Source organism: Pinus tabuliformis, chromosome 5_2, assembly GCF_031772625.1.
Source record: "Pinus tabuliformis cultivar Carrire ecotype Pingquan chromosome 5_2, CPIR1, whole genome shotgun sequence".
In the NCBI taxonomy this organism is placed as follows: Eukaryota; Viridiplantae; Streptophyta; class Pinopsida; order Pinales; family Pinaceae; genus Pinus; species Pinus tabuliformis.
The window spans coordinates 579,059,618-579,131,706 of NC_142306.1; the positions used below are offsets into that span (position 1 = coordinate 579,059,618).

Consider the following 72,089-nt stretch of genomic DNA (forward strand, 5'->3'; position numbering starts at 1 on the left):
AGTTGTATGGCAGTGTGTTCCATCTCCTCAGGCAAGCATGTATGCTATCATATCCTAGCAACCTAAACATGTCCTAAAAATGTGAAATTTCTTACTCTTGGGTAGCAAGATATCTAGGTGCCAGCCGAGGATAATTTGTAATCAAATTATGGGTACTGATGAGGGCGATGGGATATGATTGTTCATCTCTGATCACAAGAGGTTCAGTTTTCTCTCTTGCCAATATCCTTTTCATCTTTGCAACCCTTGACTCCTCATGGTTCATCCATGATGCCAAAGCCATTAATTGTAAATCTCCTAGCTTGGCATTAGGGTCCCATACATTCATGTATGTTAGGGCCATGTTGTGCAAATAAAACTCAACCATTTTGGCCCTATCTTCTAGTGTACTTTGATCACAAAGATCAATGAACTGCCTGTAGTCCTGAAATGGCATGGTGCCTCTCTATGCTAGGGTCTTAATCTGAAATTGCAGCCATTGTTCTTTGAGGTATAGAGCATAGGATTTAGCTGGCATCCTACACTGGATTGCTTCCAAAGAGAGACTGGCCATACATGCCAATTGATTCTCTCTTTCCTGTAGTTGTCCCCTCAACCATGCATTTTTTGTCTCTAGTTGATTTCTCATTATGGCTTCTCTGCCCCTCAAGCCACTTAACTCTTTGCCCATCTCCTTGAGTTTCTCTTCCATGTGCCCAATGTCTTCCACCCCCTTTGATTTGGTGATCTACATCCATCGGTGAGTTTTGGCCCTCTCCTTCTCAAGCTCAAAGAACAGTGGGATGGCAAATTTTTGAGGTATGACCCTACCTCCTTCAATAAACCAGTAATAGGAGTCCAGGTTAGGTTGGGGGTTGGGTTATTTTGTCTCTGGGTCCTCTTCTTTATTTTCTTGCTGCTCCCCTACCTTCATTTCCAATTTTTGTGCCTCCTGTAGGTTTAGAGTAACCTATAGGACTATTTTTGCTTCCTATAGATTCTACTGTGTATCTTGTAGGATTGTCTTTCCCTTGGAGGAAGTTGATCTAGTAGTAGGCCTTCTCACATAGGTGATAGGGGACTTAGGGGAAGGAATTTTCTCCTTTTGTGTAGAGGATTCTTCAACCACAATAGTAATTTTGGTTGATGCTTGGGGTTTCCCCTGTTTTATTCTTGTGCTTTTTCTTGTCCTGAATTATAATGGGGTCTGCCTCTGTATTTTTCCTTTTCGCTTGATTGGGGTGTTGAGAGAAGTGAGGGCAGATGCTACCTCTCTCTTAGTAGCTTCTGGAGACACCCTTGGTGACTGCTTCTTTTTTTGTCCCCTCTTTTCCATTGCCTTCTTCCTCTATGTCCTTCCTGTCTTCTTCTTCTTGTAGATCATCATAATCTCTAACAATTTCCTCCTTAACATCCTCCTCAGTTTCTTCATCATCCTCCTTCTCTTCTCCCTCTTCTTCTTCATCTTCAACATTTTATTTTGTGTCATCTCCTTATTCAACCATCTAATCCTCATCTCCTTATGTATCTTCCTCGTCCTGCTTTGCTTCCTCTTCACTGACAGTAGGACTAACATCATATGTGAGAGTTTGATGTCACCCTCTGCTGGCATGTCTCTGAAAACTGACCATGTTATAGGAGTTCTGAGGTTTAGGAGGGAATCTTCTATAAGGATCCTAATTAACCCATGGTTGGCTAACTGTTGGGAATTTCCCTACTTTACTTTGATGCTTGAGTCTATTAGTGATTGAAGCAGGAAGTATGGTATGCTGAGCCTTTGGTGAGGGGGTGTTTCTGCTCCAAATATCAATTCTTCAAGGATCCTAAAATGATATCCATAGACCACACTATACCTACCCTTACATGAAATGTATTTGATCAGTTGGTAGCTTACCTCATTCCATGGATATGGCAGACTTTCCCTCCTTACGTTTTTTTCCTCAGTGGGTTCCTCACCTTCTAAAGAGAATTTCCTTTTGGCAACCTGGCTATCTCCTTTGTCTTCTTTCCTCCATGATATTCCTAAGGGAAGTGTGGTGACTCTGCTGATGAGCTCAGGGGTGAGTTCTATAGAGAGGCCCCTTATCACAACAGTGGCATGGATTCTAGTGAGTGGAATGAGGGAGAGAGAAAATTCTTGAGCCACCTCATCATCATACCCTCTGAATTTTTCGAAAAACCCCAACCAATTACGTCTTGTGAAGATTTCAAGCACTTGGGGGTGTTGTTGGATTCTCATATTGTTGGTGGTCTCCCTCCTATTAAACCCTCCTATCATATTTTTTGGTGAAGTTTGAGGAGATGAGAGGGTTGAGACAATTTCAAATGCAGAACCAAAACAGAAATCACTGTGTATGTAATTCTCTTACACAGTTGCTAAATTCACTCAAACTTAGAGGATTTCTTGTTCAATTACTTGTAAAGAGGGATGTAATTACAGAGCCTACCTCTTTAGATTGTTTGCAGTGGCCAACTCCCACATTATCCCTTCTAAACTCGTCTCTGCCAATCCTGTAGACAGTCTCTGTGTATCTTGTAGGAATTCCTATGCATGATCATGTAGGAATTCCTGTGTAATCCTGTAGGAATTCCTATGCAGTAAAACAATGGAGTTTTTATTCCAGTGGGTTTCCTGGGTATGAGAGCGACTTGAGAGAGTGAGTTTCGAGGAAGTGAAATGCATGAATGCATGGGAATGATGTTTATTTCCTCTTATGGTGATTCGGGGTGAGGTGGTGTGCTGGTAGCAAAGGTACGTTTCCATTTTTGGATTGTTGGTCCCCACTACCACCTCATCATTCCCCACTCCTCATAATCAACTCCCACCTTATGCATCCATAGTTTTAACTGCTTTTGTCTGACTCCTTCTTTGTCTTTGAGTTGACTGCATCCACGTGTGAGAGGACACCCTGTTGTGTATGTGTTGATTGAATGAAGGTGGCCAAGTTAACTGGCCACCTTTTCACTTATAAACCAACTATCTCGTAACCCTTAGATTTTTTTTACTACATGATGCATATGAGAGAGCGAATGGGATACTTACCTGTGGTTCCAATGCTATGCTGCAGTTGTCGAAGACCAGAGGTGCTGTTGTGTGTATTTGTTGCATGCTATTCTTCTTCCTCCTCTTGTTGTTTGCTAATGACTTCTTTGGTTGTGCAAGTACTTGTAGTTGAAGATGGTGATGTTGTTGTTTTGGAGCTCCTGGATCATCATGTTGGAGGCTTGTAGCTGGTATGGTTGGTATTCTATGGGATAGGCTGCTACAGGATCTCCTACAAGATGTCCTGGAGCTGCTTCTCCCTCAGAACTCTTGATCATTATTTTTCCTGGGTTTGTGAGGATGGTGACATGGATGAAAAGAAAGAATGGGAGTGTGGAGAGCAAGGAATATTCAAGTGATGCTCTTTATTCCCCCCTATTTCCGTTTTTCATAGACTGGAAAAAAAATACTCTTGAAACTGTTTTTTTTTAATGGTGAGTGTTGGGGTGATGGTGGTGGACAAGGTGTGGTGATTGAATGATGAAGAGGGTGAATTTTGTTGGCCTAGCAAGTCATTCATTTTCCTTAGGATTGCTTCTTGTAGGATTTCTAGGTCACTGTAATTCCTATAGGATCATCCTGTAGGTTTTTAGGGGATCCTGTAGGAATACAGGGGATCTTGTAGAAAACACAGTCCCTTTGTAAACTGAAGCAATGGAGTGGAAAAAATGATAGAAATGATGGAGGAATGAATGGTAATGAGTGGAAAAATAAATATGTGAGTGACAGGGGTCTCTTTGTGATCCTCCTTTTCTCCTTGACCATCCTTCTTGTTGACCTGCAAATGGAAATTTCATGATTTTTTTTTTTTTAAACAACTAGGCTGCCTCTGAGAGGTTTTCATCCTTGATGTTTTCCCTAGGCACCTCAAGAGAGGTTTTCACCCAAGGATCTTTCTTATTCTCTTTTTTCTCTCTTTTTTTTTTTGTTTTGACACCACTGAGCCGTCTCAAGAGGTTTCCAACTGAATGATGGGACTCAGGTGCCTCATGGAGGTTTTCACCCGAATCCTTATTCTTTTTTTCTTTTTTCTTAGTGGTTTGATGAAGGAGGAGTTGGAATTTTCTCCACTATCATCACTATTTTATTGATATCATCAATGAATTCTTGTTTTGATAAAGGTCTCTTGTAAATTTTCAATCGGTGTCCATTAACAAGCAAAGGAGTGGCCTCTTCATCTATGGTTCTAATTTGCACTGAACCATTATCATGGCATCTTTCCACAACATAAGGTCCTAGCCATCTTGTGCTTAACTTGTCCTTGAAGTATTTATACCTCGAATCATATAGCAACTCCCAATCGCCTTCCTGGAATTGCTTCTCCTTGATGTTTTTATCATGCTAGATCTTCCTCTGAAGTTGAACTACCTCTGTATGTAGGAAGGCCTACATTTTGAATTCATCCAAACCATTCAACTGGAACAATCTCTCTTTCTATGCATTGCTGAGATTCAAATCTAGTTGGGTTACCATCCTTAATGTGTTATACTCAAATTCAATGGACAACAAGGCCTTTTCCCCATAGACCAGCTCATAGGGTGTGAATCCAATGGTGGTCTTCCATGTGGTATTATAGGCCCAGGTGGCCTCAACTAGTCTATCTTCCCAATCCTTTCTATCGCTACTTACCATTTTGGTCAAGATGCCCTCCAGTGCTTTGTTGGTCACCTCCACTTTCCCATTAGCTTGTGGATGATAGGGAGTGGAGTTCCTATTCTTGATCTTGTGATGGCTGAGCAGGCCTTCAATCATGTTGGAGGTAAACTAGTTGCCTTGGTCTGTGAACAACTCTCTAGGGTACCCAAATTTGTAGAATACATTCTCCCTTAGGAACTCAGCCACCTTCTCCTCTATTGCTTTCTTAATTGCCTTGGTTTTAGCCCACTTAGTCAAATTATCAGTGCACACAATAATATATTTTTTTTTGCTTGGAAGGAAGGTCAATAGGCCTAATGAAGTCCATGCCCCACTTTTCAAATGGCTCGAAAGTCACTTGAGGTTGTAGAGGCATTTCATCTCTTAGAGTAGGCCTTCCCATCCATTGGCACCAATCACACTGACTAGTATATTTTCTCACATCCTGATGAAGAGTGGGCCAATAATAGCCTGCTTGTAACACTTTGAATGTTGTCCTCTTTACTGCAAAGTGACCTCCACAAGGCCCATCATGACAGGTCAGAATGTCAAAGACTTCCTCTGTTGTAGATCTAACCCGGAAATATGTGATAATGGAAATAAACCCAGAAATAATATAAAATGATTCTTTATTGATCAAACCCTTAAGGTAGGGCAACACCATACATTCACTCCTTAAGGAAGGAGAACACTCCACAAGCCATATGCCTGTTCATACAATAATCCTTCACTTTCTCCACATGGAGTCTCTAGCCTCTATATAGGCCTCATACATACAATACCATGGGTCATTACCATGGTTCCCTCATACCATCAATTAATACCATGGGCCCATTACATTATTAACTACTTGTGGTCCCTTACATGACATGGGTTAACCACCTTATTTATTACTATGGCCCATCCCATTATTACATTATTACCTTGGGTACCTCCCTTGGTACCCCATATTATCCCCCCTAGGTATATAACATTCCACCCCCCTAAGCATGTTTCATCCCCGAAACATGGGAAGAACATAAATAATAAGAGCTACTCAAAAGAGTAGTCCACTGGTACCATGCACGTGCATCTAGCCATCCAAGAGAAAGGTGAACCCTCGATCTCGCTGGTGCCTCGCTCGCTTGAGATGGAAGTTGACCATGGCAGCTCTTCTGTGTTGATGTGTAGTAGGTGGATCTTCGCTTCTCGCTATCCGTCATACAGGGGTTGTTGTACTTGTGACTAATTGGTTGCCATCTTGTTGGTAGTTTTCTTGCGGGGTGATGTGGATGATGATATGTTGAAGTTTTAACCCACGGTGTCTTTTTCTTGAATTCACCCTGCTGTGGTGCCTGTTGTGGTGTCTTCTTTTCCAGTATGACTTCAACCAATGAGCCCTCATCTGATGTACCTGTAACCTTTTCTGATTCAGCCTCTGTTTGTGTTTGATTGTCTATCATCACTGGCTCATCATCTAATATGTCAGACCCTGGAACATCTTCTGCTTCAACGTTCGTGGACTCTACCTGTTTATTGATGGAAATATCCTGTAATGTAATTTTCTTCTTTTTATACCAGAGCTTCAAGAATTTCTTCTACACATTAATATTGATAGTACCCACCTCTTCCATCCAAGGGTATCCCAAAACAAATTCCACATTAGCCATATCTGAAGCATAAAAATTAGAATGCAATACATACTTGTCCATAGAAATCTTCAAATCTTTATAAACTTGAACATCCTCATCATCAACCTGTGTATTTTCAATTTGTTTTGCTGGAACTTGCAACTTGTTTGCCAAATTAACATTGATGAAATTATGCTTGCAACTAGGATTTATAGAAACAATGATTTTCTCCGTCTGAATCAATCCATGAACCTGCAATAAGGATATACCAGTAGGAAATAACCCCACATGTTTCTCCTTATCTTGTTTTCTAGTCTGAGACCATTTGCCCATAAGGAGTTTTTCCATTTCTTCATTCGAGAATTTGGACAAGGCTATAATGCCCAGTGAGTTCCACCATATGGCAGCTTCTTCTTTCAAAAAAAGTGGTACCATAAACTTCCATCTCTCCTCAAATATTTTCTTTATGTTTTGTATGAATTCTTCAATAGTAGGGCTATCATCTTTTCCAGCAAAATATTCCATGAAGAGGGTTTGAAAAAATTTCACTTACTTGGCGAAAATTTGAAATTGTCACAGTTTCGTCAATATTGCTAAGAATCTCTATTGCTTAGAAATGGAAAAATCATTCTGCATCTGCCCATGTGGTAGAAATCTTGATCCAGGCACTTGAAATTTCAGATCTGTGCTGCTACTCTCCCGCCGTCACCAAAATTTCTGCAAAAAGAGTTGATTTTAAATCAGCGATATCTCCCTCATCCGAACTCCGATTCGACTGATTTTTTTTTTGAAATTGGGTATTTTTTCCCAAAGAATCGAAATCCGCAATTATATTTTTCAGATCTTGTACCAGGACGTCTAGATCTGCACCGCAAAATCGCTACCCTGAAAATTGTCTGCAACCCCACTGATTTTTAGATCAGTGATATCTCCTTCATCCGGACTCCGATTCAACTGATTTTTTTTTTGAATTCGACTATTTTTGCACAAAGAATCCAGATATGTAATTATATTTTATAGATCTTGCACCAAAATGTACAGATCTGACCTGCAAAGTCGCCGCCCCCGAAACCCTGCAAAAAATAAAAAAAAATCTCCACTTTTGTGCCCAAGAAAGTGCTCTGATACCAATTGTTGTAGATCTAACCCAAAGATATTATGATAATAGAAATAACCCAAGAATAACAAGATAGAAATAGATAGAAATGATTCTTTATTGATCAAACCCTTAAGGTAGGGCAACACCATACATTCACTCCTTAAGGAAGGAGAACACTCCACAAGCCATATGCCTGTTCATACAATAATCCTTGACTTTCTCCACATGGAGTCTCTAGCCTCTATATAGGCTTCATACATACAATACCATGGGTCATTACCATGGTTCCCTCATACCATCAACTAATACCATGGGCCCATTACATTATTAACTACTTGTGGTCCTTTACATGACATGGGTTAACCACCTTATTTATTACTATGGCCCATCCCATTATTACATTATTACCTTGGGTACCTCCCTTGGTACCCCATATTATCCCCCCTAGGTATATAACATCCTCCTCCCTGACACACCTTCTCAAGATTTTATCTGGGCCAAGTTTGAAGAGTTTTCCCCCAATCCAAGTGAAGGGGGCGCTTTTCCTAACTATCTTGCTCTTTTCTTTGGAAGACAAGCTTGTGGGAACTGTGTTGATACCAAATAGTTTGCTATATCAGAAAGCCATGGAGAGAGAACTGAAATAGAAATTAAGTGCTTGTCCGGTAACTGGTCATCAACCATTCCTTCCTCACCTGCAAGAAAATTTACTCTAAACAAAAATTCTGCAACAACATTTTCCTTCCCAGGCTTATTAACAATGGTTAGATCAAACTGCTGTAATAAGAGTAACCATCTTATAATTCGAGCATTCACATCTGGTTTGTTCATTAAATATTTGATTGCAGCATGGTCAGTATGCACAAATGTTTGATAGCCTGTAATATAATGCCTGAATTTTTTCAATGAATGCACAATGGCCAGGAGTTCCTTTTCAGTCACTGTATAATTTAGTTCAGCCTTTGATAAATTTTTACTGATAAAATAGATAGCATAAGGTAGTTTTTCATCTATTTGACCTAAGGCTACTCCTATGGCTTTGTGTGAGGAATCAACATGAATATGAAAGGGGAGGGCCCAATTTGAGCCTCAGAGAATCGATGCAGTGGTTGACTTATCCTTTAGGATGTCTAAGGCCTCTTGACAAGTTTTTGACCATATAAACTCAGAGTCTTTGGGCAACAAACCAAATAAAGGATAGGCCAACTTGTTGAAATCCTTTATGAACCTTCGGTAGTATCCAACTAACCTTAGGAAACTTCTAACATCTCTCTACTTTTTAGGAGGTGGGACCCTTTGGATGATAGTTATTTTGTTTGGGTCCACATGCAGCCCTTGCTGAGATATTGAATGACCTAGCATGGTCCTTGCAGTCATCAAGAATTCACATTTTTTAGGACTGAGAGACAAGTTCATTTCAATGCATTTTTGCAGTACTTTGCCTAGGCTAGACATAGCTTCTTGAAAATCACAGCCATAAGTTGTAAAATCATCCATATAAATTTCCACTGCATCATGGACTAATTCGGCGAAAATACTCAGGAATACTCTCTAGAAAGTGGCAGGAGCATTGCATAGGCCAAAAGGAAGGACCCTATAGGAAAAATTACCCCAAGGACAAGTGAATGTGGTTTTATCCTGGTCTTCCAGGCAGATCTAGATTTCATTGTACCCACTAAATCCATCTAGGAAAGAGAAAAACATTTTCCCTGCCATGCCATCTAGCACTTGGTCAATGAAGGGTAGAGGAAAATGATCCTTCTTTGTGGCTTTGTTCAACTCCCTGCAATCGACACAAATTCTCCACTTACCATTTTTCTTGGGAACTAACACCAAAGGAGAGACCCAATCATTGTCAGAGATAGGGTAAATTAATCCTGCATCTAGCAGTTTTTGCAGTTCCTCTTTGACTATATCTTTAAGAGCTGGATTCATCCTCCTTTGTGGTTGTCAGACTAGCTTGCAATCTTATTTGATGTATATGTGGTGAGTACACATTGAGGGGTGTACTCCCTTCATTTCTTTGTAACTTAAAGCGAATGATTCTAGATTTTCCTTTAGCATGTTACATAACTTCTATTCTTGAAGAGTAGAAAGAGATGGATTGATTTTCAAGGTTCTCTCTGGGCTGAATTCTATGGTTTTGACACGGAGTGGGTTGGAATCGGCCAAGAATAAGTTAATTGGATGATTGTTCTGGGTTTCCTTTACTGCTTCTTTTAAGGAAAATGAATTAGGAGTTGGACTTTGGAGTAGGTGTTCAATAAATTCATCCTCATCCTGTTGTCCTCCTCCCATGGTTGCTTCTAAAGTATAAAGTTAGGTGGAATAAACCTCATCTTCTTCCTCCTCCTCCAACCATAAAGGTAAGTCATGCTCTAGAGAAGGTTGAGCAAGAGGGTATAGGACTAACTGCTTGGACATATGCCCATTCTTGATGATCATATTCCCATCTCTGCAACTAATGTAAGCATCAACAATGGTCAACCATGGCCTCCCAAGGATGAGAGGGTAACCAGTAAGCTTAGCCTTAGGATGAAGAACTAGGAAATATGGAGGGTACTCCAAAGAGTGAATGGAGACCATCACATCCTCCACAATTCCTTCAGGGGTTACTGTGGAATGGTATGCAAGTTGTAGAACTGTTGTGGTCTTCCTCAATGAACCTTGGAGATTGAGCTTGAGAATTGTGTCCTTGGTCATCACATTAATGGCAGCCCCAAGATCGATTAGAGTGTTTGGGACAATGGTTCCATTTATGTTCACATCTACTACAGGGCTTCTAGGATCCAAATATTTTGGATAGATTACCTGCCCTGGCATTATGTCGGACAGTTGCCCAATGACATTAATGGTAGGGGCATCCCTTTTTGGCCTCCCTGGATGCTTGAAGAACTTCTCCTTAATCAACTTAACGTAAATAGGAACATCTTTTACTGCTTGGAGAAGTGGAATATTTACACAAATTTTTCAATTCTCCCAGAAGTTCAGTCTCTTCTCGGGTAGGCTAGAGTGGTTGGGTTAATCTCTTAGGAAAGGGTGGATTTAATTTTTGATTGTTTTCCTCTCTTTCTTCCTCAACCTCCCTAGGTGGAGGTCGAGGTTGGTTATCTGGGAGAACTCTCCCAGATCTCAGGTTAATATCCTATATTTCCATAGCATAACCTGGATATGATGTCTCTCCATTGTATACTTGTTGAGCCTACCTGTTGTTCAGGTTCAGATTTGGCCGAGCAGGCATCTAGGGTTGCTTGGGTGGAGAAGAGTGTAGGAGCTGTGGTTGGGTAGGTGGTGGAGGCAATAGAGCTAGAGAATTGTTGTATTGGGGCCTCCACCCCTGGGGCGGTGCATTCCACTGAGGTTGTGGCAGAGCATAAGGTTGAAAGGACTAGCTGGCTGGCTGGGAGTGATACTAAGGTGCAAAGGACCAAGGAGGGGGTGTAGACCAGGAAGGATGAGCAGGTGGTCCCCAAGAAGGTATGATTGTGGTTTGGTTGGGGTTGTAATATGCATGAGATGACCCTTGCATGTCCTGTTGGTATAGTATAGGCCCATGAGGTCTCCTTTGGTTAATGTAGCAGAGCTGCTCAGTGACCCCTTCAGCTCCCTGATATACAACTTCGAGTCTAGGCAAAGAAGGGCACTTGTTTGTGGAGTGGTTTTCTTCACAGACTGAGCAAATTTCAATAGAGTTCAATGGACATTCATTCCTAGGATGCCTCCTGGTGCATCTAGGACAAAAATGGCCAAGGCTCTCTCTGCTTCCTCCTGCTTCCTCTTAATGTGCATGGTGTCCATTTCCAATTTCACCCTTGATGGATGAGTTGGAAGATGATGTACTGACCATAGGTTGACTACCCCTACCCTTTTTCCTAGTTTCCCTAGAATGGTTTCTAAAGACAGCCTTGATATCCTCATAGGGTAATTGGTAGATATCTCCTCCTGCTAACAAATGTAAGGTATCCAAAAGATCTTCCCTTACTCCCCTAAGCAGGACCAACATTAGTGACTCAGGGTCAAGTGTGCACCTGGCCCTTTTGTAACTAAGCTAGAATCTTTCTTCGTAATCCTCTAGGGATTCATCATTGCCTATGGTCATCCTGAAATTTTTTTCTTTAGTATCTTTTGACTGATAGTAGTCCCGATATTTGTTGTTAAATGCCTGCTGCATCTGAGCCCAAGTTGTGATGCTAAATCTAGGCAAACCCATGAACCAGTGCAATGTTTCATCCTTGAGGGTAGATGGAAATAGTTTTAACTTTTTCTCATCATCTGTATAGTCATAGGTTCAGCATATAACAACAAACTCAAATAGGAAAGTGTCATGGACCTCTGTGGTTAGGCCATGAAAATGAGGTAGGGAAGAGGGGCTTATATTTTTCATCTTAGTGTCCCCATTGGTTTCCCTGATGGGGAAGGCACCATCAACTCAATCTCTATTCCCTCTATTCTTTCTGTTTTCAGCCATTGGTTCAGTAGGAATTGGTTCTTCTTCTTCTTCTTCCCCTATAGGTTCTTCAAATATGTCAAGTTGCTCACCTAAGGGTTTCTCCAATTCACGGCCACTGAAGGAGAGGGAAGGTTGGGTGTTTGATGCAGTGGGTTATTTGGCAAAAATTTCCCTAAGTTGTCCCTACTTCTACGAGGCATGAAAGGAAATATTTTTGGTTTGGTTTTGTATTTTTTCAAACTTGGAAAATATTTGTAGAATTGAAATTGCTGATTGAATGAAAATTACTGATAGAATGAAAAAGCTACTTGTTGAATTGAAATTTTTCTTGCGAAATGGAAAGGAAAGAAGAAAATGCAAAATGGAAGAAAGGAAACAACTAGATTACTTTTGTAGGAATAAACTAATGGCAAAATATTGAAGACAAGAAATAGAAGAAAATAAAGCAGTAATCACATTCTACGTAGACACCTCCTCGACAACGACGCCAAAAAGTGATGAGCGCCAGTATTGCAGAAAGGATGCTGCAACTCCTAGGCTACAAACTTTACTTATCAACCCAGGGCTCGTACAAACTTGGAGGTGACAGTGTTGTATACACAAGTAAAAGTGATGGTTCTGCCTGTTTTCATTGTTCAACTAGCAAGAGACCACTGGGGTTCCATGATCCGGATTTAAACAAGAACGCAATAAAATAGAGAGATAACCATAAATACAGATATGCAGCGGAAATAATACTTCATTTCATTACTGTAAAATATTGAAATATTCTTACAAACAGAAATGGAAAGAAACCAACTAGGGCGATGGTAGCTTATCTCTGAGAAGAGATGTGGTGGCTGCATGCCTCTGAACTGTTCTAAAACTGTATTACAATGAGGCTCGAAGGCCTATTTATTGTTGAGAAACAATGGAAAACCCTTCACATCCCGAAACCTAACCCTAGAAGATGAAACGCCAAATTGTGGGCCCCGTTTGGGTAAATTGGTACATCAATTTCCCGGGGTCGTAACTTTGGCATACGATCTCCGTTTGACGCGTTCGATAGCTCGTTAGAAAGATCTATCCGAGTACTACCACTTTGGGAGGCAACATGGGTCCATGGACCCATGTTGCCCTAGATTCCCAAAAAAACATCGTTTAGGGCCTCAAAACGGCTTCAGAAGTTCAGGACCCGAAAAATTGCTAAAAATAGTAAACTGTGCTATAATTTAGGAAACTGAAAAAGCTAAAAGAGACAGTTGTGGGGGTCCAAATGGGATAGGTGGGTGGCCACCAACATCCACCTGGATCATTCCTCCCCCTTTAGGAAGCAATGGTCCCCATTGTGTTGAGTTCCTCTCTGAGATGAGGAAGCTTCTGCTGAGCTGGGTCTCTGGTGAGCTGTTCTGCAATCTCTGATGTGTTCAGAAATGGTGGGAAGCATGGTTGACGACGGTCCACATTGATAACTTGGTGCAAGCGAAGGAATGGAGGAATGTTGTGCTTCCAAGCATTGTTTCCCGTAACCTTGGTACTAGTGTAAGAACCATGTCGAAGTGGTCTGAGTTTCTGTTGGGTTCTGGTACGACGTTCTCTCTGCATATGCAACCATACTTTGTCGCCCACTTGAAGCTTGTGTGGTACCCCTGTGCATGAGAAGTTGTTTCTGTGTTCTATCATGACCGTATTCCTTTGCTGCTGCTGCTGCGTAGAGGAACCCTTTGCAGGGGTCATGGATGTAGCAACAATCTTCCCCTTACTTTGGGAGTGGACCAGACAGATGAATTTCCTGGTCTGTGATATGAGCTTGATGCCTTTCTTGGTAGTGATCAAAGATGTGGTAGTAAGTGGGGCTACCTCTCGTATCCTGTATAATGAATTATTCAAAGAAATAATGACATCACGAGGCCTTGACTCATACACAGCATGTCGCCTCCACAAGTATGGTTGGCCTAGTAATACATCACAAACATCTAGAGGTGTAACATCACACAATACCTCGTCTGTGAAGGGCTTGATGCTGTAGGGAAGGCGGCACTGCTGGCGAACTTTGAGATCTCGTCCTTCATGAAGCCACCCGATACTTTACGGCTGTGGGTGTGGTGTAGTCGGTAGGCCCAACCGCTTCATGACCTATGCGGAAACGAGGTTCTTTTGGCTGCCACTGTCGACAATGAATTGTAGCGGCGAACCCTTCACCCACATCTGTGAGTGGAAAAGACGCTCCCCTTCCTCTGGATTTTCGGGCTCATCTTTCTGGATCTTGGCGGTGGCAACAGTGGCGCTGGGATCCGCATCAATGATTTGCTTCCCTTTGCCATTACCCTTGTCGAGTTCTGGCTCAAGGTCAGAACATGCATCTAATTCGGAAGCCTTCAATTAAGCCACCAGCGACTGCTTGGTCTGACACTCACTTGTTTTATGAGTGGGACTCTTGTGGAACTCACACCACTTCCCTGTGTCCTTCTTCGGCTTCATGGTGTTGTTCTTTTCTTGTGGCTTCGACGGGTTGTCTTGGGTCACCCCGCCTTGGCTTTGTCCTTTGGGCTTCGGATTTGCAGATCCAAAGTCTCGCTTCTTCTGTTTGAACTTTTGCTCAATTTTGACAGCGTATCGGTATGCTGTGCTGAGTGAGGAGATGTTCAAGAACACCATCTCTTCCTGGATGTATTTGTGCAAGCAGCCGCGGTATTTGAGTACCAGATGCAGTTCAGAATCTTTGATACCCAACTGTGTGCGAAGGGTATGAAAAATGTTTATGAACTCCGGCACATCTTGGTCTCGTCCTTGCTGTAGTGTGGTCCATTTGATGTATTTGTCCTCATAGGTTCCGACAGGGTATTACTGCTCCTTGATGGCATCCCGGAGTCATTCCAAGTGGGTGTGGCTGAAAATAGTGAGCCTGTACTTTCATCCTTCTGCTCGCAGTAGGTTTCCCACCAGTCCTTGACGTGGGGGGCTGCTTTGAGAAGAGCGAAAACAATCTTTTCCTGACTTGAAAATTCATGAACAGAAAAATACCCATCTAGCATATTTAACCATTTATCTACGGCATCTGCGTCTATTTGACCCTCGAAAATGGGGATTTCAAAATTAACTTGTACCTTAAAGGGCGTGGGGTTTCCAGAGTAGCTGCTGGAAGCCGATGCGTCGCTTCTAGGTAGCCGCTGAAGGATCTGGGCAAAGCTATCCATCATCGCGTTCCTTTGCCGCTCGAGCGCTTCTTCGAGCAAGATTTTTATAGGATCTCCTGCCCCCTCGTCTTTCTTCTCATCCGCCATGGGAGGCCGTCAGGATTTGCAAGGCTGGTCTTGCAAAGGTTCGACTAGTTCAAGCCCTAACTCCTTATATCCCGACCTCGTTGGGGACATGCAAAGAAAAACAGAGAAAAAACAGACCGCTCTGATACCACTGATCCGGATTTAAACAGGAACGCAATAAAATAGAGAGATAACCATAAATACAGATATGCAGCGGAAATAATACTTCATTTCATTACTGTAAAATACTGAAATATTCTTACAAACAGAAATGGAAAGAAACCAACTAGGGCGATGGTAGCTTATCTTTGAGAAGAGATGTGGTGGCTACATGCCTCTGAACTGTTCTAAAACTGTATTACAATGAGGCTCGAAGGCCTATTTATTGTTGAGAAACAATGGAAAACCCTTCACATCCCGAAACCTAACCCTAGAAGATGAAACGCCAAATTGTGGGCCCCGTTTGGGTAAATTGGTACATCAATTTCCCGGGGTCGTAACTTTGGCATACGATCTCTGTTTGACGCGTTCGATAGCTCGTTAGAAAGATCTATCCGAGTACTACCACTTTGGGAGGCAACATGGGTCCATGGACCCATGTTGCCCCAGATTCCCAAAAAAACATCGTTTAGGGCCTCAAAACGGATCCGGAAGTTCAGGACCCGAAAAACTGCTAAGAATAGTAAACTGTGCTACAATTTAGGAAACTGAAAAAGCTAAAAGAGACAGTTGTGGGGGTCCAAATGGGATAGGTGGGTGGCCACCAACATCCACCTGGATCATTCCAAGCTAGACTTCTATGGAGTGAGAAGAAGCTTGATTCTTTGATGGAAGAAAGGTAAATCTACTCTAAGAGAGAGTTACTCTATTGCAATAATGGAGAAGGTCGACATGTAATGCTAAATCACACCATTCCCTAATTAACCATTTAAGAAGCTATGCTAGGAAAAAATGCTAAATCAACATGAAACAAATGCTACTATCTAAGTTGTAGAAGTAAGAAGCATCAAACAACACTAATGTGCAAGTAAAGAGACTAAACTAAATCTGTTTTTTCTTTTTTGTCTTTTTATGCAAAATCAAGTATGCAAACTAATTGTTCTTGTGGATGTGGTAGGTGAATTAAGGATGTTTGAGGATGGATGGAAGGGTTATGAGATGGTTGGATGGTGTGGAGGACCCCTGGGAGGCTTTTGGTGACTTCCTAGAGGTTTTCCATCAATTCGGCCTCAAAACAGGCCGTTTCAGGAAAACCTACAGGATGTACTAGAAACCTACAGGATGATCCTATAGGAATTACAAGAAACCTACAGGATACAACCGAGAGCGAAATGTGAGGTGTTGGAGGTGATGGGAGGCTTAGGAAATGTGTGTGATGGGCAGAATGGAGTGGGAGAAGGTCTAGGATCACTCAAGAGTCAATATCCAAGATAATAGATGGTTGGATTTGCTCAATGTGCTTGGAAGAATGTCTATGAAAAATGATGAAAAACTAGTGAAGGTGATGGTGAAAACAAGGGATGGATAAGGTGGATGGAGTGAAAGGTGGTTGTTGGCTATGAAGTCTTAGTCTCCTCCTGAATCACCTGCTCTACACAAAACATGTGTGTCTTCCAAAAAGCTATGCAACAAGATACGTTTTCATAAACTAGAAAAGAAGAATTAATGAATCAACTGCCTATACTATGCATGAAGAAAGTTGTTGAAAGGAATGAAAACATGGATGAGATCTATTACAGAAATGGAGATGAAAAAGATGGCAATGGAAATATACCTTGCAAAACTAACCAAATACTAATTTAAAGACAAAAAACTCCAAATCTCATAAAAGAACTAGAAATTTGTGTTTTTTGCGTTGCTTAAGGGTCCCTTCCTAAAGTCATGATCCCAGAGGGAGGAAGTGAAGCCGAGACTCATGTTTCTTGTGGTGATCCTTTTTATTCTTGCTAATCTGCTACTTGAAATAAGGCACAAATGGAAGCAAACTATTAAACAACCAATCTAATCTACACTACTTGTAATGGAAATGCATCTGAAAAGCAAACTAACAATGAAGCTATGAATCTACACTAAACATACATGTACAATAAAGAGGAGCCTTGGTTTCTAGGGTTGGGCCATAATCCAAGAGTTAACTCAGTGCTGGCTCAAAACAAAACTCATTCTTATTACCAAAACAACAAATTACATCAATAGAACTTTCACAAGTATTACAGCTCAAAAATAACAGATTTTTACAATAAAAGTCTGAATCCTACTGAGGTCTTAGGCCTCTCTACTTATACTTCTGAAGTCCCCAACGAATTCCTTAAAATTAGGGAGGCTCAACTCCCAAACTCGAGATAAACTGGTGCTTCGTCTCTCACTTGCTCAACTGCCTTCTAGTCCTCATGATTTGGTTGTTTTCACTCTGATCTGATGTGATGAATGGAGGAATATTTGAATGGAGGAGTAGTAAATGAGGGGGATTTACCTCCCACAATCCCTCTCCCTTGTCCCATTTGATTTTTGACCTTATTCTTTGCCAAAATTCCTTGATTTTCTCCTTTAATGTTGCATTCAATGCATATCAGTCCACAAAGCATAATATCCAACTCTAACTCACCTCATAAACAAAATATAATCAAAAACATGTAATAAGTTATGAGAAAAGTTGGTTTGACTAAGCTAGGAGGTGAATTAAGGCCCATATAATTACCCAATGATGAGGCTCATCAGTGACCTTTTTCATTTGGCCAGTGACCTGGGCTTTGAGCCTAAAAATGTGGCTCAAATCCTAGAGTCGTTGGAATAGCATTAACAAATTTAGTCTCTGGTTGTTGGTAGGAAAGCATGTGAGAGCGACTTTGGGTTTATGGATGCTTTCTTACCTCTAGCATGGGAGCGACTGAGGCCTAAGATGTTGAGAAAATCAGTGGGACCCAGGGACAGGATGTCTGAGTGGCTGACATGTCTCCTGAGGGTTCTCTTGTTGATGTGGATAGGTTGGTTGATGTGTTCTATCGATTCCACTTCCTTAAGGTCACATAGGAAGTCGAATCCAATCATAGTAGCCTCTCGTCGCATGTATACCCTAGTTCGCTAGTCACTTGGGTAGATGTGGGAGGAGGATGTTACAAAAAGCAAAGAAAACAAGTAGCCTAACTCTTCTAAATTCCCAATACTAATTAGGAGATAAATAACCTAGAGGGAGGGATCGTGAGAGAATTTAGGGTCAAAGCTTAACCAAGGGTTTTCCATTTCAAATCCTTTTCAAAGAACCCTTCGTTCTCATATTGAAGAAATTATTCAGATCCTAAACAAAATCCCTTTGAGAAATCTTAGAAGATATTAATGAGTGCTTAGAAGAGGAGGACTTGGAGTAAGAAGTCCTCTCAACTCAACATTCCATGAAGAAAGGGAAGTGCTTGGTTCCAAATGGTTTAATAGTGAAATTTCATATTTATTTTTATAATCTCATAAAATATGATTTGACAAAGGTAAACTGGGAATCTCAAAGACAAGTAAGATGCTTACATCACTAAATTCTAATGTTATTGCTCTCATTGGGAAGAAACAAGACACGTTCTCTTTCGATGATGCTCATCTCATTTCTTACTATAATATTATTTACAATTCATTGGCTAAGGTGAAATCCCAAAGAATCAAGCTTATCTTGAGTGACCTAACCTCATAGGAGAAATTTATCTTTCTTCAACATCCCCAAATTCATGATGTGGTGGCTTTAGCCTAAGAAACTATTCACTCATGCAATCCAAGAAACCAACAATGATTCTCATATTAGGTTTATTGCAGGTGTATGATAGAGTCATATGGACTTATCTACACCTAATTCTCTTAAAGATGGGAATGAATTGAAACTCATTTAATTAGATGATGGGATGTATTTAGTTGGCATCCTATGTTTTGGTTATAAAGAAATCTCCATCAAAATTTCTTCTATGCCTATCACAATTTAAGGAATGGGTGTCCCTTATCTATTTTCATTTTATTTCTGGTAGCTAAAGGTATGAGTAAAATAATGTTAGATGTTAGAGTAAGGAGGAAAGTAAGGGAGTGAGGTTCTCCCAATTTTAGTTTATTAGTTACCTTTTTTAATGATATTTTAATTTTTGGAGCAAGTTAAGTTTAAGGTATTCAGACTCCTAATCTCATTTTGGACTTATTCTATGAAGTGGCTAATAAGAAAATAAATATATTTAATTCATGTTTATCTCCTAATTTTCTCTTAAATTATCTTCTACAGCAAGCGGAATAACTCCTTTTTTCCCAAAAGGATTTAGACTCAAAAATATCATATAAGTATAGCAATTGTATTTAGCTCAATAAAAAGGTGAGGGATTATATCTCCTTATGGGTTAATAGACTACTTTCATGAGAGATCATTTGACCCTTCTCAAATTAAGGTTGGAAAGCATCCCAATTTATTAGTTGTCAACTTTGAGTGTTCCCAAAAGCACTCTTAACAAAATAAAAATAAAAATTGCTTCTATCTTCTATGGCCCAATGAAAGGCATCCCTCTAGTAAAATGGTTGAAAGTTGCATTATTGAAAAATTTGGGAGGTTGGGGCTTAAAGAACATCTTTCTATTTAGTCACCCCTTAACAACTCTAAGCCTTTGGAGACTCACCCATCACTTGTCTATGTGGGGAAGAGTGATGAAGTTGAAGTACCTAGAAGGATTGTCGATCTTTTAATTATAGAGAATTTCTAGGAAATCTAAAAAAGGCTATATAGTTTGGAAGGAATTCATAGCATCCTTTTATTAATAGTGAATAGGTCTATCTAGAGGGTAGGCAATGGAAGAAAAGTGAGGATGGGTGGGGGAGATCCTTGGATGGCATCGATGATGAGTTTAGGATTTTAGGAAACTATATAAAGAAGCTCCATTAGTCAGGAATACTTTATATTATTGATGCTAAAGCACAATCTCCATAAGGATGGGGAAGAAGTGGCTAGAAAATATAATCTAATTTAGACCTACGAGGGGAGGAAGCAACTAAATGGCATAATTATATAGGTAAATTGTGCTCTAATTTCATCAAGCTATATATATAGGTAAAAGATTCCTTGTGCTGGTAAAAAACACAATAATGGTTAATTCATAAACAAGCTAAATGACAACATCCAAATCAAATCCTAGTTTTTAGGAGAAATGAAATGGTGGTGGAGGGTTATTTAGAAACTTCATGCATTGTTAGAAAGCAAGATATTTTTATGGTTTGATTTAAATAACAAATTTTTTACCAAGATAATGGGATTGAGAGATGTTCCACAAGCCCTAATAGATATTCCCTTTGTAAACAACATGGGAAATTTATCTCACACTTATTTGTGTTTTGTCCTACTTAGCTCAGGTAAAGGGTTGATTGGCTCTCTCCTTTAATCCAAAAGCTAAACGGAAACTGTTAAGTCTATAAAAATGCATGCAATAGTGGTTTTAGGATGCATCAGTAAAAGAGTTTGTCAATTTCCCTATGCTATGGTGTACGATATTTAGTTGGATCAAAATTATAGTATCTTTGGGGACATTGATATTCCTTTTGAGGTGATAACAGATTTGGTTGTTAAGCTAAGGAATACAAAGTGGAGTCTTAATAAAAATAACCCAGAGTGTCTATCATGCCTCAGCTAAATTTTGGCATTCAGTGAATATATTTTGATGGAGCACATCAAGGGGAGCAAATTGTTTATGGATTTGGGGTAAGGGACACCACGAGGAGCAACGTGTTTATGGATTTGGGGTAGTTTTATACATAAATCAGACACAATATTTCATATTTGTTACACTCTTAGATGAAATAGTATTTTTCATGTGATCTGATTATACAATTTCAAATAAAGATGTGATTTTTTTGTTTTTAAAATACATAAATAAATTCAGTACCTTGAAAAACTCTTAAAACACTTAAATTTTACAGATTAACAACTTAAACTGATGTTTTAATTAAAATTTATTTTATAATATTCATTTTCAAATTAATTAGCCTATACTCTTGGCCTCACTTGGTATGGTTTTGCATTTTGATTTCCATGGAATTGTAAAGGTTTCGCTTCGAGAATCGGGATCGGATAAGAAGCACAACTGCCAAATAAGGGCACCCCAGTTGGACCTCTAGGAATGAGTCTATCTTTTGTCTGGATCTTAATTACTTATTTCACAAAATTTGTCTTAGATAGTAGAAATTAAAAGAAAATATGCTTATTAATATATTATATTATTTAATATAAGATTTTCTATTTATTTTTAAAATAAAATTATTTATTAGTTAAAAATAAAATTAATATATTAAAATGCAATCAACATATTTATGAGATAATATATTATTATAAATATATATAATATTATAAATATTTTGAAAACGAAATTTAAACTTAAATGTTTAAATATATTATATTATTTAATATAAGATTTTCTATTTATTTTAAAATAAAATTATTTATTAATTAAAATTAAAATTAATATATTAAAATAAAATTATTTATTAATTAAAATTAAAATTAATATATTAAAATAGAATCAACATATTTATGAGATAATATATTATTATAAATATATGTAATATTATAAATATTTTGAAAACGAAATTTAAACTTAAATTTTTAAATATATTATATTATTTAATATAACATTTTCTATTTATTTTTAAAATAAAATTATTTATTAATTAAAATTCATATTAATTTATTAAAATTTAATTAACATATTAGGATTATTAATTCACATTGATTTTTATGAGATTATATACTATTATAAATATAAGTAATACTATAAATATTTTGAAAATGAAATTTAAATTTAATGTTTATCTGGACATCAAAAGCTATATAAATAAATATTTATATATAAATAAATATTTATATTTAAAAGAATATAAATATTTATCAATTTAAAAATATATATTGTAAAAATAATTTTTATATTTATAATATTATCGTTCCATTTGGTTAGAATTGTATTTTTTTAATAATGTAGTTAAATTGTTTAGGTTTAGCATTTTTATTTCATTTGAAATTGGTGACAATTTTTGGAATAGTAAGTTTGAATTTGGTAATATGTACAATTTGACTATCTCAAATATTTTTCAAGAATATTGAATTTATTTACACATTACAAAAAAAATTCCCATTTCAAAAGAATATAAGCCAAAAATAAAACAAAAACATCAAATAATTTAAATAAACCTTTTAAAATTCTAATTTCCTAAAAATATTTTACTTATATCAATCTTTTAATATAAATTTCATAGAAATTTATTTCATTTATAATATTTAGATTCTCCTTAAAATTCTTAAAAAAATAAAAATAAATTAAACTTAATTGATAACCTATTCTTTTAATTTAATATCAATCATCTATTTTTAGTTAAGCATCTTTTTCTTATCCTCAATTTATCTGTATTTTTTTTTCTTTTAATTATAATATTTAATTAAAAATAAATTATATTAATATAATAAATATTATAGTAATTTAAATTAATTTGATTTTTTTTATAATAACTATTATATTAATTAAATTATATTAATATAATAAACATTATAATAATTTAAATTGATTTGATTTTTTTATAACTAATTTGAAATTATTTTATTGTTTACTTGAAACCATCAATTTCATGGAAATAAAAAGAACTAAAATATATATATATAAAATAAGTAATACTTATCAAGATAAGCTCTATTAATTATATATAGATATGTATTTAGAAAATTTTATATAGATATGTGTTTAGAAATACTTTAAATTGGAAAGGGCCAAAATTATTTGTATAAATAAAGATGTCATTCCAATATTTAAACTCAATTAAAGAGAGAAAGAAGGAAAATTAGTAATAATAAAAAATATAAAAAGCATAGAAAACAAGTAGCCAAACTCTTCTATGTTTTGACCTTTACCAGGTTTTGTCTGACCAATTTTTCGTGAAAACTTGTCAAAAATTGCGGGATTTGCATGTTTGCATAATCTCAGTGTCCAAAAGGTTTTTTAGGGTGTTCATCTATGCATTCAAAAATATAATTTAACCAATGAGAAATTACAATCTTGTAAAGAATTGGATCATATTTTAACTAAAAAGGTGAAAATGTAGAATATTTAGACTCTTCTAGGAAAATGAATAATAATCAAAATTTGGAAAAAAATTATTAGAGATGAAAATAAAAATAAAAATATAATAGAAATTAGGAAAAATGGATATTTTCGCTTCTAATTGTCTTGCCTTTCCATGAAGTAAGGATCCCAAATTAAATTGGATCCATATTCAATTTAATATTATATTACTTATTGAAATTTTGGAACATGAAAACCTTAAGGTCTCTAAGATAGCTATATTTTCCAAGTTGTCTATGTGAAATAATAGATCCCCTTGCAAAAACATTAAAGGAATCAAATAGTTACATGAGGAAGAATCATTCTCTTTATATTAAGTTTCACAAGAAATATCATTTTAACTCATACAAATGGATAGATATTTTAAACATTAATGCTATATATATATATATATATATATATATATATATATATATATATAACAATATGTTATTTTGTGCTTATAAATTCAATTTTTTATAAGAAAAAAATTTATTGGCTTAGACTATGATATTTATAATTTAAGAAACAAAGTCAAATGATCTTAGCTCTAGTTATTTGATGAATATTTTGTTTCCTAAGTGTATGAATTTAAGTTTCTGGGGACATGTTGTAATTGGCCAGCTTGTGGTATTTATGAAATAGTTGTATATGGTGTAATAGTGCTAGCTTATCTTTGGAGGTTATTGATTCTCTAGAAATTTCAATTATGGTTTAAATAATAATAATTTAAGAAATGAAGGTAGTATCCTCTTGCTAAGGGACTTTAATTCTAGGAACAATAAGTAGCTATGCTATAGCTGTAAGAACCATATCCACCACTAAAACTCTATAGTAACATGAAGTACTTGTTTTACCTTGCAAATACTAAATAATCTCTAAATATTTAGAGGAATTTAATGCTAAGAATAATAAGTAGTCAAGTTATAATTGTGACAACCATATCCACCCCTAAAACTTTGTAGTAGCATGGTGGCATTGTTTTAGCTTGCAAATACTAAATAACCTCTAATATTTAGATGCAAATTTGTTTGATACTACATTAATCAAGCTTTGCAGTTATCAAGACCTTATAAGTTGCAATGGTCCAATGAAATTTCAAAATTTAACCTATTAAATTGTATTTATGGGCTTGGTGATATGTGGTAGATTATGTTATATATAAAATCCCCATATACAACCAAAAAATTAATTTTGAAATTTTAAATAACCATGAATCAAACTTAGATCACAAATCCTTAAACCTAAATCTAAACTTTGTCATGAAAAATACTTATATGCAAAAATAAAACTCATCTTTTTCTCAATAATTACGAAAGGAATTATATATATATATATATATATATTGATTGATTTTAGATTATATAAACAAGTACAAGTACCCTCTAAGAAACTTCATGTAAAAAGGAAAATGGAATGGGCAACCTTTGGTATGATAAAAAAAAGTACAATTGCCAGAATGCCCATCGTGGAAGCCTCTAAAAAGAACTAAAAAGGTGACAAGAAAAATATTCTAAAGACCTATTTACAAGAAAAAATAGATATTATATAAATAAAAAGCAAAATAAGTTTTTATGTTATTCTAAATTTAATCCTTAAAAACTATGGAGGCAAATTCTAACTTGAAAAAAACATAAAAATTATATGATTCCCTCTGGGGATTAGAATTCACACCTTAAGAAGCTTTATGAATCCGCTAATGTTGTGGACAACTTTCAAACCCTTTGTTAGAAAACAAGAGGCTTTTACTTTGGGGGAAATAGAGTTTAGGGTCAAACAACTCGCTAAAGAAAATTCTAATTACGTCAAAGGATGCTAAATGGAAATCCTGAAATTTGAAGACATATATCCCTCACATTTATAAGCTCTTTAGTATGGAATTGAAATAATGTTTTGCTAAACAATGGACTCAAAGGGATAATATTCATATTTTTAAAAGTAGAGATAAAATAATCCCTCAAATTACAAGACCATTATGATTCTCCCTCTTCTAGCTAAGTCATATGAAATTAATTAAGAAAAAAATAAAATTAGCATATGACTATGAAGTCATGAAAAATGGTGAAAGGCCAAGCTAATTTTAGAATCTATCATTCAATTATGAATTTCTTATTTACTCTTAAGAACATCATAGAGAAATGTCAAATAATCTCATGTGTTTCTTTGTTGACTTTTTTATCACTTTTCTTGCAAGCGAAAAGTATCAAAACTGAGGGTATTCTTCATAGAGGATGAAGAATCCCTATGTTAGAGGGGTTATTCAACTCATTCAACTAGCCTAGTCGAATTGACACATTAAAGAATGTATTTTAAGTTGGCTAACATTTTAGTCGAATCGACCGATCAAGTCGATCTGGTTAAGTCAGTTGAGATAGTTAAACTATCATAACTGTCTATTCAAGATATAAATATGCATGTACTCGACTACTAATTATATTAATACAAAGTGTTGATTTATTGGATCTCCACTACTTTTTTGTCTCTTTACTCTTCCATGTATTGCATATGATTATGTAGTCTACGTTATGTGCCTTCCTACTAGTAACCAATGCATACTTTTCACTAGATTACAATGATGGTTCTGTTGCTTGTAGTGTTAGACCCAAGTGTAAAAAATATGCATGTATAAATGTTAACACTAGAAGAGATACAAGAGTGGTAGAAAAAAAAGAGCAATAGCCACCTAAAGAACTACATAAGGAAAAACATATTATGGATTGGAGAAGATAAAGCACACTTATTCGAGGAAGTGCATGAAAAAATTATTGAAGCAATTCCTACTGAAATAAAGAAACACCTTGACCACATCCCTAATGTGACAAACAAAACCTGGTAGCCAACTAAATCTAAAGTTAACAATTGGAGGAAGACAAAAATTTCACGACTAGGTTGATAAGATATTAGAATAATTCTACGAGGACCAAGTGATAGAATAACACACTTCTATTGAAATAATTAAAGCACAGGTTTTATTAGGATTTCCACGACCATTTCTTTTCCACTATACCTGCTTTATTACATAAATTTCTCCTCAACGGACGATTTAGGAACATAGTCGAATACTGACCACTCTTGAGGTATGCACCATATCTTACTAATGAGAAGGATAAAGTTCAATGTTTTGTCAGTGGTTTTCCATTAGCATTTAGAGATCAGATTGAGTATGATGAGCCTTGGTCACTTGAGGAAGTCATTGGGAAATTGAAGCATTGCTATGAATAGTTAAAGTGTAATAATGAATCTCGGCATGGATGGAAGGGAAAAGATAAAGGTAAAGGTAAATGGCATCCTAAGATAACAAGGCCCTAAAATGCAGATGAGAAAGAAAATATGGCACCACAAAATTTATTTAATTCATTTAGATAGGTACATGGGTAACATCAACAACAACATAGAGTTGAGGGCACTAGTCAGTTGGAGTGTTGGACATGTGGTGAGGAACACCTTAGGGGATATTGTTCGCAACATCAGGGTGGTATGCCTAAGATATACAGTGCATAGGAGGCATAGACTGTTGGGGATGTTGGCCACAATATTCCTCATGTTTATGTGGCAACAAATAACAGGCATGCATAACACCAAGCATCTATCATTGAGATGGACGATAGGCTTTGTGATCAATTTATTTCTATTTTGATTTACCTCGGATCTAATTATAGCTATGTTAGTCCTGACTTGGTGGATAAGTGTGGTTTGAATAAGGAATTGCATGCAGAGTCTTGGTTAGCGCAGTTGACTACAAGTACAAAGAAGCGAGTTCATCATTGGGTAAGAGCTTGCACATTTGACTTGAATGGTATGCCTACCACAACACATTTAAATGTATTATTGTTGGGATCATACAGTATGTTATTGGGCATGCGTTGGTTGTATCTTCATAGAACCAAGGTAGACTGCTATGGAAAATCCATTGAGTGTGTTGATGACAATCGGGAACTAAGAGTCTTGCAAGGTAAGAAGAAAGACACATCAATTAGGATGGTGACGTCTATGCAAGAAAAGCGTAACCACATGAAAGGGTGTATGTTATTTGTAGTACACATTTCTAGTGATAAGGGTAAGGAGGTTGAGGATGCAGATGTGTTGAACAAGTACCCAATTTTTCAATAGTTTTAGGATATATTTCTTGAGCACATTACAAAGTTTCCACCTCACATGGAGGTAGACTTTTATATTGAGTTAGTGACAGGGGAAGCTCCAACATCAAAAGCACCTTACAGGATGAGCAGACCTGTGTTGGTTAAGTTAAAGTTGTAGTTGAAGGAAATGTTAGACAAGGGATACATTAGGCTAATCATATCACCTTGGGGCTCAATGGTATTGTTTGTGAGGAAGAAAGATGGTACTCTCAATCTATGCATTGATTACATGTAGTTGAACAAAGTAACTATCAAGAATAGGTACCCTTTATTGAGGATTGATGACTTGTTCGATCAGCTAAAGGGAGCAGCAATGTTCTTGAAGATTGACTTGAGATTCAGATACCATTAGGTACACATAAAAGAGGATGACATTTACAAGAATGCGTTCAGAACCAAGTATGGGCATTATGAGTTTGTTGTTGTTCCATTTGGCTTAACTTATGCTATAGCTACATTCATGTCCTTGATGAATATTGTGTTGCATCCATATTTGGATAATTTTTTTATTGTGTTCATTGATATATACTGGTACACTCTAAAAATTAGGAAGATCATGTCGAGCACTTAGTAGCAATGTTGAGGTTGTTGAGAGAGCATCAATTGTATTCTAAGCTCTGCAAATGTAGTTTATTTCAAAGTGAGGTACACTACTTGGGAAATGTTGTCTCCAAGGAGGGAATTGCAGTATATCCAGAGAAGATAAGGGCCATCATTGAGTGGGTAGCTCCTAAGAGTGTGGATGAGGTGAGATATTTCATGGGTATCACAGGGTATTATAGGAGGTTGTTTTAGAGAATTTGGTATCTACAGATAAATACTAATTCCCTAGATAAGTAGTTGTATCTAGAACAACAGTTTAAAGTGTTTTATACTTTTCCTATAAGCAATAGATAAGATGAGAAGATAAGAAGACCTACTTGTAGTTCCACTTTCCTCTCGTTTCCCTTGTATCGATCATGTCGCTCCTTCCCATACTTAATACGCTTGAGAAGTACCCTGTAAACACAACAGAAAACAAAGAACCGATCAAAGCACGTGATCTATTGAATATATGTGAAAGTAATCAGATACAATTCACACATATAAGCATTATGAAACAATACAAACATATGGGAAAAGGTTCAAACACTTTATTAGATAAAATAAGGAATTACAACAATTGGTGTCTGATTCAAATCCATTCCTCCAGCTTGGATCCCATCCACATCACATCAAAAGCATGACAAACTTGTAGCATTACAATACTTGCTTCAAATCCAAATCTCATAGCAACATTATCTCTGTACAATTCAACATAATCCAACCCCTGATCACTAAGATGAGTGGTCAATTTATAGGAAGATGAAGGAGGTTTTGTCATAAATGGTGGCATTGAATGGCCTTCCATACTTAGAATTAGTTCCATGGAGGAAGGGATGAGAGGATAGGATGCTCCTTAACTCATTCCTCATCCATTTTCGAGCTCATAGGAGTTGATAAGTTAAGGAACCTTCTAGATGACTCCAAAAGATAAGAATATTCCCCAAACCCTATGTGAATTTCTCTCATTCTCGCCCAGCGCAGGTGAAAGGAAGCCTAAGTGCTCTGCAGAGCACCCTAGCAGTGGACTCAACTACTCTGCAATGCACCTTTACAAGGGCTTACCTGCGCTGGTCCCTCTAGAGGTTGTTTCTAGATGTCTTCAAGTCATGAAACTGTCTAGGAAGGAGGCATTCAAAGGGGTGACTTGTTTAGGGCATGAAGCAACTGAAATTAGGGTTTGATGAGCCCTAAAACACTGATCTAGATGTTGGGATTGATGTGCCCAAATGGATTTGTAACAACTACCCCCTAAAGCATGAAGTTGGAAAAATGCCAATGTCGAATGAAATGCTTTACGATGTGATGAGGAGGTATCGAAGTGGAAGGTGACCTGCATCAATTACAATACATATATCATGATATTTGATTTTACATGAATTTCTGAGGGAAGGCATACCCATGCTCATATTATAAACTTTCATTACATGTACATGAACAACCATCTATAGATATAGACCCATGATCGGAATGACCATCAATGTAAAGCCATTGTGCATATGATTTAGTACTCCTGAAATTGCAGCCTGGATGGATGAAACTAGATCTGGGGTCTTCTATCTCATTCAATCGCTCGCTCAAGTACGAGTCTGACCATGTGAATATGTGATTTGAAGTCAAACATGGGAAGACACCATCTGATTACCAGCCAATGATGTAAGTTGTTAACAAATGCGAGAGAAATCACCAATAATGATAATGATTCTCAAGGTACTACAGTACATTTTCCATGGTGTGAATGGATTATTTGATGTTGAACACCATACAAAGTCTTTCGGTCGAAGGCCATTGATGTATTCCTATCGCCGGAAGCGAGAAACCTGTCATTGATGCATGCAAGCCTTAAGGTACTGGAAGGGTGTTTCTATGTCAACTTCTTAGATAATGTGCTAATGTCGACAAGAAGCAACTCGTCGCAAGAGGGCCTTGATGTATCCCACATCGATGACACGAAATGAGTGTAGTGATTTTGGAGATGGAATTTGACTGACAACACAAGGTTTAGGAATGGCGGTCATGAAAATGAAGGTTCATGGTATTGCAAAGGATGAATTTTGACTGAATGACTTCTCTTGAACATATCGGCAACACTGAATGAATTGGCAGCATTGACCCAAAACTAAAGTAATGGATAGTATGATAGACCATAGGTATGATAACCATCAAGCAGATAACCCAACCCATATAGTCTGAATGAATTGGCAGCAATGACCCAAAACAAAAAGTGATGGATGCTGTGATAGACCATAGGTATGATAACCATCAAGCAGATAACCCAACCCAATTAGTCACGGAGATGAAGTGAAAGTGTCATGTTCAAGAGCGACTTGCCACCATAAAGTGGTTTTCCCCTTTTTCCATTTTCCCCAGTCATTGATGACCAGTACCTCTTCAATTTTTATCAAGCTTGACGAGGATAACATATTCTTATTGTATAATTCCACCCTTCGGGTGAATCCATCGCTATAATGTTTTAATGAGTCTAGCGAAGGTGAAACTCGGTCTTGTCAAATGGACAAGTTTGTCACTATTTGATGTTTTAACGAGTTTAACGACAAAGATAATTTGGTCCTTTTCATGTTTAGAGAGTTTTAGAAGGGACAAAAAGGAAACTCCACAAGTTCTTTTTTGTAAATTAATCTCTCAAGATCGAAAAAGCGTAAAATAATACAAGAGAGATATCGTTTCCAATCCGTTAACAAGCTGGAAAGGACAAGTGCTGGGCAATATTTTCATATTTCGGGAGTTTGAAAAGAGCTTAAAGAGGACTCCACTTTGAGGAACGAGTGGTGTCTAAGATAGCAACTAGTTTTGGTGATGTTGGAACTTCTCAAAACATGTTGATTTCTGTTAAGAGGCTGGTTAATAAGACCACTCATTGCAACTGTTCCTCAAAATGGATAAAACAACCAAGTGAAAGCGTATGATCGACCAAAGAGATGGTGGTGATGGAATGAAACAACCAAGGCTCATTTGATAGAAAAGGCTAATAGAATGGCAATCACAAGGGTTAAAATGGAGATGGGTTCATTTTTAGACAATCTTGAACCATAGGGAACTATACTTGGATTCAGTTTCATGTTTACACAAGCTTGAAATGAAAAACCATGCTTGGATTCAGTTTCATTTTTACACAAGCTTGAAATGAAGAACTATGTTTGAGATTGGTTTACATGCCCCCAACATGATGAAAGGAAGAGTCTTGTGTAACCAAATGGAAGTCTCTACGGTGAAGTAGGATGGTTATCCAACACCTTTTTGGCTTCATCTAGATAGGGACAAAAGTGAATGGGGTGATTCCCTTCACATAACCTATAGGGAACCTTAACTTTACCACTAGATGCATGCCCCCCAAGCTTCATTACATTCACCTAAGTAGACTACTCGTGGCTATCAGGTGGATGGAATGAAGGTTCTTTTATGAGATCAAGTGAAAGACTCGACTGGGATTTTACGAGATCTAATCAAAGACTCGACTTGGAACTTTTCTCTAAGGGACCTTGCTTCATTTTTTTATGAGCTTGACACAAGACACGGAACTATGCTCAGATTCCTTGTTTCATTTTTTAATGAGCTTGACACAAGATACGGAACTATGCTGTAGGACCTGTTTCATTTTTTAATGAGGCTGACACAATAAAAGAACTATCCTTATATTCCTTGTTTCATTTTTTAACAAGCTTGACACAAGACAAGGAACTATCCTTGTAGACCCTTGTTTCATTTTTTGATGAGCTTGACACAAGACCAAGAACTATCCTCATATCCTTGGTTTCATTTTTTAACGAGGTTGACACAAGACAAGGAACTATCCTCATGGGAGCTGTTTCATTTTTTAATAACAGTGTAAATTTTGAAACGGGAACTGATACTGTTACCCGTTTTGTAGAGATAGCAAAAAAGTGACCCGATTTTGAAAAGGGGTGATGCAGAACACACGTTTTTTTTAGAGCATAGTTTTTGGCACTATAATTTTTTTTATGTATATTGTGTTTTAAAATGGTAGTCATTTTGATGTTGATTTAAAAAAGTGGTAATTTTATACCATGCCCTTTTTTTAAAAGGCTTTTTTTTTTAACTTTTAATTTTATAATGTATGAAATGTAAATAATTATTTTGTAAATTTAATAACTTTGGAAGTGGTCTTCTTCTTCATATTTTCTTGTTTTTATTTTTATTTTTATTTTTTTTGTAGTGATGTTTTTATTGTTTTGCATATTTAAAGAAGAAGGTCAATATTTTGCATTTTTGATATTCTACATATTTATACATAGTTAATTAAATTTTCAATGCACATGAAATAATTGTCTCTAAAAAACATATATAAAAATATATATAAAAAGACAAAAATGAAAAATAAAAAATGTTAAAAAAAATTATCTCATAAACCATAAAAGAATTTGGAAAAAAAATAAAAATTTAAAAAAATAAAAATATAAAATCGAGTAAAAAATAGAGAAATTAAAAAAAAACATTAGCAAAAACTAAGAAAAAAAATTAAAAACAAACTAGTTTAAAAAAATAATAATAATAATGAAAAAAATTAAAAAAACTAGTAAAATTAATATTAAAAAAACACAAAAAATAACTCAAACAAAAAAACAAAACAAGCAAACAAACAAACAAACCAAAAAACCAAAAAGATATAAAAATTATTTTAAAAAAATAAAAAAAAATTTAACATTTAAATTTTTTTTATTAAAAATTATTATTATTAACCTTTTTTTTCAAACAATCTTTTTTTCCTTATTAAAAAAAAAAAATCATTTTTTAAAACGAATTAAAATTTTTAATTTAAAATTTAAAAAAGTTATTTAAAAAAAATTAAAAAAAAAATTATGGATTTTTTGAAAACAATTTTTTTATTTATTTATTTAAAAATTAATGATTATATATATATATATATATATATATATATATATATATATATAGTTTAAAGCATTTATTTTTTCTTATTTAAAAAGAAAAAATGATTAAAAAAAATTTATGTGTATAATTTTTTTTTTATTTAAAATTTTAAAATATATAATTATTATTTAAATAAATTTAACGTATAAACATTTTTGATTAAAAATTTTAAAAATTATAATTATTATTTAATAAAAAAAATGTTAAAAAAAAATTGACTTTCTCCCACCCCCTGGCTGCCCGTGGTGGCTCGACCGCGGGCGGAGGGTCTTGCATGCAGGCCCTCCGCCCGCGACCGAGCCACCATGGGCGGCAGGCGTCCGATTCCGGTAATCGGACACCCACCCCCCAGTCCGCCCATGGTGGCTCGGCCACGGGCGGAGGGTCCTGCGCGGACGCCCGCCACCCGGCCACCCGTAGTGGCTCGAACGCATGCCCCTTGGCTGCCCGTGGTGGCTCGGCCGCGAGCAGAGGGTCTTGCGCAGATGCCCGCCCCCCGGCTACCCGTGGTGGCTCGGCCGCGAGCGGAGGGTCCTACGCGGAATCGGATGCCCGCCGCCTGTGGTGGCTCAGCCGCGGGCGAAGGGTCCTACGCACAGGCCCTTCGCCCGCGGCCGAGCCACCACGGGCGTCGGGGGGGTCTGATTCTAGGAATCGGACGCTATCCCCCGGCAGGAAAAAGGCAATTTTTTTTTATTTTTTTTATTAAATAATAATTCTAATTTTTAAAATTTTAAATTAAAAATGTTTATACGTTAAATTTTATTTAAATAATAATTATATATTTTAAAATTTACACATAATTTTTTTTTAATGATTTTTTTTTTTTAAATAAGGAAAAAAATGTATTTAAAAAAAATAATATAATAACTATTTAAAGAAAAAAAGAAAATTGTTTTTTGAAATCAATAAATAATTTTTTAAAATTTTAAATTAAAAATTTTAATTCGTTTCCCTCCTTCCATAGGGCTTTCCTTTGCACCTCTCGGTGGAATAACTAGTTATAAACTCTAGAATATTAGGGTTTATTGACACATATCATAGATTTTAGGGTTTATTGATACCTACCATAGATTCAATTCGAGTGCATTCCGTGGTTGCGGCTGAGTCGGGGCAACAACTTCAAAATGGTCTTACAGGCTTGGTGCGCTCCTGTAAGCTCTGGGGCAAAGTAGCAATATAGAGAAATTTTCTTAAATAACTTTTTATTTCTCTACCAACGAACGAATACTGCGTACCATGCTTCTGGTGCTTCCTTTGGTACAACGAAGAACGTAATCGCGTATACGAAAGTGGGGGGCCAAAATGGGGTTTAAGGGAACCAAGGCCGAGAAGAAGGTCGTCTACGACAAGAAAATATGTGATTTGCTGGAGCAATACTCACAGTTGCTGATCTGCGTTGCAGACAATGTGGGATCCAAGCAGTTGCAGGGCATTTGTGCCGGGTTGAGGCCCGATTCGGTCGTTCTCATGGGGAAAAATACCATGATGAAGAGATCGATTCGGCTCTATGCAGAGAAGTCCGGGAACACAGCTTATCAGAACCTAATTCCTTTGCTAGTGGGAAATGTTGGTCTTATTTTCACAAAGGGTGACCTCAAGGAGGTGCAGGAGGAGGTAGCAAAATACAAGGTGGGAGCTCCTGCTCGTGTTGGTCTGGTTGCACCAGTCGATGTGGTGGCACCCCCTGGAAACACTGGTCTGGATCCATCTCAGACATCTTTTTTCCAGGTGTTAAATATTCCCACAAAGGTTAACAAAGGCACTGTTGAAATTATAACACCCCTGGAGCTTATTAAGAAAGGAGACAAGGTTGGTTCTTCCGAGGCAGCTTTGCTGGCAAAGCTTGGCATTCGGTCATTTTCCTATGGATTGATTGTGCAGTCTGTATACGACAATGGATCGGTATTTGATCCTGAGAGGATGATTTAATAGAGAAATTCGTTGCCGGTATTTCTACTGTGACAGCTCTTTCTTTGGCGATCAGTTATCCCACAATTGCAGTGGTTCCACATGCAATCATCAACGGTTACAAGAATGTATTAGCAGTTGCTATTGAACTGGACTATTGTTTTCCACTGGCTGACAAAGTTAAGGAGTATGTGAAGGATCCAAGCAAGTTTGCAGTTGCTGCTACCCCAGTTGCCGGTGCTACAGAAGCTGCACCTGCTGCAGCTGCTCCAAAGGAAGAGGAAAAGAAACCTGAGCCAGAGGAAGAGTCCGAAGAGGATATGGGTTTCAGTCTTTTTGACTAGATTGGATGATTGCACAGCACAAATCATTAGAATTGATAATTTCAAGACAACTACTATTCTTCCATTTTGTCCCAGTGATTAGTATAATTTTTTAAAGTAGGTGTATATGTCTAGTCTGACGTTCTGTAGTTGAAGATACTGTTATATTGGGTTGCTTTTATGAGTTATTTGTGAGGTATCCAAAGTCTTATTTGTTCTATCATTGCAATTTTGTATCGAAACAGTTAAGTTATATATGCCGAGCTTCTTAAAAAAAAAAAAAAAAAAGTTTATTCGTTTAAAAGAAATTTAAAATTATTTTAATGATTTTTTTTTTCTTAATAAGGAAAATAATTTGTTTGAAAAAAAAAAGTTAATAATAATAATTTTTTTTAATAAAGTAAAATTGTTTAAAAAAAAAATTAAATGTTAATTTTTTATTTTTATTTTTTAATTATCTTTTTTTTTTTTTTTTTTAATTTGAGTTAATTTTTGTTTTTTTTAATATTAATTTTACTAGCTTTTAATTTTTTTTCATTATTTTTTATTTTTATTTTTAAACTAGCTTGTTTTTAATTTTTTTCCTAGTTTTTGCTAACGTTTTTTTTTTTTTTTTAATTTCTCTATTATATATATATATATATATATATATATATAGATATATTATTATTATTATTATTATTATTTTTCCAAATTCTTTTATGGTTTATGAGATATTTTTTTTTAATATTTTTTATTTTTTATTTTTGTCTTTTTTATATATATGTTTATATTTGTTTTTTTAAGTAATCAACATTTTAATCTTAATTTTAGTAGTTTTTAATTTTTTATTAATTTTTTAATTTTTTTAAATCTAGTTTGTTTTTACTTTTTTCTTTTTTCTTTTTCTTTTAATTTTTTTATTTTTTATACCTACTTAATTTTTGGTTTATTTTAAATGTTATTTTTTCTTTTCCATATTTTTGTTTTTTTCTTTTTGCCAATATTTTTTATGGTTTAGAAGATTGATTGATTTTTTTATTTTTAATTTTTTTTTACTATTTATTTGTTTATAATGTTTATTATTTTTATTTTTATTTTTTTTAATTCTTATCATTAATTTTGTTTTTTTTTTTTTTTTTAAACATTTTTATGAATTTTTTTTCTTTTTTAGTATATATTTTAATTTATGTTTTGTTTTGTTTTGTTTTGTCTTTTTTTTTTTTTTGTGTTTTCATTGTTTTATTTTTTTTTTCTTTATTTCTTTTAAATTTTAATGTTTTCTGGGGTCAAGATAAAATACTTTACGCCATTATTTCGAAATGTTGAAATTTTAATTTTGGAAAAAATAAAAATAAAAATAAAAATGTTTTCCCAACGTTAACACTTTTCGTTTTGAGGGTGTTTTTTGGACAATTTTTGCGCAAAAATTTAGTTTTCACCACCATTTTTAAAACATATTGAAAATTTACCAAAAAAAAAGGTGTTATTCCAACATCAACACTTTTCGTTTTTAACACTGTTTTTGATGTTTTTTTGAGTTTTTTGGCCAGAGTTCCCATTTTGAGTTTATAGTTCTCGTTTCAAAGTTTACATTGTTTAATGAAGTTGACACAATAAAAGAACTATCCTCATGGACCTGTTTCATTTTTTAACGAGGTTGACACAAGACGAGGAACTATCCTCATGGGAGTTGTTTCATTTTTTAATGAGGTTGACACAATAAAAGAACTATCCTCATGGACCTGTTTCATTTTTTAACGAGGTTGACACAGTAAAAGAACTATCCTCATGGACCTGTTTCATTTTTTAACGAGGTTGACACAATAAAAGAACTATTGTCATGGACCTATTTCATTTTTTTAACGAGGTTGACACAGTAAAAGAACTATCGTCATGGACCTATGTTTACGACCCATAAGAGGTCATGACTTCCAAGAGGTTCTCATAAGAGGGAGAACAATGCTCTGGAAGGGATCCGTAGCAAGGAATCTAAGATCTGGTTCCAATGCCCCCAGTACATAATGTACAACATCACTGAATTGATCGTCAGTTGATGTAGGCATGGAACGGGTTGCCACATAATTAACCCGTGGTGGGGACAATACCATTGGTACAAAAGGACTATTTAGGGAAGATGGTTGACTAGGAGGCATATTTGGACCGGGAAATGAAAGCTGGTCAACGGTGACAATTCTGCCTTCATGCGGGAAACAAATCACTCGAAAGAGTGTTGAAACAATAACTCCCATGTCATAAACATTTTCACGCCCAAGAAGTAAATTTTAATCTAAAGGGCCTGGGATTACCATCACATTCAGATAAATGATTTTTCCTCCTAAAGTAATAGGTAACTGAGGAAGGATTCCTAATGGTTAACTGGTTCCTTTGTTAAAAGCCAACATATTATGGGTAACATGCACAAGTGGTGGCGAACCAAGCGCTTTCCAAGCAGTAGAGGAAAGGATACTCACACATGCACCTTCATCTATAATAGTGCCAGATACAATTATGTTACAAACCTGCACTATGATCTAGAAAGGCACATAAGAAGGAAGATGAAATCCTGCCAGTCGATTCCAATCGAAGGAAGTGACCATACTATTTGGAGGGGGTACCGTAGAAATGGGAGAATTAATCCCTTGAGTTACGAGAATGTGATGATTTTCCTCCTGTATTGGTGGAACATGAGGACTGCCCCCACACTCATTAGAATCTGAAGAAACAAAAAGAACCTGAGTGGTATTATATTCACTCTCTTTGGGAATGGTGCAATTAATTGAAGGTGAAATCGGGTCAATTGTTACCTAGACCTGTTGATTTGGGTTGGGTATAGACTCATAGGATTCACATTCAGAGAGAGTGGGTTTGACTGACGGTTGATTCGAGTCAGTCAATTCATCAACTAGTGAAGGATTAAGGGATAGTCTCATGTAGCCAGATGGAAGTTGTTGCGGTGAAGCAGGATGGTTATCCAACACTTTTTTGGCTTCATCCAGATAGGGACAAAGGTGAATGGGGTGATTCCCTTCACATAACCTACAGGGAAACTTAACTTTACCCTTCTTTCCATGAACTTTACTACCACTAGTTGATGGTGTATCACCAGTATGATCTCAAGAAGTTGATGGCACGGGATGATGTGAACAAGAAGACCATTCTTCTAAGATCTGAGGAATATCAGGACAATGTCGAAGAAGATGGTCTCCCACACAAAGTTTGCATGGATATCAAACTTTGTGAGGCTTGATGGATGGTTTCTCATCAAATGTTGCAATCAAAGCAATGGTTTCTTGGTTTCCCCTCTGCTGAATTTGCTTCTTCTTCTTCTTCTTCCCTTTCTTCTTCTTCATAGCCACCTAGTTTCTAGTACCAATACTTTCACCAGGTGAAGAGGAAGAAGGGGAGGAAGAAACAACTGAGGAAGAAGGCAAAGGGTCAACTTTAAGATCAACTGGAAGTTGATTTTGTCTAGTTAGAGGTGTACTTGATTAAAGAGAAATCACGACATTTTGAACCAAGGAGGTTGAAAACAACCATACTGGCAAGCCAATGGTAAGTCTCGGAAGGGACAATGTAGCCATATAAGGAGCACCAATATTTCCAAAAGGAGGAAAAGGACTAGGATTCCAATCAAAAGGAATTCCTTGATTAGTGGATTCTGGATTCGTCGCCATATGTTTCAACCTAAGACAAACTAAGGAGTGAGCGGGGAGGATGTTATCCACGGTCAATTAATTTTATTTTAATTAAAGTAACATAACAAAACAAAGAGGGATAATCTAGGTGAAAGGTTTACCAAGAAACTGTGAACTACAAAATACCTCCTGGAAAACCAAGAAGTAGGGTAGGCAATCTCCTCGAATGTTGTGTTCAGTGTATCACAATGTATAAGGCGGCTGACTCGGTTACCTAAGGATGGATAAAAACCTAGTGTTTTTCTCCCATATATACCCAAAAGTACGTGGAGGCCCAATTCGTATAAGTGTTATCTAATGAAAAACCACACAGTGAGAGCATTCCCATATACTTTACGTACTGTAACACCACCCTATATACCCGAAGGTACGTGGACGAGCTACGATATTCTCACGTACATGGAATGAGGTATCACACTCGAGATGTATTGCAAACAAGGTAGCGACAACTGCTTTGTTTTACGACGCTAGAACACGTATCTAGCCTAGAACCACTAAATGTTTTTCGTTATGTGATAATGCTCCATTAGGTAAATTCAGATAAATTTTAAGTTGATCTTCTTTACAATTTTCCTTTCAAGGTTCACCACATGATGTATGTTTGCAATTCCTAAAATGCAACTAATATGACAAGCATTCTTTTCATTCAATTTAACAATGAAAATCCTTAGCTAGTAGGGATAGAGCAATCAGATTTTTGACAAAGAGCAAAGAGCACATCTAATGCAATTTCCCTAGGTATTCCTTTCAAGCATTCACAAACTACAATATGAATGATTCAAGTTTTTCTTTTTGAATCCTTTAATGTTATGATGAAAAAAAAGGAAATATGCACATATAATCAATCAATCGTTAACAAGAACGAAGACTTTTACGACGGTTCTGTTTCGAAGGAAAAGAATACTTTACGACACTTTCTTTTGAACAAAGATTAATCAACTATATTCTAACTTTGACTATAGACTGATAATAACAAAGAAAACTTTTAAGAAACATTAATCAATCAAGTCAAAGTAAGGCTAGACAAGGAGATAGAAACTTGTTCTTTGAGACATGACATTCATTGATCAATTAGCAAGCAATTAAACAGAAGAAATTTGGCAAAAACTCAATCCAAAGGTGGAATTTGACCTAAGGTGGACCAGCGTAGGTAAAAAAGGGCCTAACTACACTACAGAGCCCTGTCTCTCACTTAAGGGTGCTTTGAAGAGCATTGCCCCTTAACCAAGCCTATGTTGATTCCTCAGAGGCCACCAAAGAGTCATCTAACCTCAATTTTTTACCAAAATTCACTTCAACAAGGCTGCAATAAAATCAATGAACACAAGTAGGGTTTGCAAGAGTGTCCTAGGAGGTGGATAAGCTACTAGGAAAGAGGATCTTCCCCAGTGGAGTCACTAATTTGTTTTGGAGAATTTGGTATCTACGGGTAAATACTAATTCCCTAGATAAGTAGGTGCATCTAGAACAACAGTTTAAAGTGCTTTATACATTTCCTATAAGCAATAGATAAGATGAGAAGATAAGAAGACCTACTTGCAATTTTGCTTTCCTCTCATCTCCCTTGTATCAATCCTCTCACTCCTTCCCATACTTAATATGCTTGAGAAGTACCCTGTAACACAACAGAAAATAAAGAATCAATCAAAGCACACGATCTACTGAATATAAGTGAAAGGAATCAGATACAATTCACATATATAAGAATTATGAAACAATACAAACATATGGGAAAAAGGTTCAAACACTTTATTAGATAGAATAAGGAAGTACAGCCATTGGTTTCTGATTCAAAGCCATTCCTCCAGCTTGGATCCCATCCACATCACATCAAAAGCATGCCAAACTTGTAGCATTACAATGCTTTCTTCAAAGTCAAATCTCATAGTAGCATTATCTCCTTACAATTCAACATAATCTAGCCCTTGATCACTTATATGAGTGGTCAATTTGTAGGAAGATGAAGGAGGTTTTTTCATAAATGGTGGCATTGAATGGCCTTCCATACTTAGAATTAGTTCCATGGAGGAAGGGATGAGAGGATAGGATGCACCTTAACTCATTCCTCATCCATTTTCGAGCTCATAGGAGTTGATAAGTGAGGGAACCTTCTAGATGATCCCAAAAGATAAGAATATTCCCCAAACCCTATGTGAATTTCTCTCATTCTTGCCCACCGCGGGTGAAAGGAAGCCTAAGTGCTCTGCAGAGCACCCTGACAGTGGATTCAACTGCTCTGCAGTGCACCTTTACAAGGGCTTACCTACGTTGGTCCCTCTAGAGGTTGTTTCTGGATGTCTTCAAGTCATGAAACTGTCTAGGAAGGAGGCATTCAAAGGGGTAACTTATTTAGGGCATGAAGCAACTAAAATTAGAGTTTGATGAGCCCTAAAACACTAACATGGATGTTGGGATTGATGTGCCCAAATGGACCTGTAACAGCTGGCCCCTAAAGCATGAAGTTGGAAAAATGCCAATGTCGAATGAAATGCTTTACGATGTGACGAGGAGGTATCAAAGTGGAAGGTGATCGGCATCAATTACAATAGATATATCATGGTATTTGATTTTACATGAATTGTTGAGGGAAGGAATACCCATGCTCAGCTTATAAAATTTCATTACATGTACATAAACAATCGTCTACAAATATAGACCCATGATCGAAATGACCAACAATGTAAAGCCATTGTACATATGATTTAGTACTCTTGAAATCGCAGCCTGGATGGATGAAACTAGATTCAGGGTTTTCTATCTCATTCAATATTCCACTCAAGTACGAGTCTAACCATGTGAATATGTGACCTGAAGTCAAACATGGGAAGACACCATATGATTACCATCCAATGATGTAAGTTGTTAACAAATGCGAGAGAAATTACCGATAATGATAATGATCCTCAAAGTACTGCAATACATTATGCATGGTGTGAATGGATGATTTGATGTCAAACACCATACAAAGTCTTTCAGTCGAAGGCCATTGATGTATGCCTATCGCTAGAAGCAAGAAACCTGCCATTGATGCATGCAAGCCTCAAGGTACTGGAAGGGTGTTTCTAAGTCAACTTCTTGGATAATGTGCTGATGTCGACAAGAAGCGACTCGTTGCAGGAGGGTCTTGATGTATCCCAGATCAATGACACAAAACGAGTGTAGTGATTTTGGAGATGGAATTTGGCTGACGACACAAGGTTCAGGAATGGCGGTCATAAAAATGAAGGTTCATGGTATTGCAAAGGATGAATTTTGACTGAATGACTTCTCTTGAACATATCAACGACACTAAATGAATTGGTAGCATTGACCCAAAACCAAAGTAATGGATAGTATGATAGACCATAGGTATGATAACCATCAAGTAGATCACCCAACCCAAATAGTCTGAATGAATTGGCAGCATTGACCCAAAACAAAAAGTGATGGATGGTGTGATATACCATAGGTATGATAACCGTCAAGCAGATAACCCAACCCAAATAGTCACGGAGATGAAGTGAAAGTGTCATGTTCAAGAGCGACATGCTACCATAAAGTGGTTTTCCCCTTTTTCCATTTTCCCCAGTCATTGCTGACTAGTACCTCTTTATTTTTTATTAAGCTTGAGGAGGATAACATATGCTTGTTGTATAATTCCACCCTTTCAGTGAATCCATCGCTATGTGATGTTTTAACGAGTCTGGTGAAGGTGAAACTCAGCCTTGTCTATATGGACAAGTTTGTCGCTAATTGATGTTTTCACGAGTTTAACAACAAAGATAACTCGGTCCTTTTCATGTTTAGAGAGTTTGAAAAGGGACAAAAAGAAAACTCCACAAGTTATTTTTCATAAATTAATCTCTCAAGCCCGAAAAAAGCGTAAAATAATACAAGAGAGATATTGTTTCCAATCCGTTAACTAGCTGGAAAGGACAAGCGCTCGTCAATCTTTTCATATTTCGGGAGTCTGAAAAGAGCTTAAAGAGGGTATAGGACTAACTGCTTGGACATATGCCCATTCTTAATGGTCATATTCCCATCTCTGCAGCTAATGTAAGCATCGGCAATGGTCAACCATGGCCTCCCAAGGATAAGAGGGTAACCAGTAAGCTTAGCCTTAGGATGAAGAACTAGGAAATCTAGAGGGTACTCCCAAGAGTGAAAGGAGACCATCACATCCTCCATAATTCCCTCAGGGGTTACTGTGGAATGGTCTGCAAGTTGCAGAACTGTTGTGGTCTTCCTCAATGAACCTTGGAGGTTGAGCTTGAGAATTGTGTCCTTGGTCATCACATTAATGGCAGCCCCAAGATCGATAAGAGTGTGTGGGACAATGGTGCCATTGATGTGCACATTTACTACAGGGCTTATAGGGTCCAAATATTTTGGATATATTACCTGCCCCAGCATTAAGTCGGACAACTGCCCAATGACATTAATGGTAGGGGCATCCCTTTTTCACCTCCCTGGATGCTTGAAGAACTTCTCCTTAATCAACTTATTGTAAATAGGAACATCTTTTATTGCTTGGAGAAGTGGAATATTTACACATAGGTTTTTCAATTCTCCCAAAAGTTCAGTCTCTTCTCGAGTAGGCTGGAGTGGTTGGGTTAATCTCTCAGGAAAGGGTGGATTTAATTTTTGATTGCTTTCCTCTCTTTCTTCCTCAACCTCCCTAGGTGGAGGTGGAGGTTGGTTATCTGGGAGAACTCTCCCAGATCTCAGGTTAATCTCCTGGATTTCCACAGCATAACCTGGATATGATGTCTCTCCACTATATCCTTGTTGAACCTGCTTGTTGTTCGGGTTCGGATTTGGCTAGGAAGGCATCTAGGGTTGCTTGGGTGGAGCAGAGTGTAGGAGTTGTGGTTGGGCAGGTGGTGGAGGCAATAGAGCTGGAGAATTGTTGTATTGGGGCCTCTACCCTTGGGGCCGTGCATTCCACTGAGGTTGTGGTGGAGCATAAGGTTGAAAGGACTAGCTGGCTAGCTGGGAGTGATACTGAGGTGCAAAGGACCAAGGAGGGGGTGTAGACTAGGAAAGATGAGCAGGTGGTCCCCAAGAAGGTATGGTCGTGGCTTGATTGGGGTTGTAATATGCATGAGATGACCCTTGCATGCCCTGCTGGTATGGTCTATGCCCATGAAGTCTCCTTTGGTTAATGTAGCAGAGTTGCTCAGTGACCCCTTCAGCTCCCTGATATACAAATTTGAGTTCAGGCAAAGAAGGGCACTTGTATGTGGAGTAGTTTTCTTCACAGACTGAGCAAATTTCAATAGAGTTTAATGGACATTCATTCCTAGGATGCCTCCTAGTGCATCTAGGAAAAAAATGGCCAAGGCCCTCTCTGCTTCCTCCTGCTTTCTCTTAATGTGCATGGTGTCCATTTGTAAGGCAAGGGTTTGCAACATCTCACTTTTGAAATCTTCTAGCATGTTTCCAATTTCACCCTTGATGGATGAGTTGGAAGATGATATACTGACCATAGGTTGACTACCCCTACCCTTTTTCCTAACTGCCCTAGAATGGTTTCTAAAGACAGCCTTGATATCCTCATAGGGTAATTGGTAGATATATCTTGCTACTAACAAATGTAGGTTATCCAGAAGATCTTCCCTTACTCCCCTAAGCAGGACCAACTTTAGTGACTCAGGGTCAAGTGTGCACCTAGCCCTTTTGTAACTAAGCTGGAATCTTTCTTCATAATCCTCTAGGGATTCATCATTGCCTATGGTCATCCTGAAAATTTCTTCTTTAGTATCCTTTGACTGATAGTAGTCTCGATATTTGTTGTTAAATGCCTTCTACATCTGAGCCCAAGTTGTGATGCTATCTCTAGGCAAACCCATGAACGAGTGCAACGTTTCATCCTTGAGGGTAGATGGAAATAGTTTTAACATTTTCTCATCATTTGTATAGTCATAGGTTCGACACATAAAAACAAACTCAAATAGGAAAGTGTCAGGGACCTCTATGGTCAGGCCATGAAAATGGGGTAGGGCAGAGGGGCTTATATTTTTCATCTTAGTGTCCCCATTGGTTTCCCTGATGGGGAAGGCACCCTCAACTCAATCTCTATTCCCTCTGTCCTTTCTGTTTTCAGCCATTGGTTCAGTAGGAATCGGTTCTTCTTCTTCTTCCCCTGTAGGTTCTTTAAATATGTCTGGTTTCTCACCTAAGGGTTCCTCCAATTCACAGCCACCGAAGAAGAGGGAAGGTTGGCTATTTGATGTAGTGGGGGTATTTGGCAAAAATTTCCCTAAGTTGTCCCTACTCCTACAAGGCATGAAAAGAAATATTTTTGGTTTGGTTTTGTATTTTTTCAAACTTGGAAAGTACTTGCAGAATTGAAATTGTTGATCGAATGAAAATCACTGACAGAATGAAAAAGCTACTTGCTGAATTGAAATTTTACTTGTGAAATGGAAAGGAAAGTAGAAAATGCAAAATGGAAGAAAGGAAACAACTAGATTACTTTTGTAGAAATAAACTAATGGAAGAATATTGAAGACAAGAAATAGAAGAAAAGAAAGCAGTAATCACATTCTACTCAGACACATCCCCGGCAACGATGCCAAAAAGTGATGAGCACCAGTATTGCAGTAAGGATGTTGCAACTCCTGGGCTACCAACTTTACTTATCAACCCGGGGTTCGTACAAACTTGGAGGTGACAGTGTTGTATACACAAGTAAAAGTGATGGTTCTGCCTGTTGTCATTGTTCAACTAGCGAGAGACCACTGGGGTTCCAAGCCAGACTTCTATGGAGTGAGAAGAAGCTTGATTCTTTGATGAAAGAAAGGTAAATCTACTCTAAGAGAGAGTTACTCTACTGCAATAATGGAGAAGGTCGACATGTAATTCTAAATCACACCATTCCCTAATTAACTATTTAAGAAGCTATGCTAGGCAAAAATGCTAAATCAACATGAAACAAATGCTGCTATCTAAGTTATAGAAGTAATAAGCATCAAACAACACTAATGTGCAAGTAAATAGACTAAACTAAATCTGTTTTTGTTTTTTTTTCTTTTTATGTAAAATCAAGTATGCAAACTAATTGTTCTTGTGCATGTGGCAGGTGAATTAAGGATGTTTGAGGATGTCTGGAAGGGTTATGAGATGGTTGGGTGGTGTGGAGGACCCCTGGGAGGCTTTTGGTGACTTCCTAGAGCTTTTCCATCAATTTGTCCTCAAAACAGGCCGTTTCAAGAAAACCTATAGGATGATCCTGTAGAAATTACAAGAAACCTATAGGATACAACTGAGAGCTAAATGTGAGGTGTTGGAGGTGATGGGAGGCTTAGGAAATGTGTGTGATGGGTGGAATGGAGTGGGAGAAGGTCTAGGATCACTCAAGAGTCAATATCCAAGATAATAGATGGTTGGATTCGCTCAATGTGCTTGGAAGAATGTCTATGAAAAATAATGAAAAACTAGTGAAGGTGATGGTGAAAACAAGGGATGGATAAGGTGGATGGAGTGAAAGGTGGTTGTTGGCTATGAAGTCTTAGTCTCCTCCAGAATCACCTGCTCTACGTAAAACATGTGTGTCTTCCAAAAAGCTATGCAACAAGATACATTTTCATAAACTAGAAAAGAAGAATTAATGAATCAACTGCCTATACTATGCATGAAGAAAGTTGCTGAAAGGAATGATAACATGGATGAGATCTATTGCAGGAATGGAGATGAAAAAGATGACAATGGAAATCTACCTTGAAAAACTAACCAAATACTAATTTAAAGATAGAAAACTCCAAAGCTCATAAAAGAACTAGAAATTTGTGTTTTTTGGGCTACTTAAGGGTCCCTTCCTCAAGTCATGATCCTAGAGGGAGGTAATGAGGCCGAGACTCCTGTTGCTTGTGGCGATCCTTTTTATCATTGCTAATCTGCTACTTGAAATAAGGAACAAATGGAAGCAAACTATTAAACAACCAATCTAATCTACACTACTTGTAATGGAAATGCATCTAAAAAGCAAATTAACAATGAAGCTATGAATCTACACTAAACATACATGTACAATAAAGAGGAGCCTTGGTTTCTAGGGTTGGGCCCTAACCCAAGAGCTTCAGCCCTCTGAGTTAACTTAGTGCTGGCTCAAAACAAAACTCATTCTTATTACCAAAACAACAAATTACATCAATAGAACTTTCACAAGTATTACAGCTCGAAAATAACTTAGATTTTTACAATAAAAGTCCAAATCCTACAGAGGTCCTAAGCCTCTCTAATTATACATCTGAAGTCCCCAATGACTTCCTTAAAATTAGGGAGGCACGGTTCCCAAACTCGAGATAAATGGGTGCTTCGTCTCTCACTTGCTCAGCTGCCTTCTAGTCCTCATGATTTGGTTGTTTTCACTCCAATCTGATGTGATGAATGGAGGAATATTTGAATGGAGGAGTAGTAAATGAGGGGGATTTACCTCCTGCAATCCCTCTCCCTTGTCCCATTCGAGTTTTGACCTTATTCTTTGCCAAAATTCCTTGATTTTCTCCTTTAATCTTGCATTCAAAGCATATTAGTCCACAAAGCATAATATTCAACTCTAACTCACCTCATAAACAAAATATAATAAAAAACACGTAATAAGTTATGAGAAAAGTTGGTTTGACTAAGCTAGGAGGTGAATTAAGGCCCATATAATTACCCAATGATGATGCTCATCAGTGACCTTTTTAATTTGGCCAGTGACTTGGGCTTTGAGCTTGAAAATGTGGCTCAAATCCCAGAGTCATTGGAATAGCATTGACAAATTTAGTCTCTGATTGTTGGTAGGAAAGCATGTGAGAGCGACTCTGGGTTTATGGATGCTTTCTTGCCTCTAGCATGGGATCAACTGAGGCCTAAGATGTTGATAACATTAGTGGGACCCAGGGACAGGATGTTTGAGTGGCTGACATGTCTCCTGAGGGTTCTCTTGTTGATGTGGATAGGTTGGTTGATGCGTTCTGTCAATTCCACTTCCTTAAGGTCACATAGGAAGTCGAATCCAATCATAGTAGCCTCTCATTGCATGTATACCATGGTTGGATAGTTACTTGGGTAGATGTGGGAGGAGGATGTTACAAAAAGCAAAGAAACTAGGTAGCCTAACTCTTCTATATTCCCAATACTAATTTGGAGATAAATAACCTGGAGGGAGGGATCGTGAGAGAATTTAGGGTCAAAGCTTAACCAAGGGTTTTCCATTTCAAATCCTTTTCAAAGTGTTGGGTTGTGTTATATTCTTTCCACGACTAGCCCACATAGTTAACTGGGGTTAGAGGGGGGGAGGTCACAGGGGGTTTGAGGGGCACCCGTAACCCCACTTTTGGTTTTGGACCCTGTGTTAGGTCGGGCGGACCCACCTATGGTTTTGTGCATAATTTTCGCACATGTTTTTTGGACGTGATGGTTTTCGGTCCATGGTATTGGACGCGATGGTTTTCGGTCCATGGTATTGGACACGATGGTTTTCGGTCCATGGTATTCGACACGATGGTTTTCGATTCATGGTATTGGATGCTTTGGCATGTATAAATATGTATTGTAACATTGAAAAGAACATAATGAAAAATCAAGCTGGTAGTCCCGGTTTTGGGATCCAGTGGGAAAATCTCTATGTATATGTGTTTTATGTGTTATGCTCTCGCATTGTTTATTTTTCCGTGTTTAGAATTCGTATGCAGGTAATTTCTGTATGGGGTTAAAAACTACATTTGGTATCAGAGTTGTTTTGGCTTCAAGGGGACGCCTTTGTTGCTGAGGGGTTTCGCTCAGGCCTGTGGTAGACCCTGTTCAGTGGGAGATCTGCAAGATTGATTCTGGTGGTGAAAGAAGATGGCGAGCAGTGGAAAGATAGAGATCGAGAAATTTAATGGTCAGAGTTTTGAGTTGTGGAAACTCAAGATGGAGGATTTGTTGGTGGATAAAGATCAGTGGATCACGATAGATCCGGGTACTAAACCAACGGGAGTGTCCGATGAAGAATGGAAGAAGTTGGATCGGAAGGAAAAAAGCACAATACGATTGTGTGTCTCAGATTCAATATTGTTGAATGTATCAGGGGAAGCTATGGCGAAGGATTTGTGGGACAAGTTAGGGACTTTGTACCAATATAAGTCTCTGGTGAATAAACTTCTCTTGTGGAAAAAGTTGTATAACCTGAGGATGAAAGATGGAGACTCAGTGACAGAACATCTGAACGCATTTAATACTGTGGTAAGTTAGTTAGCATCTGTTGATATTAAAATTTCAAATGAAGATAAGTGCATCAGTTTGTTGTGTTCTCTACCAGATTCATGGGATAGTCTAGTTATTGCAATAGGTAGCAATGCAACTACCTTGAAGTTTGATGAAATAGTCTCGGCCTTGCTGATGGAGGAGATGAGACGGAAAAATATGGAGAGCCAGAATGGTGATGCCTTGTTTGTATGAGGACGATCCTAGAATAGAAGAAAAAATAAGTCATCAAGTGGGAGATCTAAATCTAGAGGGAGATCTAAATCTCCAGGAAAACCTGTAAAGGTGGTGTGCTGGAAATGCGGAAAGGAAGGGCACTTCAAAAGGGACTGTAAATCTAAAGCTCCTGATAAAAGAAAGGGATCTAATGATACTCATTCTACAGAGGCAAAAACCACCTCAGATGAAGGTGGGGATGTGTACTTGGCTTCTTCAAGTACACATGTAGATCACATGGTTGATTGACTTAGGTGCATCCTTTCACTTCACTCCCCATAGAGAGTGGTTCTACAAGTATGAGAAATACGATGGCGGTGATGTCTTCTTGGGGGATGACAGGAAGGCTAGAATCATTGGTTGAGGAAAAGTAAAGTTGAAGCTGCAAGGTGGAAGGGTTAGAACACTTCTGGGTGTTCTACATATTCCTGCATTAGCCAGAAATCTGATTTCTGTAAGCAAGCTGGATGATGCAGGTGTAAAAACAGTGTTCAAGAAGGATACCTGCAAGATGGTTCGGGGAGAACTGGTATTGATGTGGGGAGTTTGGATTGGAACTCTGTACAAGCTGCAAGGTAGCACAGTTGTTGATGGGTGCAATAGTTCTGTGGTTCTTGAAAGTGGAGCAGATAATTTAGTGGTCTCTAGAAAGAAGACCATATTGTGGCATCAAAGGCTTGGACATATTGGAGAGAAAGGTCTTCGAATACTTCATGGTAAAGGTATGGTAGAAGGTATGAGTAATATCTCTCTGGATTTTGATTTCTGTGAAAATTGTGTATATGGGAAGCAGAATTGGGTGAGTTTCCCCTCTGGTAGTAAGAGGGCGAAACAGATATTAGAACTTGTGCACAGTGATGTGTTTGGACCTGTGAAGGTTCCATCACTGGGTAACTCTGTGTATTATGTATTATTTATAGACGACTTCTCAAGGAATACATGGATATATTTCCTTAAAAAGAAATCTGAAGTCTTTGACAGGTTTAAAGAATTTAAGGCTCTGGTGGAAAACCAGATAGAGAAGAAGATAAAGGTGTTGAGGATAGATAACGGTGGAGAGTTTTGTAGTAAGGAATTTGAAGAATTATGCAAGAAGTGTGGTCTAGCATGGCAGAAGACTACTCCATATACACTTCAGAAAAATGGAGTTGCAGAAAGAATGAACAAGGCGTTGATGGCAAGGGCAAGAAGCATGCTCAGTGGTGTTGGGTTAGGATAGGAATTTTGGGCAAAGGCGGTGGATACTACATGTTACCTAGTCAACAGGTCACCTTCAATAGCATTGGTGGATAAGACTCCACAAGAGGTATGGACTGGTAAGAAACCCTCTCTTTCACATCTCGGGGTATTTGGATGTGATGCATATGTATATGTTCCAAAGGAAAAACGAACCAAGTTGGATAGCAAATCTGAAAAAAAAAAAAAAAAAAAAAAAAAAAAAACAACAACAACAACAACAAAAAAAACAAAAACAAAAAAAACAAAAACAAAAAAACAAAACAAAAACAAAAACAAAAACAAAAAAAACAAAAACAAAAACAAAACAATAACAAAAAAACTGCATCTTTATTGAGTATAAGGATGGTTTAAAGGGTTATAATCTTTGGAACCCAGTAACAAGGAAGGTTGTGTATAGCCGAGATGTGGTGTTCAGAGAGTTGAAAGATGTTATTAAACATGAAGTCCAACCAAAGGAACCTAAGAAGATAGAGTTTGAGCTAAAGGAGGAAGAACCAGATTCTACAGCAGAGGAGGAATCAGAAGATGAAGAGCCACAAACTTTGGCTGTGAGAAGATTAGTTTGAGAAAGAAGGTAGCTAAAAAGGTATAGTCCATCTGCTTTCTGTTCAAATTTTGCTTGGTCTGTTACTAATGATGATCCTAGAACTGTGAAGGAAGCAGTAGATTCAGAGGATGGAAAACTTTGGAAAAAGGCCATGGTCGATGAAATGGCATCTTTGCACAAAAATGAGGCTTGGGATCTGGTGGAGTTGCCGGCTGGAAGGAAACCCATTGGTAGCAAATGGGTGTTCAAGAAGAAGACAAATGCAGAAGGAAAGTTGGAAAAATACAAAGCTCAGTTGATAGCAAAAGGTTATTCCCAGGTGCCGGGAATTGATTTTGGCGATATTTTTTCTCCTGTTACCAAGGTAACTTCTATTAGATTAGTTTTATCTGTTGCTGCTGTTTTTAATTTTGAGATAGAACAAATGGATGTGAAGACATCATTTTTTCATGGGGATCTAGAAGAGGAGATCTGCATGAAGCAACCTGAAGGCTTTGTGGTGAAGGGTAAGAAAGAACTGGTATGTAAGTTAAAACAGTCACCAAGGATGTGGTATCAAAAATTTGATACATTTATAAGGGGACTTAGCTTCACCAGAAGCAAAGCAGATCACTGTGTGTATTTTAAATTAATTGGTGACCGTGTTATTTATTTGGTATTGTATGTGGATGATATGTTGCTAGTTGGAAATGACAAAGAAATTATCCAGGATTTAAAGACCCAATTGTCCTCCAAATTTGACATGAAAGACCTTGGTGCTGCAAACTATATTTTGGGCATGGAAATTAAAAGAGATCGGGAAAAGAGGAAGCTCTGGTTAAACCAGAGGAAGTATGTCGAGACAATACTGCAGAGATTTAATATGCAGGATAGTAAATCGGTGACGGTTACTATTCCTGTAGGTGTGAGGTTATCTGCTGAACAGTGTCCCAAGACACAAGAAGAGGAAGAGGACATGTCCCATGTTCCATATGCAAGTGCAGTCGGTAGCCTGATGTATGTAATGGTCTGTACTAGACCAAACATTGCACATGCAGTGGGAGTATTGAGCAGGTTTATGTCAAAACTAGGGAAGGAGAATTGGACAGCAGTGAAGCGGGTTTTTAGGTATTTGCATGGCACCAGTGATTATGGTTTGTGCTACCAAGGAAGACCAGGATTGGACAGAGTGTTGGATATTCGTGGCTTTGTTGATGTAGACTGGGCTGGAGATCTGGATCAGAGAAGATCTACAAGTGGGTATGTGTTTAACCTATTTGGAGGTGCAGTCAGTTGGATGAGTAAGAAACAATCTGTAGTGGCACTATCAACTACAGAGGCAGAATACATGGCAGCCACTCATGCAAGCAAGGAAGCAGTTTGGTTGCAGAGATTGTGTTCAAGTATGGGGTTAGTATAGGAAGCTATAAGGATAGACTGTGACAACCAACGTGTAATTTTCTTGGCAAAGAACTCTGCATGTCATTCAAAGACAAAGCACATTGATGTTTAGTATCACTTTGTGAGAGATATGATAGAAGACAAAAAGGTGTTGCTGGTAAAAGTGGACACTTTGAAGAATATTGCAGATGCATTGACAAAATCTGTGAGCTCTGAGAAGTTCTCTTGGTGTAGAGAAACAATGGGCATCACAGGGATAGATAAATGACTAATCTTATATTATATTATTTAATATAAGATTCTCTATTTATTTTTAAAATAAAATTATTTATTAGTTAAAATTAAAATTAATATATTAAAATGCAATCAACATTTTTATGGGATAATATATTGTTATAAATATATATAATATTATAAATATTTTGAAAACGAAATTTAAACTTAACTGTTTAAATATATTATATTATTTAATATAACATTTTCTATTTACTTTTTAAAATAAAAATATTTATTAATTAAAATTGAAATTAATATATTAAAATGGAATCAACATATTTATGAAATAATATATTATTATATATATATGTAATATTATAAATATTTTGAAAACGAAATTTAAACTTAAATGTTTAAATATATTATATTATTTAATATAACATTTTCTATTTGTTTTCAAAATAAAATTATTTATTAATTAAAATTCATATTAATTTATTAAAATTTAATTAACATATTAGAATTATTAATTGACATTGATTTATTTAATTAACATATTAATTTATTTATACATTAAAAAAGAAATTCACATTTAAGAAAACATATAACTAAATTTTAGCCAAAAATAAAATAAAAATATCAAATAGTTTAACTAAACCTTTTAAAATTCTAATTTTCTAAAAATATTTTAGTTATATCAATCTTTTAAGAATAAATTTCATAAAAATTTATATTTAGTTCTTAAGATTCTCAATCAAAAAAAAATGAACTTAATTGATGACCTATACTTTTAATTTAATATTAATCATTTATTTTTAGTTAACCATCTTTTTCTTATTCTCCATTTATTTGTATTTGTTAATTAAAATATTCAATTAAAAAAAATTATTAATATAATAAACATTACTGTAATTTAAATTAATTTGACTTTTTTTAATAATAACTAGTATATTAATTAAATTGTATTAATATATTAAACATTATAATAATTTAAATTAATTTGACTTTTTTATAATAGTTATTATATTAATATTTTATTAATTTGAAATTATTTTATTGTTTACCAGTTATAATTGACACCATAAATTTCATGGAAATAAAAAGAACTAATATATATACATACATATATATATAAAATACTTATTCAGATAAGCTCTATTAATTATATATAGATATGTGTTTACAAAAGGAGTTGTTTTTAGTGTGATTTTTTGGAAGTTTTTATAGTGGGTATTTCTAGTGTAATTTCTCTAAAATCCCCTAGGAATTTATTGAAATCACAAGCTTGATGGGTAATCATGTGCAATCGGAGTGCCCTAGGGGTTTTCCAGGGTGTTGAATCCATATATACAGTCAAAAAACTGGTTTAAATAACACAAGTCAAGATTTCACCTTAAATTTTTCCACCGGATTACTAGTCGCACTAAAGACAACTCCTTTAGAAAATCTTTAAATTGAAAAGGGCCAAATTATTTATATAAATAAAGATGTCATTCCAACATTTAAACTCAATTAAAGGAAGAATGAAGGAAAATTAGTAATAATAAAAAAATATAAAAAAAATAACATGGAATACAGGTAGTCAAACTCTTCTATGTTTTGACCTTTACCAGGTTTTTTCTGACCAATTTTTCGTGAAAACTTGCAAAGAATTGTGGGATTTGCATGTTTGCATAATCTCAGTGCCCAAAGGATTTTTTTAAGGTGTTCATTTGTGCATTCAAAAATATAATTTAACCAATGAGAAATTACAATCTCATAAAGAATTAGATCATATTTTAACTAAAAAGGTGAAAATGTAAAATACTTAAACTCTAGTCTTAGAAAATGGATAATAATCAAAATTAGAAAAAAAATTATTAAGAATGAAAATAATGAAAATATAATAGAAATTAGGAAAAATGGAAATTTTCACTTCTAATTGTCTTGCCTTTCCATAAAGTAAAGATCCCAAATTAAGTTGGATCCATATTCAATTTAATATTATATTGCTTATTGAAATTTTGGAACATGAAGAACTTAAGGTCCCTAAGATAGATATTTTCCAAGTTGTATATGTGAAATAATAGATCTCCTTGCAAAAACATTAAATGAATCAAATAGTTACATGAGGAAGAATCATTCTCCTTATATTAAGTTTCACAAGAAATATCATTTTAACTAATACAAATGGATAGATATTTTAAACATTAATGCTAAAAAAAAATTATATAGCAATATGTTATTTTGTGCTTATATATTCAAATTTTTATAAGAAAAAAATTTAATGACTTAGACTATGATATTTATAATTTAAGAAATGAACTCATATGATCTTAGCTCTAGTTATTTGATGAATAATTTGTTTCTCAAGTGTACGAGTTCAAGTCTCCGGGGACATGTTGTAATTGCCCCACTTGTGGTATTTATGAAATAGTTGTATATGGTGTAATAATGCCAACTTATCTTTGGAGATTGTTGATTCTCTAGAAATTTTGGTTATGGTTTAAATAATAATAATAATTTAAGAAATGAAGGTAGTATCCTCTTGCTAAGGGACTTTAATTCTAAGAACAATAACTAGCTAAACTATAGCTATAAGAACCATATCCACCACTATAACTCTGTAGTAACATGAAGTATTTGTTTTACCTTGCAAATACTGAATAATCTCTAAAGATTTAGAGGAAATTTAATGCTAAGAATAACAAGTAGTCAAGTTATAATTGTGACAACCATATCCACTCCTAAAACTCTATAGTAGCAAGGTGGCATTGTTTTAGCTTGCAAATACTAAATAACCTCTAATATTTAGATGAAAATTTGTTTGATACTACAATAATCAAGCTTTGCAATTGTCAAGACCTTATAAGTTGCAATGGTCCAATGAAATTTCAAAAATTGACCTATTGAATTGTATTTATGGGCTTGGTAATATGTGGTAGATTATGTTATATATAAAATCCCCATATACAACCAAAAAATTATTTTTGACATTTTAAATGACCATGAATCAAACTTAGATCACAAATTCTTAAACCTAAATCTAAAATTTGTCATGAATAAAAACTCATAAAAGAACATTATAATAATGAAAAATACTTATATGCAAAAATAAAACTTATCTTTTTCTAAATAGTTAGAAAAGGAATTATATATATATATATATATATATATATATATAAACAAGTACTTTCTAAGAAACTTCATGTAAAAAGGAAAATGGAATGGGCAACCCTTGGTATGATAAAATAAGTACAATTGCTAGAATGCCCATTGTGGAAGCCTCTAAAAAGAACTTAAAAGATGACAAGAAAAATATTTTAAAGACCTATTTACAAGAAAAAATAGATATTATATAAATAAAAAGCAAAAGAAGCTTTTATGTCCTTCTAAATTTAATCCTTAAAAACTATGGAGGCAAATTCTAACTTGAAAAAAAATTTATATGATTCCCTTTGGGGATTGGAATTCACACCTTAAGAAACTTTATGAATCCCCTAATGTTGTGGACAACTTTGAAACCCTTTGTTAGAAAACAAGAGGCTTTTACTTTGGGGAAAATAGAGTTTAGGGTCAAACAACTTGCTAAACAAAATTCTCATTACGTCAAAGGTTGCTAAATGGAAATCCTAACATTTGAAGACATATATCCCTCACATTTATAAGCTCTTTAGTAAGGAATTGAAACAAGGTTTCGCTAAACAATGGAATCAAAGGGCATATTCATATTTTTAAAAGTGGAGATAAAATAATCCCTCAAATTACAAGACCATTATGATTCTCACTCTTCTAGCTAGGTCATATGAAATTAATTAAGAAAAAAATAAAATTAGCATATGACTATGAAGTCATGAAAAATGGTGAAAGGCCAAGCTAATTTTAGAACCTATCAATCAACTATGAATTGCTTATTTACTCTTAAGATCATCATAGAGGAATGTCAAGTAGTAAATCCAATCTCATGTGTTTCTTTGTTGACTTTTTTATCACTTTTCCTACAAGCGAAAAGTATCAACACTGAGGGCATTCTTTATAGTGGATGAAGAATCCCTATGTTAGAGGGGTTATTCAACTCATTCAACTAGCCTAGTCGAATTGACACATTAAAGAATGTATTTTAAGTTGGCTGACATTCTAGTCGAATCGACCGACCAAGTCGATCTGGTTAAGTCGGTTGAGATAGTTAGACTACCATAACAGTCTATTCAAGATATAAATATGCATGTCCTCAACTCTATGTACTAGTGAAGACTGGTTGTTAAGTATATATTAATACAAAGTGTTGATTTATTGGATCTCCACTACTTTTTTGTCTCTTTACTCTTCCATTTATTGCATATGATTATGTAGTTTACGTTATGTTCCTTCCTACTAGTAACCAATGCATACTTTTCACTGGATTACAATGATGGTTTTGTTTCTTGTAGTGTTAGACCCAAGTGTAAAAAATATGCATGTATAAATCTTAACACTAAAAGAGATACAAGAGTGGTAGAAAAAAAAGAGCAATAGCCACCTGAAGAACTACATAAGGAAAAAATATTATCGATTGGAGAAGCTAAAGGACACTTATTCAAGGAAGTGCATGAAAAATTTATTGAAGCAATTCCTACTGAAATAAAGAAACACCTTGACCACATCCCTAATGCGACAAACAAAACCTGGTAGCCAACTAAATCTAAAGTTAACAAATGGAGGAAGAAAAAACTTTCACGACTGGGTCGATAAGATATTAAAATAATTTTTCGAGGAACAAGTGATATAATAACACACTTCTATTGAAATAATTAAAGCACAGTTTTTATTAGGATTTCCACGACCATTTGTTTTCCACTATACCTGCTTTATTACATAAATTTCTCCTCGACGGACGATTTAGGCACATAGAGAAATACTAACCACTCTTGAGGTATGTAACATATATTACTAATGAGAAGGTTAAAGTTCAGTGATTTCTCAATGGTTTTCCATTAGCATTTAGAGATCAGATTGTGTATGATGAGACTTGGTCACTTGAGGAAGTCATTAGGAAATTGAAGCATTGCTATAAATAGTCAAAGTGTAAGAATGAATCTCAGCATGGATGGAAGGGAAAAGATAAAGGTAAAGGTAAATGGCATCCTAAGAGAACAAGGCCTTAGAATGTAGATGGGAAAGAAAATATGGCACCGCAAAAGATAGTTAATGCATCTAGACAAGTACATGGGTCACATTAGCAACATCATAGAATTGAGGGCACTAGTCAGTTGGAGTGTTGGACATGTGGTGAGGAACACCTTAGGAGAGATTGTCCGCAACATCAGGATGGTAGGCCTAAGATATACAATGCACAAGAGGCGTAGACTGTTGGGGATGTTGGACAAAGTATTCCTTGTGTTTATGCAGCAGTAGACAACATGCAAGCAGAACACCAAGCATATATCATTAAGATGAATGGTAGGCTTTGTGATCAAATTATTTATATTTTGATTGACCCTGGATCTAATTATAGCTATGTTAGTCTTGACTTGGTGGATAAGTGTGGTTTGAATAAGGAATTACATGAAAAGTCTTGGTTAGTGAAAATGACTACAGGGACAAAGAATCAAGTATGTCATTGGGTAAGAGATTGCACATTTGACTTGAATGGTATGCCTACCGCAGCACATTTAAATGTATTACTGTTGGGATAATACATTATGTTATTGGGCATGGATTGGTTGTATCTTCATAGAACCAAGGTAGACTGCTATGGAAAATCCATCGAGTGTGTTGATGACAATGGGGAACTAAGAATCTTGCAGGGTAAGAAGAAAGACACATCAGTTAGGATGGTGACATCTATGCAAGAAAATTGTAGCCACATGAAAGGGTGTATGTTATTTGCAGTAGACATTTCTAGTGATAAGGGTAAGGAGGTTAAGGATGCAGATGTGTTGAACAAGTACCCAATTTTGCAATAGTTTTATGATATATTTCCTTAGCACATTACAAAGTTTCCACCTCACATGGAGGTAGAATTTTCTATTGAGATAGTGATAGGGGAAGCTCCAACATCAAAAGAACCTTACAGGATGAGCATACCTGAATTGGTTGAGTTAAAGTTACAGTTGAAGGAAATGTTGGACAAGGGATACATTAGGCTAATCATATCACCTTGGGGCGCACTGGTATTGTTTGTGAGGAAGAAAGATGGTACTCTCAAACTATGCATTGATTAAAGGTAGTTGAACAAAGTGACTATCAAAAATAGGTACCCTTTGCTGAGGATTGATGACTTGTTCGATCAGCTGAATGGAGCAACAATGTTCTTGAAGATTGACTTGAGATTTAGATACCATTAGGTACACATCAAAGAGGAGGACATTTACAAGAATGTGTTCAGGAATAGTTATGGGCATTATGAGTTTGTTGTTGTTCCATTTGGCTTAACTAATGCTCTAACTACATTCATGTGCTTGATGAATAGTGTGTTGCATCCATATTTGTATAATTTTTTTATTGTGTTCATTGATATATACTGGTATTTTCTAAAAATGAGGAATATCATGTCGAGCACTTAGAAACAATGTTGAGGTTGTTGAGAGAGAATTAGTTGTATGCTAAGCTCAACAAGTGTAGTTTCTTTTAGAGTGAGGTACACTACTTGGGACATGTTGTCTCCAAGGAGGGAATTTCAGTATATCCATAGAAGATAAGGGCCATCATTGAGTGGGTAGCTCTTAAGAGTTTGGATGAGGTGAGATCTTTCATGGGTATCACAAGCTATTATAGGGGTTTCATCAGGAACTTCTCACAGATTTTTTATCCCATCACATCATTGCAAAGGAAAGGTAAGAATTTTGAATGGACAGAGGAGTGTGAGGCTAGATTTGAGAAACTTAAGTAGTTGTTGACACATGCATCAGTGCTACAGATTACAAATCCAAACAAAGAGTTTGTGGTATGCACAAATGCTTGCAGGAGAGGGCTTGGTGGAGTCCTTATGCAGGATGGACATGTGGTATGATATGAGTTCTAGAAACTAAACAAGCACGAGCAGAACTACCCGACACTATCTTCTTTACATGAGGTTTGTACTTATGAGTGATCACATTAGGTTGAGGTATTTGTTTGACCAACTGAATCTGATCGCCAAGTAGACTAGATGGTTGGCCATGATTAGTGTGCTTGATTTCAAGATCAGGTACATCAGAGGTAAAGAGAACAGGGTGGAAGATGCTCTCAGTATATGGGTACATGTACATCACTTTGAAGCTATGAAATCCTATGGGAAAAATCTACAAGATAGGATTTTACAGGCAAGTCAGTAGGATGTTAGGTATATGGAGATTGTGCACAAGTTGCAGCAGGGTGCTGGTACAAGTACATGTGATAGTATAGGTACAGGTACAGGTGCAAGAATAGGTACATGTAGTAGTACAGTACAAGTGAAGGTATAGGTACAGGTAGTGGTACAAGTACAGGTGGCAGTACATTTACATGCACAGGTACAAGTATAGGTACATGTGCAAGTGCATAGGGTATGGATTATTGTCGTACAACAGATGGATTGGTCAGATTCAGATACAAGATATATGTAACAGATAACAGTGAGCTCAAGAAGGTGATATTGAGGGAGTTTCATGCGAAGCCTTATTTAGGTCACCCAGGTTATTGAAAAACATTGACAATGTTAAAGAGATTCTACTATTGGCCGAATTTGAAGAGGGATGTAGTAGAGTTTGTGGTGAGGTGCTTCGACTGTCATTGAGTGAAAGCAGAGTGTAAACATCCAGGTGGACTACAGTCGATCATAATTTCATAGTGGAAATGGGAGGTTATTTCTATGGATTTCATCACAGGGTTGCCGAAGATAGTGAAACAACATGATTCCATCATGGTCATTATGGACAAGTTAACAAAGGTTGCACACTTTATTTCAGTGAAGTCTACATTGTCATCTAGCGATGTAGCATAGGTATTCATCAAAGATGTAGTTAGATTACATGGTGTTCCAAAGAATATTATGTTAGACAGGGATGTGAACTGCTTATTTACTCTTAAGATCATCATAGAGGAATGCCAAATAATAATCCAATACCATGTGTTTCTTTGTTGACTTATTTTATCACTTTTCTTGTAAGGGAAAAGTATCAACACTAAGGGTATTCTTCATAGAGGATGAAGAAACCCAATGTTAGAGGGGTTATTCGACACATTCAACTAGCCTAGTTAAATTGACACATTAAAGAATGTATTTTAAGTTGGCTAACATTCTATTTGAATCGACCAACCAAGTTGATTTGGTTAAGTTAGTTGAGATAGTTAAACTATCATAATTGTCTATTCAAGATATAAATATGCCTGTACTCGACTCTATGTACTAGTGAAGATTGGTTGTTAAGTATATATTAATACAAAGTGTTGACTTATTGGATCTCTAGTACTTTTTTTTCTCTTTACTCTTCCATGTATTACATATGATTATGTAGTTTACGTTATGTTCCTCCCTACTAGTAACCAATGCATACTTTTCACTAGATTACAATGATGGTTTTTTTTCTAATAGTGTTAGACCTGAGTGTAAAAAATATGCATGTATAAATGTTAACACTAGAAGAGATACAAGAGTGGCAACAAAAAAAGAGTAATAGCCCCCTGAAGAACTACATAAGGAAAAACATATTATCGATTGGAGAAGCTAAAGCACACTTATTCAAGGAAGTGCATGAAAAAATTATTAAAGAAATTCCTACTGAAATAAAGAAACACCTTGACCACATCCCTAATGCGACAAACAAAACCTGGTAGCCAACTAAATCTAAAGTTAACAAATCGAGGAAGAAAAAAAATTCACAACAGGGTCGATAAGATATTAGAATAATTCTGCGAGGAACAAGTGATAGAATAACACACTTCTATTGAAATAATTAAAGCACAATTTTTATTAGGATTTCCACAACCATTTCTTTTGCACTATACCTACTTTATTACATAAATTTCTCCTCGACGGAATATTTAGGCACGTAGTCAAATACAAATCACTCTTGAGGTATGTACCATATCTTATTGATGAGAAGGCTAAAGTTCAACTTTGTCAGTGGTTTTCCATTAGCATTTAGAGATCAGATTGAGTATGATGAGCCTTGGTCACTTGAGGAAGTCATTGGGAAATTGAAGCATTGCTATGAATAGTCAAAGTGTAAGAATGAATCTCAACATGCATGGAAAGGAAAAGATAAAGGTAAAGGTAAATGACATCCTAAGAGAACAAGGCCCTAGAATGCAGATAGGAAAGAAAATATGGCACCACAAAAGAGATTTAATGCAACTATCACTTAGCAGCAATATTGAGGTTGTCTAGAGAGCATCAATTGTATGCTAAGCTCAAAAAGTGTAGTTTCTTTCAGAGTGAGGTACACTACTTAGGACATGTTGTCTCCAAGGAAGGAATTGCATTAGATCTAGAGAAGATAAAAGCCATCATGGAGTGGGTAGCTCCTAAGAGTCTGGATGAGGTGATATCCTTCATGGGTCTCACAAGCTATTATAGGAGGTTCATCAGGAACTTCTCGCAGATTTCTTATCCCATCACAACCAATGACATCAAAGATGAAGATAAACAGATGGTGCAATTTGTAGCATCTCTTCAAAAGATAAATCTCACATGCTTGATGAATTTCAAAGAGAACCAACCTAAAAATAAAAGTGATATCAAGGGTAGTTTATTCTCCTTCTTTAAAGCTCCGGATGTTAAATATCTTGGAGCCCCAAAATTAAAGAAACAACAACCCGATCAAACAGTCAGGGAGTATGATAAAAGGTTTAAGAATTTTTTAAGTCAAATCCCTTATAATATTGATGAATGGTACATTGTTGAGTTATTATACAAGATCTGTGGGCCATTGAGAATGCACGAAGTACAATCATGTGAAGAAGCCTTGAAATTGGCCCAAATAGTTAAGACAAACGATGATTGGAAGTCAAATCGCTCAGTGACTGACAAGAAATTGGAAGAAAAAATTAAACAACTACAACAATCATTGTTAATATTGTCCTTGCAGAAAAACATCCTCTGGCACGCACTAATTGTAGGAACAAGGGCACACCAAAGATAACTATAAATTTTCAGACTATTTTGATTAGGATGTCCAATTTGTCTAGACAAACACATATTATGACATTTATAAAATCACATCAAGTCATAGAACTAAATAATGTCAATCTAACTTAAATTTATGGCTTTGCCCTTCTCCTATGCGGTGGGCTTTGGTGGGTTTCTTCTTGGTGATGCACGCACCGGTATGGCAGGCTACTTGCCCCTTTTATTCTTTGTGGTCTCCTTGGTTGGGGTTAGCTTTGGTCTCGGCATCCTCAGTGATTTGGGGACTTTGGCTAGTACTTCGGCGACCTTTGGAGCAGCTACTTCTGCCTCCATCTCCATTTCCGACACTGACTCCTCTGCTTCGGTATCTATAGCTTATGTAGGTGCCGCCATTACACTTTCCAACATTGCTTGCGACGTCTCTGGTAAGCTTGCAAATGCTAGAGTCTCTTTCAAAGCCTCAAAGAATTCTCGGTTCATGTGTGTTTAAGAGCTCAACAACTCAATTCTCAAAATGCCAAGTGTTTTTCGCTGGAAAGCCACTTGTAATTTATAGGGCATTTTGAATTCAAGTCCAACTGTTCCCCCCAAATTTGGTTCATTAATGACAAATTGGCAAAAAGATATTGAAGGATCTGACCCATAAATTTCGAATTAATTTTTGAATGGCCACTCCATTTGGCCGCATTTCTACCATCAAATCATGAACAAGGACTTTAACAGTCACTTTCCGACCGACCTGCACGATTTCTACCTGGGTAGCGCAGCTCCCTTCACGCTGCCACGAACCCTCTGACACTTCCTTGCTTTGCACAATCCTCCAATCACGCAGCTCCCCTACCCGTGCAGTGTATTTTATAGTCCCATGCTTCCTTTCAGCTACATGGAGTGCTAAGAATGTGCTACCCTCATGTAGTCACATGGGTGGACCGTTGGTGTATGGCTTCAAGTGAATGCCATTCACCTTTCCTGGGAAGGGTTCTCCCTTCAATTTGACTAGTTGTACCGCTCCTCCATTAGTAATATTCGTAATGACATACGGCCCTAACTAATGCATCCTAAATTTCCCTGGAAATTTATCAAACTTGTTGTCATATAACAAAACCAAGTCATTTACCTTAAAGGTGCACAACTTAATGTGCCGATCATGCCATGCTTTTTCGCATTGCTTTTGGACCTATTGGTGAAATCTAGCTAGGAATCTCTCTTCCTCAAGTTCAGCTAGCTGCGCGAGCCTCTCCTCCAGGGCTCTGTGATCCATCATACCTATGAGTGCCGCTATGCGCAGACTGAGCATAATATATTCCATAGGCATTACCACTTCAACACCGTAGACAAGCCTAAAGGGGGTTTGTCCAGTCAACTTCTTGCATGTCGTTCGATAAGCCCATAGTACTACAGGTATGCATAGGTCCCAATCACTTCGCTAAGCATTGCAAACCTTGGTCAACACATTCTCTAGCACTTTATTGAATGCTTCCACCATCTCGTTAGTCTACTGGTGATAAGGTGTGATCTTCTAGTGATATACCTAAAATTCTTCCATGAGCGAGCTGATCGTCTCATTCAAAAAGTGCGTACCACAATCACTCATCAAAATCTTTGGACATCCAAATCACCTCAGTACATTCTCAAAGAGGAACTTCGCAGCAGTCATGCCAGTGTAATCCTTCATAGGCTGTGCCTCCTCCCAACAAGTCAAATACTTCGTCGCGATGATAATGTACCTCGCTCCCGTCTTTCCTTGGGGTTGAATGGTCCCACAAAATCTATCGCCCATTTCTCAAAGGGTTGTAACGTCATCTGTGGATTCAGAAGCGCCTCATCCCTCTGTGATGGCCTGCCAGTCCTTTGACACACATCACACACTTTGCAGTAAGCTTTTGAATCCTGATGGAGGGTTGGCCACCACAACCCTGCATGTAGAATCTTCTGCGCGATCGCTCTCCCTACATAATTTCCTCCCACGGTGCCCCCATGAGCATCTGCGAGGATGATCCTCCTTTCAAAATCTGGTACATATCGTCGCAATATCTCATCACACCCGATTTTGTACAGATGCCCATCAATGATAAAAAAATCTGTCGTGTGCACCACTAGTTCCTTCTTCTACTAGACGGTGTATCCTTCTGGGGCCGTCCTTGTTGTTAAGAAGCGTATGATATCCTCAAAATGACCATTCGCGACGTGCACTGCAAATAGTTGCGCATCAGGTAATCCCTCCTCCAAATTAATGGGCTCGTCCCCTATTTCGATGTGCGATAGATGGTCTGGTCTCACATTTAGTCGTCCAGGCTTCACAATAACTTCAAAATCATATTCCTGGAATAATAACAGCCACCTACAGATTCTCCCCCCCCAACACCGGCTTATTGACCAAGTATTTCACCGCGGAGTGATCTGTATACATCTTAAAATGGCCTCCCAACAAGTAGTGTCTAAACTTCTGGAGCACATACACCATGGCTAACCCTTCGTGCTCAGTGGTGGAATAGTTCTTCTCCGCCTTGGATAACCTTTTGCTTGCGAACATGATAGGATGGTCCAAGTCTCCTCTGCTAGCCTATGTCAGTACTTTTCCTAGCACTATACATGACGCGTCGACATGTACATGAAACTCCTTCTTCCAATCCGAGAAGACTAGAATTCACATGGTGACCATCTTTTCTTTCAATACATCCAAGCTCTTCCTACAGTCCTCATTCCAGCAGAATGTGGCATCCCTTTTCAACAACTTTTCCATAGGCGTGGTGATCTGGTCATAGCCTTTGATAAACTTGCTATAATATCTCGTATGTCCTAGGGTAGCAAGCAGTTGTTTCACACTCCTCGGCACTTCCAAGTTCAGTATCACTGTTATCTTTGTGGGATCTACCATCAGTCTCTATTTGTAAACCACATGACCCAGCAGGGTCCCAAAGGGAACACAAAACAGGCACTTCTTTAGATTGAGCGCAATCTAGTATCTTTGACAAGTATCTAGCATCAGGCGTAAACTAGTGACATGGCGTTTCACCAGCGCAAACACAGTCCAGTCCTCAAAGTATACTTCCAAGAACTTATGAATAAATTCCTTGAATGTAATAACGACTACATGCAAGAAAATCGTAGGTGCATTCTTCAATCCAAACGGCATTACAGTGTACTGAAAACACCCCCACTCAGTCGTGAAGGTCATCTTGATCCTATCATTCGGCGTGATTTTGATCTGGTGGTACCCAGAGAACCCATCAGTGAAGAAATATGCTTCCTAGACACCTACATTGTCCAACACTTCATCCGTGAATAGAGTCGGGAAAGGATCATGTATGCAAGCGTCATTCAACTTTCTGAGATCCACGCATATCCTTATTTCATCCTTCTGCTTCTTCTCTTGTACCACCATTGGGCTTACCCAGTTAGATTCTTCCACAGGCTCAATGATGTCTACCATGAGCATCTTGTCTAGCTCTAAGCGAACCTTCTCCTTATACTTCGGATTGAGACGGTAAGGTCTTTCCTTAACTGGCTTCGTGCCAGGTTTCAACATGATCTTCATAACACCTAGGTCTTTGATTATCCCTTTTAGATCTGTAAACTTGGTAGGGAATAAATCTTGGTATTCGTGAAGCAATTCAGCGACCTTATCCACTATCGCATCGTCCCAGTATTCTCCAATCTTCGCAAATTTGGGCTCTGCCTCCGTATCAATGTTTACTTGTTTCATTTTCAACAACGCGGTTACATTAGGATTCTCAATCTGCAGTCTTTCAACCTCACGCTAGCCTTTTGTTTGAGGGATGTTAATGTTTTGCGAATCCTCATATTCTTCTTTAGCAGTCACATTATAGCATTCCAGCACATGACTCAGCTGAGTAACCCACTCAAGCTGAATCAGGTCCAAAGGATCCTGCGGTATCCTAAAGATTGTTGTTTTCACTTCTTGTAGCACCTCATCAATACAATAAAACTCGTCTTCAAAACTAAATGTCATTATGAATCCTTCACGCAAAATATCCCATTCACCTATACCATGGCAGAGCTTCGTTTCTACATACCAGTTCATTGGGATGACATCTAAGGTATGACAGAACAAGTGCACCCATTCAGGTTGGTGCTTCTCTCCATAAGCCTAAGTCCATTTGGCCAAGTGTGCGCGCAGATAATCCCGCCTGTCATATTTGTCTGTTATTCACACCTTCGGCTTCCCAAAGCGTGTTCTCATCATCCTCCTACATTCGCGCCAATCATCAAAGCTTCCTTTGTGCATAACCAACCATCTTGCAGGCATAGCACGTAGTGCCCAGTCCAACGCCTGGAAGCGCTTCTTTACTGGTACATCCCTCTCAAACGCATCCAAAAAGATATCTACATCATTTAGGCCATCATAAACGGGCAGATTTCTTACCTCTGACAACACAGCACAATGACCGGGTCATCATGTTACAACTCAGTGTAGTTACCTCATGTAACCGATTCTGCCAGTGCTCTAATTATTCATAAGAGTCCAAGGTGCAGGAACTCTCGCGATCCCATGTAATTCGTCCATCTGCTATTGGTTTCACCCAATATTGGTCTCACGCTGTTATCTTATAGATATAGTTCAGATTGTCAAAGTTCTCATAATCGTGGGCTGGTTCAGTATAGCATGATCCCTCAACGGGATCTAGGGGTACTATTATGCGGAGCGATTTCTTCTCAAATATCATCTTTCGCTTCTTTAGGTTGATTACCCCATTCATATCAGTAGTCCAATAAATGCCAAGGAACGCAGGATAGGGTTGCTATCATCCACAATTTCTATTACCTGAAAGTTAGCCAGTGCACTTGCACCTTCAATATCTATAGTCACCCCTTATAGCCACCCCATGGCGATGATCTTTTGCTAGTTCGCCATCCTTAGCTGAATCGGAGACCACTGCAGTGCGGGTCTCCCCATTCGCTCCCAAGTTTACTTCGATAGGACGTTCGCATCTAAATCCAGGTACAAAATAACATGATCCATTTCATACTCTCCTATCTACATGGTCAATCTCATCTCCCATCCCGTCCTTGTCTTATGCTTACCAATCTTTCGTACTACGCATGGCTCACTCGAAGCATTTCTGGCGCATCTATTAATGAGCTCCCGTAACCCCTTCACAGTCTTGCTATCACGTAGTAACTTCATGCAGGTCTCCAGGAAGGTTGTAAGCATAGAAGGGTCCATCTCCTCATCGGGGTTATCCTTGCTCCCTGAGGTGGAGGCCTCAACGAAGCTCTTCTTTTCTTCCATGAATGTTTCATGTGCATGCTCCAAATCAAACTCAGCCTCCTTTGCTAGAGCTTTGTGAACCCACGTAATGTCTTCAGGTTGTTTCCCCTTGTCATCTCCTATTGTGGTTCCACATTGGAGCAGTATATTCATGTTCAGATCCTCTTCACACGGCTCAGACCTCATCATCTATAGGTTTTGAGTCAGCTGAGGTGGTAGTGCCCCTTTGTCACGTATCCTTGCTATCAGCATAAGACAGTTTTCCATTTCATGATCAAATAGAGTGCAATACTTGCACAACGGACGTGTTGGGTTAGTGCAATCGCTAGCATAGTTTCCTGATCCTCCCTAATTGTAGTAGATCAACTATCCTTGACCTCTACCAGGTCCTCCTCCGCCTCATCCTCATCCGCACCCCTAAAAGCCTGTCTGTGCCATCCCTGCGCTCTGCTCAGGGGGCCGAGATTCTGGTTGAACCCTATAGGTGGGAGTTCTATCCATCATCAATTCATAACTTCTACAATTACACTCATCATGCCCTACTGACCTACAAAAGTTGCAGAACAGTTGTTGTGGTGTCTGTACAAACTTCTGCAGCAAATGACAGTTATCTGTGACATGTTTTCCTGCTACCTGACAAATAGCACACCACAATGCAGGGCCTGCGCTCACTCTTGCTTGAGCTTCCGGCCTCAAAGGCATCGGTCCCCCTCCTGCAATGTAGTTCGCAAAGACTGGGCAATGGTCTTTGTCATGCCTCTGACCCTTGCATTTCAAGCACCATATCTCTTCGCGCGCTTCTCGCCGAATCGTTCTATCCTGCTTCAAACTTTGCATCTCCAGGCAAATATTTTTCAACTGCGCATGGATCTGCTACACCCCCAGATTTGGATCTTGCATCAGTGTTTCATGCAGTCTCATTGCAATCTCCAAGGCTTCGGCCTGAGTCGTTATCTTCTGTTGTGACAGCACAACCCTTAAGTGTGGCAGGAGCGAAGCCATAAACCATTTGTGATGTTGTCAGTCTGTTAAGTTCATATTAGCTTTGCGGATTTTACACTTCAACCTCCGATCTAATTCCCAAGGTGTCTCGCCTGGTTGCATCGCGGTCTCTTTAAACCCCACAGTCGACTGTGCTTTAGATTTGTGCCTACTAAATTCTTTATTCAGCATAGTCTGGATGTCTACCACTCCAGCATTTGGGTTATCATTAGAGTACTTGATGTAATATGTTACTGCGTGATCCTGCAGAGCACTAACCAGTGTAGCCTTCTTCATGTGATCATTTGTAATGCCCTGAGCTTCCCATATAGCTTTCACAACGAACTAGAACTGGTCTGGGTCCTCATTTCACAAGCGTTTGAACAAAGGTAGCTTCACTGAGTTTTCCATACTGAACTACAGTGGAGGCAGAGTGGTACAAGTGAAGTCGCGGGCGATGGTGGTGAAGTTGGAGGTGGTGTGGGTGGAGGTGGCAGTCGCAGGAATCCTTGTCTTATTAACTGAATAGCACTTCGTAGAGAAGCCTGCGCTACTCCCTCTTCGTCACCTTGTGGAGGCGAAATAAATGGACTATATTCATGACCCTTTCTCCCTTCGTTCCTGTAAGTTTTTCTGTTTTGTGTAGCTCCAAACATCAAGGTAGCTGCGTAACCCGCTTTTCGCACAATAACATTTTAATCCAGGTATTCAAAGATTTCATGTACTTACTTCACGGTCCTTTGAAAAATTGTCGCTCTGCCTCATTGTAGCTGACTGAAGTATCAACCGCGAACTCAGTCACAAATCCTCCTATGACACGATCGAGCCAGTGATTGATAGCGTGGGAAATCTTACCCTCAGATGCTTCTAATTTTTGTACTAGCTCTGGGGTCCAAACAATAGGACCGTCAAGTTTCCACTTTCCTTGGCTATCTGCTAGCTTCGTGATCCACTCGTATAGCTCAACCAGAAAGGAACATAAAAATATCTCATGGATCTCTATATACATGTACTTGTCTAGCCACTATTCCTTTCTCAATCGCGGGTTTTTGTTCTCCTGCGTCGCGAATTCATGGATCTTCCTATCCAACCAGTCTCCGATCTCTTTCTTAGTTGGATTCTAGTGATACGACATCGCAGATCTCTTATGCAAATTTTGGTCCCGGCAACGGAACCATTTGTTGGCTTGTGGGGCCCTAACCTAGGTTCAACATTAATTAGCCAAACAAATCCCTACACTACTGGCCCTTTCGGCATCAGTCTGTGGAGTGCAGACCGAATTCTCACCCGAAGCAGTATAGGGGGATGCTGGAACCAAGTTTCCGCACCCTGAGATGATTGTGATGTCGGTTTATTCCTTCTATTCCTGCTTTCGCGCAGGTCACTTAGCTCTAAGGCTTGCTAGACTAGCCCTCTATTCTGGCCTTCAGTACCTCCGCGAAAAGGTATGATTGACCTTCGTGCAACCTTAACCTGCAGCTTAGGTACTTTCGTGCTGCTAGGGCAGCATACCGTGCAGATTCCCAAACTAGTCTAAGTGTCTTATCTTATTAAACAATCATAGTTAGCACCGTGTAAACAGATGTTCTTACTTGCGTTCACTTAAACAATGTAAGTACATACATTTGTGCATCATATATGCATTATAAATTAAATTCATACACAATACAACAAGATGCATAAACTGGAACAAAGACATAAACTTTGCAGAATACTTCTCTTTATTGATACCTTCAAGTGATTACAGACTATATCGCCCTGTGCACATAGCTGCAGGGGTCCATGCACTTAGCTGCGAACTTCTATCCTAGGCCTCTGCGCACTCAGCTGCAGAGCCTCTACCTATGCTACGACCCGAAACTTAGACTTCTTACTTCAGAGCTATCACTATCTGACTCATGACTCATGACTCTTTTTGACTCCCTAAAGCTTACTTACTTAGCCCTTTTTATAGAATCCCATGGTTCGTGGACCATGGGTGGATCTTTACGGTTGACTTTACTTTACAGAAATAAGGGCGGACAACCCTTTATGACTCATGACACCTTCGCGCTCTGCGACCACAAAATGCGGAGACTTTACTATTTTATTACAAAATTCGACCCAAAACACAGGATTTTAGCCCAAAAACTGTCCTTGGGGGATCCCGTTCCCAATAGTACACCAATGCTTCTAGACTTCAAAATTGGAAAAAAACAAAAACCTATTGTGTTGAAAGTTTTGGAGGATGAAAGTTGTCAATGCAGGCGAATATCCTAGTTTTCAAGCCAACAAAATACCCTATATAGCACATCCAAAACTATAGGATGGAATGGAAAAGAATTGGGTTAAGTGATGAGAGAGTATGGCCACATATGTTTCCAAACACTCTTTATGATTTTTCAAATAAACGGTACAATGTTGAAGAATATCGAGGCCATTTAATCCAATGGAGCGACCTAAAAGATAATTTTACTAAATACTTTGAATTCTAAATAGAGGAGAAAGAAGTGGTCGAGATAACTCATCAAATTAAATAATATCTCAAAATAGTGTCTCTTAGTGAACAAGAGGAAAAAAAGAAATTGAAATCAACTCTTTTTCGACTTCTACATGTAATTATGCCCCATGATCATCAAATAAAAAATCAACCAATCATTTGGAAATAGAGAATATCCATACTCCAAGCCAAAGCTTCTATTGGAAAAAGGACCATCTAGAGAATCTTAAAAAAAAATTAATAGTATTTAAAGTCAATAAGGAGGTGTTGACAGTGCTGGATTGCACCAAAATACAGGGGGTCTCCCAGATATGAAGGCCCAATTAGACCTCACACCATTTGGTATAGGAACCCCATCCCGAAATGTAGCCTGACTTCCATTATACTTAAATATTTTCCTTGGCTACAGTCATTAGCATGAGAGAGAAACACAGATGTACTATCAAATGAGCAAGTATTCCTTGTGAAATGTTCAATTGTAATATGTATCCACGTTCTTTCACTGGAAGGGAAGAGAAATTGAGCCTTTAGAATAAAAGTATTAGCACTATTCCAATAAAGATGCACTCACATACATGTGAAAGAATCGTTTACTGTTTAGTGAAGTAGTTCACATGGACATAACAATCATTAAAAGAATTACAACACACAATCAACAAGATGAGCACCAAAGTCAATGAAATAGTTCATTTTCCTTAGTACGTATGAACCACACACATACCACAAACAAATAAATAATAGTCTTATTACATTCACAATATATGCATGAAAGTGTGCTCGCTCAATGAGCTTCAAATATTAAGTGAAAGTTCCAATATATGTTGATACAATGAGGCACCACTAGCTCCAA

At 37.2% G+C, this 72,089-nt stretch overlaps 1 pseudogene; it reads left to right on the forward strand.

Annotated features, from left to right (window-relative positions):
• The first annotated feature begins 33,900 nt into the window (after positions 1-33,900).
• On the forward strand, positions 33,901-35,207 carry LOC149160307 (large ribosomal subunit protein uL10 pseudogene; annotated as a pseudogene).
• Positions 35,208-72,089: the final 36,882 nt, after the last annotated feature.